The sequence below is a fragment of the Marmota flaviventris genome, chromosome 1, assembly GCF_047511675.1.
Source record: "Marmota flaviventris isolate mMarFla1 chromosome 1, mMarFla1.hap1, whole genome shotgun sequence".
Classification (NCBI taxonomy): domain Eukaryota; kingdom Metazoa; phylum Chordata; class Mammalia; order Rodentia; family Sciuridae; genus Marmota; species Marmota flaviventris.
The window spans coordinates 108,380,478-108,452,566 of NC_092498.1; the positions used below are offsets into that span (position 1 = coordinate 108,380,478).

Consider the following 72,089-nt stretch of genomic DNA (forward strand, 5'->3'; position numbering starts at 1 on the left):
AGCCTACATCAGACATTTCATTTTAGGACAGAAAATATACTAATACAATCACCATCACCCATCACCACTGTCATCACCACTATTATTACCACCTCATCATTATTACCATCACTATTGTCATTGTCATTCTAATCAGTTAAGGCACAGGACAACTCTTATCTTTGGGAGATGCTTATAGCTCTGCTCCCCATATCTATCTGTCACTCCGTGATAGGCAGAGACTATGAGACCATCCTTCTAGGTCCTTCAGAGCTGAATGCCTTTTATTTCCAATTACTCCTCTTTACAAAGTCATCTGCCTTTTGCTCTTCTATACCTTCTATCTGACCTACTGAGCCTTTGTGCCCTAATCAAGTCTCAGTGGATAGTGGTAGTGAATTGGAGTGGGACAGGGAAAAATTATTTTATCAATTCCAGGATGGTCATTAGAAAGGTAAAGCCTAGGGCTGGGGTTGTGGCTCAGCGGTAGAGAGTCCTCCTGCACATGTGAGACCCTGGGTTCAATACTCAGCACCACATAAAAATAAATAACAAAATAAAGATATTGTGCCCTTGTATAACTAAAAAAAAAAAAAAAGAAAAAAAAAGAAAGGTAAAGCCTACAGTGCCCTGGTGCAGTGGAGTCACAGGAAGACAGGAAACCCACATCCCACCTGTGAGTTTCCACTGAGTGAGCTGAAGCAATACAGTGATAATTTCCTCTGATCCTACCAAGGGAGGCACAGGAGAGGTGGGACTCACATGCCCCAAATAGGCTCTCCATGTGCCTCTGTTCAGAGTTCTCAAAAAGAACTCTCCTCATCTGATATCACAAAACTCTTCCCTAACCTCCTGCCTGTCCACATGGGTGACTGTTGTAGTCAGTTTTGCATGGATGTGATAAACAAACAAACAAACAAGCTTGGCCAGAATAACTTAGAGGAGGGAAAGTTTATTTGAGCCTCATTGTTTCAGAAGTTCAGTCTGTGGTCAGCCAAGTCCATTGCTCTGGGCCCAAGGTGGGGCAGCACATCATGGAGGAAGGTGTGTTGGAGGAGCACTGCTCCATTCATAGCAGCCAGGAAGCAGAGAGGGGGGAGGGGGAAGGGGCCACAGGGAAGATGAACCCTTCCCGACCACACCTCCAGTGACTCACCTAGGTTACAGCTCCCCTAATCTAATCATCAAACCTCTGACCATTTCTGCATTAACACAGGAGTTTTCAGGAGATACCTCATAATCCAAACCATAACAGATCCAATGGGAAGCTTCAGTGCTTCTTCCTCCAGTTCTTCACGACCCCCCTGCCCCCCACCTTTGGTCCCTGCTTTAGCTCTTTTTCCAGGTCTCTTTCTGGTAACTCGGATGCTGTTTCTTCTCCTTTCTTCCTTTTCCACAGGTGTACTATACCCTTTTTCCCTCTGCCCTGACCCTGCTTTCCCAACACCAGAGCTACACATGTCCTGTGAATTGGGAACAAATATAAGTTTCTAAAATCTATTAGGGCTCGTACATAATTATTTTTTGGGGGGCTGACATTTCTTCCTACTTACAAGGCTAAATTAGTGGTCACGGGATTCTGAACTGGCCAAGGAGCTCCTGGGAGTATTTTACTGTTTTGTTTACCTCGAATCCTTTCTTTATTTGGAGTTTATGCAGATATACTAAGAAACAATTCTATTCTTAATTTTTAACATTTAAGAATTGAGAAACAATTGCATTATACTTTCTTGTTCTTTTGTTTTTGGTGCTAGAAATTGAACCCGGGGCCTTGTATACACTACACACACACTGAGCTGGACGTCTAGCCTCCAGACATGTATTTTTAATCAAAAAACTCAAAATCATATATTAAGTCCCTAGATCCAATGATTGATTCATAGAAAGTAAAAGGTCAGCAGACTCTGTTCACCACAACAGATGCATGCTATGGGCAATGTTCAATGTTCCAGAAAATACCAGAGAAATAATTCTGTTCCTTCAACAAACCTCTTTTAAGGAAAGAGAGAGAGAGAGAGAGAAGGGAATCTTACAGATTAAAAGAGACCTTATGAGCCATTATCAGCCAGCTATAATGTATAGACATTTTTTGGAGCTGATTTGAAAAAGAAACTAAGAAATAGACATTCATAAGCATCTAAACATTGCCTGAATATGGATAATATTATGGAATATTGTTAATTTTTTTGAGGTATTGTGTTTTTTTAAAGGGAGTACATATCTTTTATAACAACCTGCTGAGGATTTTACAAATGAATGATCTGATGTTGAGAATTACTTTGACATAATATGGAGCAAGGATGGAGGAGGTGGAGAAGATTTATATCATTTTGTATGAATTGTTGAACTTGGGAGACAGGCACATGGAAGTTTGTTTTATCATTTTCTCTGTTTTTATTTAAAAATGTCCAAATTAAGGCTGGGATTGTGGCTCAGAGGTAGAGCGCTCACCTAACATGCGTGAGGCACTGGGTTCAATCCTCAGCACCACATGAAAATAAAATAAAGATATTGTGTCCACCTATAACTAAAAAAATAAGTCCAAATTAAAAGTAAAATAAACAAGCAAAAAATAAAACAAAGCTTGATGAAGATAATAGTCTCATTCTCTTTGGAGCACAGACTATTGTAATTCAGGTGCTAAGGACAAACTGAAATAATAAAATGTTTAATTAAAACAGTGACTTATTTGAGATGTCTCTTATACAAAGAGGGACTTATATAACTTTTGCATTTATAAACTACTGGATATATATGATTGTATTGGAAGCAATAGACGAAATAGCTTTTGACTGCTGGGCATCCTGTGAGGCAGAAGCACTTGCCTGTGTTCTTACTCCCAATCTCTTCAAGGACTCATATTGTCTTCTAATTCACCTTCTAGGTGTTTCTGGAAGAAGCTCCACCAGCCTGTCTTTCTGCTTTCTGGCAGTTTTCTTTTCCAGGAACAGATTGTGGAGGTCAGTATGACAGGGAAATCAGGCTCAAGAACATAAAGTTCAGTCAGACCAGAGAGGTTTAGGTGATGGACAGTTTGAGAGAGACAATGAACAACATAATAGCCCTGAGGGGATTTGGGATTTGGTGGTTGGAGGAACACAGAAAACAAGACTACACAATTTATCCTGAAGCTGGCAGCAGAGGGCGGGAGGGACGCAGCAGAAGACAGCTCACAGGGAGGTGATCTTGTGGACAAATCTTGTCTGTGTAGGCTTAGGCAAGCTTTATCCCTGTGAGTCCTACACTACAGTCAGGCCCAGTCCCTGAGCAATGTGGGATCTGCACTAGGATCAGAGGTTTTGGATGAGGGTGGAATGCCATCCCTGTGTGAGCAGCAGGGGCTTGGCATTTGCAATGGCTGAACTCTGTTTAGACCTGTGCATTGGGTTGTCAAGGCAGCTAACTAGGGAGGAAGATGGCAAGACAGTTATTCTGCAGGAATACAAATTCATTCCACTGAGCTAAGACAGCAGGCTCTGCAACAAGTTTCCCCAGAGGGCTGCCCAAAACTTGAATAAACGCAATGCTTGCTTTAGAATGCTTGGAAGTAAATCTGCAGAAACCACTTCCATCTAGTGGCAACTGAGATAAAATACAGTTTCAAACTGCAATGCTTTCCTAAGGAAAACTAGGACCGCATCCTGCAGATATTCCCAGGAGGCAGCCAAATCTTATCTGTTGCAACTTCCCAGGGTTAAATCACCTTCCACTCAACAGCTTTAGCCTAGTGAAAAAATCAGCTGCCATCTACAACTGGAAAAAACTTGGGCAACACATATTCTGGGCTTCCTGACTAGAGAGAAAGGAAGCATTTCCTGGACCTAAAGAGAAGCTAAATGTCTAAACTAATGTTCTCCCAGGATCATGAAACCAGATTAATGATCACTAGATTTATAGATAAGCAAAAGACAAATGAATAAATAAACTGGAGTGTCTTTTAATTATTTTGGATAAGGCAGTATGAAAATCATAAATAATACAATTGAATTTGTTTACCTCTGTGTCTGACTTTTAATTTCTCAGTCTTCTTTTGGCTTTGCAAACACAAATATCCCATGATTGTTTGGTCAGGAGGATATGTAAGTAATTTTTTTAAATTAACCTACTTACTTTGGTGTCTCTAAGGGAGAATTCCCAAGTACAGCCGGGGTTATGCTTCCTCACTTCCCCACTCCAGCATTAGGCAGGGGCAGGTCTAGCCTTATGGAACTTCCTTCAGACGCACTGCAGGGCAGGACTGTGACCCAGAGACTGCACTTTCCTTTGCCTCTATTTCCCCTGCTATATCCACTTTCTGCTGTTTCTTTTTCACTTTTAAACCTTCTATTTTCCAATTACCAAACAACTATTCACTCTTTCTTCAAGCACACATGATGAGTACCGGGTCATTGAATCTTGCAGCTGCAAAGACTTCCAGGGATATAGGTCCTTACTCTTAACACAACAGTGAATCTCCTTTCTGACTTTAGAATAAGGGGGCATCCTAACTGGACAAGTAGGTTTCATTATTAAAACATTATTTTAGAGAAACATACTTTGTTCCAGAATATTCATCCACTGGCTCCCTCATGCACAAGACATCTCTTCTCTTGATTAACTGTTACCATTCTTTAGTAGTGTGGTGAAACCTTCTTTGGTTGGTCTAAATGAAGATAATTGCTGTAGTTACTTCATATTACAATTCTCACTTTTGGTTCTATTTCTTTTTTAGCACTTAGCGAGTTCCTAATAGTCAAGTTAACTTTGAAGAACTTTCTTCACTCTCCAACCCAATATCCTATAACAAGTCAAAATCCATCTTTTGTGGTCTGTTAATGATGCTATAACAAAATACTTCACACTGAGAAATTTATAAATAGAACTTTATTTCTCATGATTATGTAAGCCAGAAAGTACAAGATCAAGGTGACAGCAGATTTGGTGTCTGAAGAGAACCTAATTTCTGTGCTTCCAAGATGGTGCCATGTTGCTTTGTCTTCTGAAGGGGACTGATACTGTGTACTCACATAGCATAAGGGACAGAAGGGCAAGGCAACCCTATATAGCCTCTTTTATAGGGTTACTAATCCCATCAATGAGAGGAGTCCCATGACCTAATCTCTTCCCAAAGGTTCCACATTCTAATACCATCGCCTTGTTGGTTAGGTTTCAATACATGAACTTTGGAGGGATGCATATACCAAAACCATAGCACCTCTTACAAATGAAATTTCTTTAAGAACCTGACATCAATTCTCACAAGCAATCTTCACATATTTTATTCTGTGTCTTAAATAACTGATGTCCCTTCCACATCTGTATATGTCTCTTCATCTGTGCTTCCACAGACATCCTTCAGACCTTTCCTATAGCATGGTACAAAGAAATTTTGTATTATTAGCTGGCATCTTCTGTTCTACAATGTGATAGAGACTTATTTCTCACAGAGCTTTTTATGTGCTGCCTGATGCTTCCCAGCTCCCTGAAGTTAGGTAGGGGTAGTTGGTTAGTTCTGGCCAATGAGATAATACTGAAATTAATATGTGTCTTTTTTTTTCTTTGTAAATATTTTTTAGTTGTAGATGGGCACAATAACTTTATTTTTTTATATAGTTTGTTCATGTGGTGCGGGGGTTTGAACCTAGGGCTTGACACATGCTAGGTAAGCACTCTACCACTGAGCCCCAGCCCAGCCCCAGTCCCAATATGTGTCTTTTCTAGGTTAAATTGTTTATGAGTGTTATGGTTTTGATGTGAGGTGTCCCCCAAAAGCTCACATATAAGACAATGCGAGAAGGTTCAGAGGAGAAATGATTGGGTTGTGAGAATCCCCTGATAGGGATTAACTGATGTGGTAGGGTATGGCTGCAGGAGGTGGGAATTAAGGCGTGGCTTTGGTGTATATATTTGTATCTGGAGAGTGGAGACCTTTCTCTGCTTCTTGATCACCACGATGTGAGCTTCTTCCCTCTCCCACACACTCCACCATGATGTTTAGCCTCATCTTGGGCCCAGAGAAATGGAGCCGGCCTTCTATGGACTAAGACCTCTGAAATTGTGAGACCTCAAACTTTTCTTCCTCTATAGTTGTTTTGGTCAGATACTTTAGTCACAGCAGTGAAAAATCTGACTAAAACAATGAGCTATTTTGAAGATTTGTCTTCCTCTACTTTGGGGGCATTGAAGGCCATGTGTGGAGCTAAATCAGTGGATGTGCTGGTAAGTGTTTAACAACCAACTCTGTTTGTGGTAGTAATTGACATGATTTGTCATGTTTGAAAATATCATGGTGCAAATACTCCCACTGAGGCCAAATTCAACCCACCCATGTGTTATCCTTGAATGTAGAGTGGCTGAGAAGGTGGAATCAGCAAATCAAAGTGGACCAGATACTAAGTCACAACCAGGAGAGTTGTCTTACTAATACCAGATGTGACACGAGTAAAAACAAACCTTTATTAAGCTGCAGGGACTGTATTTTTGTTATGGAAGAACAAAGTTCATTAATTACTCTCCCAATACTGGGTACTAGATTTGAGGTCTCCAATGCCCCAAGAAAGAGTTGGTGGAAACAGAGAATATAACATCAAAGTCTTTGTTCTTAGAGTTGAAATATTATAGTGTAATGGAAAGCAAAAGATTAAAAAAAAAATCCTTGAATGGATTATCCTCACAGCCTTTCCACATATATCATAGGACTAAAATTACTCTTGACTGAAGAAGGCAGGAGATGGAGAAAGGACTGTGACTCCTACTTACCTAGACATTAGTATGGAAGGATAGAATCCTTGTTGGTGTGTTTGGGTAGAGCAGACCTGAATCAGCGCTCTCATTTTCAGGTGGCTTTGGACCCAAGGCACAGTTTCCACGTTATGGGCCTAGAGTAACAATTTGGGGACAACGTGGATTGGTAACGTGGGGTGGCTGGAAGTTCAATGAAGATGAAGCAGCCCCTATGAATTTCAACATGGGGGCAGGCACTTTCATATCTAAGCAAAATGTGATGGTCAGAGATCAGACAGAAATATGTACACCTTCCCTTGCCTACCCATCCCCATTTCTACCTCAGTCTCTGAAAATTAGATGGTACTCTGGGGGAAAATAATAAGGAAATCTTGAGAGTCTGAGCTTTAACTAGAATATCAGAGAACCCAGAAATTAATCATTTTCCTTAGTAAGTAAAATGGTGTTTGAAATACTTTATTAAGGATAGACTGTTACACATCTGAGTTTTGTAGCATAAAAATATTGTTCCCACCATGATGGCACCATGTTGCTCACTACTTGAATTTTCTATTTTTTGTGTGACAAATCACTACAATTTAGCAGCTTAAATAACATACAGGGCTGGGGTTGTGGCTCAGTGGCAGAGCATTTGCCTCACACATGTGAGACACTAAGTTCAATTCTCAGCACCACATAAAAACAATGAAACAAAATAAAGATATTGTGTCCATGTATAACTAAATTTTTTAAAAAAATAAATTTGTTATCTCACACTGTTTTGGGGGAGGAATTAAGAATGTTTTAGCTATGTTTTGGGCTTAGGATGTCACAAGAGTATAGTTAAGGTACTGGTTAGGTCCCAGGGCTCATCTGAGGCTTGGGGTCCTCTTCCAAGCTCAGGTAGCTGTTCACAGAATTCATTTCCTTGCAGCTTAACCAACAAGGTGCAAAATATAAGTGAATATAAGGGTCAAAGGTGACCCTGTGCCCAGACTATTGGTTGGGGTGAGAGGGGATGGAAAGACTATAGCACTGGGAACAATAATTCACATTAAAAATTGTCCTGGGCCAGGTGTGGTGGTGCATGCCTACAATCCCAGCAAGTTGGAAGGTGGAGGCAGGAGGATCCCAAGTTTGAAACCAGCCTCAGCAATTTAGTGAGACTGTCTCAAAATAAAAAGTAAGTGCCTCTAGATTCAATCCCTTGTACAAAAGAAAAAAAGAAAAAGAAGAAAGACAAAAAGAAAAAAAAATTGTCATGAAAGGCTGGGTTAAGTGATGCAAGACTATAATCCCAGCTACTCAGTAGTCTGTCGCAAGAGGATAACAAGTTTGAGGCCAGGCTGGGCAACATAGTGAGAACTTTTCTTAAAAGAAATAAAAAGGTCTGGGGATGTAGCTCAGTGGTGAAATACTTCTGAGTTCAATCCTTGGTACTGAAAAAAAAAAATCACAGGATTTTTTATTTCAATAGAGAGATAAGATACCAAAAAACAATCTGCTATTCCAAAGTTTTAAGTAGTTTTTCATGTTGAAAAATGAGAAACCTTTCTCTCAGTTTTGTGGTCCTTTGTGGTCATTCAGTTGCCATTACATTCCCTTTGAAAATTCTCACATTCATTCATTGATTAACTCATTGTATAAATATTTGCTGTGCAGGTTTTTGTAAGGAAGACACAGCATTCTAGCTCTGTAAATTCAAGATAGTTGAGATCTCTCATCTCATGAAATTTATGGGAGGAGAAGGGATTAAAAATAACAAGTAGATTAACAAAGAAGATAACTTTAGACCCTGCTAAGTGCTAACAGCAAATAAAACAGGACACTGCAATAGGAAGTGTCTGGAGGGTATCTACTCTCACTGTGGTCTGAGATGAAAGAATGCAGACAGCCAGTGGAGAGTAGTGCTGTGAACCGCTGGCAAGGGATCTGTTTCAAAATGTGAATGTGCCTGGCTTTTTTGAGTCTAGAAGGGAGACTTGCCAGGCTGGAGCCCAGCAAATGAGGATGGTAATGTGGGACCTGGGCCAGAGGGTCTCAGAGATTGGACTGAAGGTCTTTAGTGATTCCAGAAAGGTGCTTAGCTTAAAATCTCATTTCAAGAAAAAATACAAAATTCCAGGTGTAACTGGAAGCATTGGTGAGTTCAAGTCAAGCAAGTGACATGCATGAAGCTCTATGGACTGTGTGGGTTCAGACAGTGCTGTGAAGCTGACAGTTGACCTACTGCTAGTGCAATTGAATAAGATACTATAAGTGATATAAATAGGAGGTGTAAAATAAAGGTTTTGGGAATCCTCATGCCTCAAAGGAGTGGAGAGAGGAAATGAGAATATTTGGGGGTCTATGTGTGAGGTGGGAGGGGATTTGGGCTGAGTGGAGAGGTGGGAAAGCAGCCATCAGTTATATGGTCCTTTGTGATCACTCAATGTTGCTAAAGTGGGTTTGAATCCTTCTTCTTATGTTTACTGTAACGCCTAAATTTATAGTAGTCTGATATTGGGAGGAGTGTGTGTGTGTGTGTGTGTGTGTGTGTGTGTGTGTGTTGGTCAGCTTTTTCACTGCTGTGACTAAAGAACGTGACCAGAACGATTGTAGAGGAGGTAAGGTTTATTTGAGGACTCACGGTTTCAGAGGTCTTGATCCATAGAAGGCTGACTCCATTCCTCGGGGCTCCAGGTGGGGCAGAACATCATGGTGGAAGAGTGTGGCAGAGGGAAGCAGCTCACATGGTGATCAGGAAGGAGAGAGAGAGAGAGAGAGAGAGAGAGAGAGAGAGAGAGAGAGAGACGGACTCCACTTACCAGATACAAATACATACCCCAAATCCACACCCCATTCCCACTTCCTCCAACCATACCCTACCACTTCAGTTACCACTCAGTTAATCTCTGTCAGGGGATTAATTCACTGTTTAGATTAAGACTCACGACCCAATCATTTCTCCTCTGAACTTTCTTGAATTGTCTCAACATGTGAGCTTTTTAGGGACACCACATCTCAACCATAATAGTATTTGTGTGTGTATGTGTTACTTGGATGTTTTGTTGTTGTTTCTGTTAAACATTCAGTTTTAGTTTCAGGAGGCTGCTCATTTACTGTGCATTTGCTTCTAAACAAGCATCTACAATTCTACAGAAAAATGAATGGAGACTTTTAAACAAATATATTGGTGCAGAGCAAAGCAGACAATAACATACAAATAGTGTTTTAGTCCGCTTTTTCATTACTGTGACAAAAAGAGTTGACAACAACAATTAAAGGCAGAATAGTTTATTTTGGGGCTCAAGGTTTCTAAGGTCTTGGTTCATAGATGGTTGACTCCATTCCTCTGAGGTGAGGCAGAACATCATGGTGGAATTTTGTGGCAGAAGAAAGTAGCTGGGACATGACACCAGAAAATAAAATTCTCCTCTCACCAGAAAAAAGAGATATAGACCCCAAAGTCACTCTCTCAATTACACACCTCCTTCAGCCACATCCAACCTGCCTACAGTTATGACCCAGTAAACTCCTATCAGAGGATTAATGCACTGATGAGGTTAAGTTCTCACACCCAATCATTTCACTGCTAAGCTCTCTGGCATCATCTCACACATGAGCTTTTGGGGGACATCTCATATCTAAACCTAACAGATGGCGTTTTTTCCCCTATAGTGCTAGAGGTAAAACCAAAGGCCTTGTGCATGCTAAACAAGTGCTCAGCCCTGGATGCCTTTATTCAATACCTTCCTTTTCCTCTAGTACTGGGGATCGAATCTAAGGCTTCTCACCTGATAGGTAAGAGCTCTACTACTGAGTTACATCCCCAATCCTTTAGTGACTTTTGAGATTAGGAAAGTAATTCATAGGAATTTGCATGTACTCACACACACTAGAAATAATACCAGGTCTGTTTTTGTGAGGTCAGTCTTCTGATTTTAGATTAGGTGTCATGACCTCCTATTTAATGTCTGATATATATAATATATATATTCAGTACAATGTGGCCAAGTTTCCCAGGCTAGCCTGGAACTTGTGATCCTCTTGTCTCAGTAATTGAGATTACAGGAGAGCACCACTGCACCCAGCTTGGTCATGGATTACATAGCAACATATTAAAATAAAATTGTATTTTGTCTTTGATCTTTTCTTTCTTGGAATAGATTTACATTTTAGTTGGAAAATGTAACTTCAAGTGTTTTTATTTAAGAAAATATAATTGTGATAAAATATTTATAACACAATTTGCTATCTGTGTGTCAACTTGACTGGGCCATGAATTTCTCCAACATATGGTCTGAGTGCTTCTGTGAGGGTGTTTCTGGATGAGATTGATGCTTTTTAATTGGTAGACTGAGCAACGTATATTGCCCTTCTCAACATGGGTGAGCCTCTTCTAATCAGGTGAAGTCTTGAATAGAACACATAGGCTGACACCCCCTCCCCCACCCCGCCCACACATAAAGAAAGAATTACTCCTGCCTGATGAGCTTTGAATAGAAGCATTGGCTTTTCCTGGTGTTCAGCCTGCAACTTTTGACTGAAACTTATAACATCAGTTCTCCAGCTTGCCAACTCCAGATCTGGGAATTTAGCCTTCATAATTGATAATTTACAATAATCTTTGTTTCTCTCTCTGCACACCACACACACATTTATAGACACACATTCTATGGTTCTGTTTCTTTGGAGAATCTTAACTAACACATCATCTTAACTATTTTTAAGTGCACACAGAGTTCAGTGACATTAAGAAATTAACACTGTTACTATTACCACTATCCATATATAAATCTCTCTTCATCTGGCACAAACCTTTTGTGAATGGTTTTTTGCACTTACTTTAGTGTCCTCAAGGCTCTGCCATTCTGAAGCACAGTTGTTGAAATGTTTCAATTTCTTTCCTTTGTGAAGTTGCATGATGTTGCATTGCATGTATACAAATGGTATCATATTTGTTCCCCCATTCATCTATTGATGAACACAGGATGCTTATATTGCTTGGCTGTTTGTGAATAAAGCTGCTATAGCACATGTGTATAAACATCTCTTTGAATCCCTCCCTCTAACTCTTTTGGAAATATAATCAGTAGTAATATTGCTGGGTCAAATGGAAATTCTATTTTCATTTTTAAAAAATGAACACCACACTACTTTTCAAAGCAGCTATACAATTTTTTTTACTACCACTAACAATGTGCAAAAGTTTTAATTTCTCCACATCCTTACCTATGCTTATCATTATTTCACTTCAGTTTTATTTTGTATGTAGCTATCTTAGTGGACATAAGGTAGTAGAAGCTTCAAATATTTAACTTGCAAATGAATTTTCATAGGAATTTCATGACTAAGTTCTTCAATGTATTTAAGCTCAAGCTATCTCATTGATCTGATTAATTTTGCTGCAAAGTATGTGGTGAGTTCCTTGGGTTAAGGCTCTACAAGGATTAAGATGCTCTTTCAGTGAGAGGCATATGAAACTTCTCCAGCAATAGTCTCCTATCAATGCAGTGTTATTCTTCTATATAGTGATGCTATGCTCCATTGCACGTTCCAGTCCTGCAAAGCTGGTCGCCAGTCATCAGCAGAGTGATCCTATGGAACATTAATAATGTTTTTGGTGCTGCAGTAAAGAAGACTCCATGGTCTGGGCACTGTGGCACAGACCTATAGTTGTAGCTACGAGGGAGGCTGGATTGCAAGTTTGAGGCCATCCTGGGCAACTTAGGGAGATCCTATCTCCAGATAAAAAAAAATAGAAAGGACTCTGGAAGTTAAAACAGGAGAATCACAAATTCATCAAGACCCTAAGCAAATTAGGGAGACTCTGTCTCAAAATAAAAAAAAATAAAATGGGCTGGGGATGTGGCTCACTGAAATAGTGCCCCTGGGTTCAATCCCCAGTATTGCAAGGAAACCAACAACTCCATGTTTTCTGCTTCCCAGAGCACTTAATGTTAAGTGGGAGACAGACATTCAATGTATGTCACCTAGAAGGCAGTGAAGGGTCCCTGGGCTCTTCCTCTCATTTGCAGATAGTCCTGGGAAATAGTCTATTTCTTCCTGCAGTGGCTGCATTTTCTCCTTTTCATGTTTGGAGTCTCTAGTAATGCAGTTAGGAAGGGAAGTTTTCATCTGACAGCATGTGTCAATCAACTTGATCTTATGATTACACCACTAGTGTGATTCTACAACACGTACAACTAGAAAAATGAGAAGTTATACTCCATTTATGTATGATGTTTCAAAATGCGTTCTACTGTCATGTGTAACGAATTAGAACAAATAAAAAAATAAAAAATAAAAGTATGCTTTCAACACACACTTGCTAAATTTGTGGCCATGTTTTACATGGCAATAGAAAACTAGTATAAATGTTGACATCACAATATCCAGGAAAATAATATAATATTGTTATTAATCTGATATTTCTAGAATACTTTTTTTAAAAATTGGATGTATACTCTATCTTGTCATATATCAACAACTTTGAAATATTTTATATAAAGAATAAAAAATAATTCAGCCATTAAAAAAATAATTATCCTCCCACCTCTCCTGCTGGGTATTTCTGACAAACAATCTTCTCTTTCTTTTCCTCCGTATTTGAAAACTCCCAATTCCTTTTTTCCTTTCCATCAACAACCACTGCTTTTCCTACCAGTTTTTGAGATCCATATTTATTTCTTATGCAGATCATCTTAGTTTACTTCTTGTTTTAGTAGCTCCAAACCATGTGTTTGAGAATTCTTATTTTGTACTCCAAACATTCTATAAATGCATTTCCCCCTATAATCAGAGTGTATCCCTTAGCTCTAAGTTATGAAAGCAAACATTCAAAGCACACTGCAGTCAACTGTAGTTTTAAATAGCATTTTAAAAAAATACTGTAAGTAAGTATTTACAAAGGTGATGGAGATTATGAAGAAGTATAGGATATTCAAAACACGTGTAACTTAATTTCAGGAGGATCCATCAATGAAGAAATGCCTCCCCATAGTGATGATATAAAGCTGAAAGTCTAAAATACTGACTAGTGTTAAGCAAAAAAACAAGGAGTAGGAAGTGAACATTTCTGATCCCATAAAAAGCATGTGCAAGGATCCTAAAGCCAGGGGACAAGTGCATGGGTGGGCCAGGCATCTGAGAAGTCAAGCATGGCCAAGAAGGAGGCAAGGATGGGGAGACTGGGGCTAGAGAAAGAAGCAGGCTGGGTGATGCAGAAATCATGGCAGTACCCCAGACACTGTTCTAAGGACAGATGTTCATCTCTTACCTTTGTGCTCCTTGAGGGGGGATATTACACCCTCTTAGCTAGTACCCAGGAGTAAACAGAGAGGTCAAGGCTAACATGACAAGCAACCCATGCCAGCTCACAAAACCACTGGGAAAATGTGCTCTGTGCACCTCTGTATGTTGAATAGGTGAGGTGCAATGGGTTATGCATTTTCTGTTTGCACATGTGAATAGGTAGATATGAGGCACAGTTTTCACAGTTAAGGTGATTGGTAGCATGTCAAGCCTCTTCCTGTTATCCCACCCTGTGTTCCCAAAGCAGACCTTTCTCAAACCTCAAGGGGGAGACAGAGATAAAATGTGTCATACTATCCAAATGACTCTTCACTTCATCCACATGGTATTTTTTTGTCCTAATAAAATATCACTCACAAGGAAAGTGAGTGGATTGGTAAATCCATGGCTCAGATGGGCCTTCCCTTGTCTCTGGTGCGGTAGGCTGAGCCCCTGAGGATGCTCGGGGCTCACCTTACTTTGTGGAGACAGGAATAGAACAGCCTCTTCCCCTTTGCTGACCTTGACTGCCTTGCCATTCCCCCCATGGCCGTCAGAAATATCTAATTGAACACAGCACTTTTTTTCTCCTAACAGAACGTGAAGCATCACATAGCCTCATTTTCACTTAAACCACTTTCAGAACCTCATAAATGTACATTCACCATGCACATTATTTAACCTAGTGGTTATTTCAGTTTTATGGCAAGAAATGATTCTTCTTATCATACTTCTTATCATTCTTCTTATCATTGGCAATGGAAATCATTGAACGCATTTATGTAAAGGAATGATTAAACATCCATTATGCAAAACTGTCTCTGGCTACATTGTGAAGAATGGATTGGAGGAAGAATGTTGGGTGGTGGAAGGAGGCTGCTCAGATGGCTAAAGCAGGAGATTATGGTGACAGAGAGGAGACACCAGATAGATGGAAAGGCATTTAGTAGGAATACTCCATAAGACTTGTTTTCTGATTAGAGATGGTGATGTGGGTAAAGGAGATACTGGGTGGGACTTCAAGACAGCATCTCCTTAAACCTGGTTCTGTGGTCCTGTAACAGCGCTCTACTTCACCTTTTGAATCTAGCCCTCACTGCTTATTTTAAAGGGGACCTGTTTTTCTTTTCCTCTTCTCCCCCCCCATTCCTCCTAACCTGTGGGCAAGGAACAAGATTACCTTGAGTTTACCTGTCCTTGAGCACACAACCACTACAGGAAGGAGATGTCTCAGGAAGACTTAGGAAGTACTATTTCCCAAATTAACAAGTGAATTTCAAACACAATCAGGGTTATCTGGGACCCCCTTTCAGAGCACACTGGAATATAACCTTTGAAAAGCTTCTTTAAAAGCTCTCTGATTTCCCACAGGCTTCAGGACCAGAGTCTCCTGTGTTTCTCCTTCGCTAGCCGAGAGATAAACCTTTTTTCTTTTTCTTACAACAGTGTCCGCATTATTAAATTGGCATGAATTGGCATCCAGGACAAGGACGGAGCTTTAACTAACAGTCCTCCTTCCTGGGTTCCTGCACTTTACAAGGGCTCTGGTCCTCAGCTGCCTGTGCTACCCCCATCTAGGGACAAGGAATGCACAAAACAAAGGGCACCTTTGGAATTCAAATCCTCCTTCTAGACCACAATCTCTTTGCCTAGGAACTTCTATTTCTCTTCTCCAATGTTCTAAAGCCATTTTTGGTGCCTGTGGAGTTCTCTTGCTTTGGCTTAATCTCTGAGGGTGGATGAAGTCAACTATGTTAGTACCTCTGGGCCTCAGAGTTAGCCAAAAAATGCTTACGTCAGGGGCTGGGGACAGAGCTTGTGCTTCTGTATTGTGGTGTGCACATATAGGTATGTGAGACCACTGGCAGTATGGGATGAGCCAAGGGTGGAAAGAGAAAGGAAATGGTCCAGCCAAAGGCGAGACATGTGATAGCCCTAAGAAAGAAACTCTAGCTCATTATGAAGATCCATCTGCAAAAGCAGGAAGATAGAACATGGCTTTCATTTAGCAATGGTCTAGCCTATGGTCTAGGCTAAGGTGTAAGTATTCATGTTTTAGATAAATGGTACATGGCCTCCCTATGCACTCTTGCTGGGGCCCTACAGTCATTAAATTTTATGTATTAGGTTGCTGCATGAAGTCAGTAAGTGGATTATAATTATACACTATGATAAAGAAAAGATGAGGCAAATGGGCAGGTTGATTTCCAGCTTTTTCAGCAGTATTGGTTACCCTGTCATTGTAACCATCACCATGCCCTGTGCCATAAAATTTATGGTGGGAGGGGGTCCTAAGCATTGCCCAGAACTAATTTTCTTCCATAACGTATTGGGAAATAGCTTGCAGAGGGTGATAGGTTAGCAATATCCTCCTCATTCTGGAATGTTCTGACTTCTTGTCTTCATTCCTCAATGACCTAGCCATTCCTGCCTTTTCCTCACCAATCTTTCTCTGATTATCCAGGCAGGGCAGTGCTTGCTCTAACCACTGAGTCATGTTCCCAGCCCATCTGCATGGATTTATCTTCCACCTGAGATTGGGAGATCTTTAAAGTTAAGTACTCTATCTTTTAAAACCTTGTACCTGCAACATGTAACATTGTTCCTGATATATAATAAACTTCACTAGGTATTTGCTCACTGATGAATCATTAAGGTTATTAATGCTACAATGCCAATGCAGTAGATAACAGATTCCTACACAGAAACATTACCAGCACTGATGCAAGAAGAAATAGAAAATCTGAATACTGGCAGGGAGCTCAACATGGAAACCCTGCAACAATTGATTGGTTCACCAATTCTATTAAAAACTTTTAGGGCAAGAAAAAAATTCTGAATACACTTGTAACAAGTAAATTGATTGATTTAATTAATAGCTTAAAACCTTTTCGCAGAGAAACGCTTGGGCACAGATAACATCATGGTAAGTCTAGAAAACATTTGAAAAATGATTTATGTCAACCCTTTCCAAAGTCTTTCATGACAAAGAAGAGGAGAGAACACTTCACAGCTCATTATGTCAGGTGGTGTTATTCTGATGTCAAAGTGAGACAAATACATTACAAAGAAAGAAAACTACAGAGCAACATCTTTTATGAATATAGACACGAAAACCCTCAGCATGTTATTAACTAACTAAATCCAGCCATGTATAAAAAAAAGAGATACACCACGCCTGATAAAATTTATTCCAGGATATACAAGGTTAGTTTAACATATGAAAATCAATCCATAATATGCCATATTGTCAGGATAAATGACAAGAAGCACACAATCACCTCAACAGATGAATAAAAAGCATCTGATAAAACCCAGCACGTTTTTATATTAAAATGCTCAGCAAACTAAGAATAGAATTTCCTCAACCTGATAAAAGGTATTTTTGAAAAATCTGTAGCTAACATTATATAAAATGTTAAAATCTTCATAGGTCATATACTAAAATGTAAGAACTTATTTTAACATTTAAATCTTTTATAAGAAACAAGCGTAAATCTTTATGACTTTGGGCTAGTCATGTCATGGAAATTGAGGCAATAAAGGAAAAATATGTAAATTGGACTTCATCAAAATTAATAAGATTTGTGCTTCAAAGAATACTGTCAAGAAAACAAAAAGATCACCTACAGACAATGGAGAAATATTTGAAAATTATTTATCTAAGTGTCCAGAGAATATAAAGAATCTTTTAAGACTCAATAAAGAATACAAATAACCCAGTTAAATATTGGGTGGAGAATTTAAATAAACATTTTTTCAAAAAATATTCAAATGCTAATAGATACATGAAAAGGCAATTTATATCATTAATTATTTGGAAACTCAAAAAGTAAAATTAGATACCACTTTGTAAGCACTAGGATGATTAATAAAAAAAAAATGCAGACAAGTGCATTGCTGGTCAGAATACATAAATTGTTGTAACTCTGACTTCATCTGCCCCTGGTGTTCTCCCAGTGTATGTCTGTGTCCTTTGTACAAGGGTGTCAGACATATTGGGTTTGGATCCATCCTCATGAGCTTATCTTAACCAATTACAATTGCAACAATTCTATTTTCCAGTAAGGAGAATTCTGAGATATTGGGGGTTAGGACTACCATCTGGGGGATAGAGTTCAACTCAGCATAGTGAGTAAATGCTAATGGCTATGGGTTCTAAAATTAGATTGTGGTGATGGCTACATAACTTTGTAAATATACTAAAGACCACCACACTGTACAATTTAATTGTGGGCTTTTATGTGATATGAAAAAATATATCAACTCATCAGTTAACGGTTATTTTTATGAATACTTTAGGGTGCTTTCACTTATATTATGTGACAAACTTAGAGTTTTTAAAACCTTTGATTATTATTTATGAATTTTTAATTGGTAAGTAAAAATTGTGTATATATATATGTATCTATTTTTAGTTGGACACAATATCTTTATTTTATTTATTTGTTTATTTTTATGTGGTGCTGAGGGTTGATCCCAGGGCCTCGCACATGCTAGGTGAGCGCTCCACTGCTGAGCCACAATCCCAGCCCCCAAATTATATATTTATAATATATAGCATTCTGTTTTGAAATATATATACACCGTGTAGAGGCTAGGTCAAGTTAATTAACATATGTGTTGCCTCACATACTTTTTTGTGGTAAGAACACTTAAAAATCTAATCTTTTGATTTTCAAGTATACAGTACATTTTTATCAACCATAATCATCACATTGAACAATAGATCATTTACTTATTTTTTCTGATCACTGAAAGTTTGTATCCTTTTGCCTTTATCTCCTTGATTCTTCCCCACCTTTCCCAATCCTGATAACCACTATTTTGCTCTCTACTTTTATAAATTTTGTTTAATTCCACAAATGAGATGTTATATTATTTGTCTGTGTCTGGCTTATTTCACTTATTATAATGCCCTCCACATTCATTTATATTTTCACAAATGACAGGATTTGCCTCTTTCTAAAAGATGTATGGTATTCCACTATATATACATATATATCACATATATGCATATATCACATTTAATCATTCATTTGCTGATAAACACTTAGCCCATTGTAAATAATGTTACAATGAACAAGATAGTGTAGATCTCTCTATGACATACAGATTGGACATCCTTTGTATAAATACCCAATAGCAGAATGGCTGGATCTTGTGATAATTCTACTGTTAGTTTTTTACTTCTATTGAACATTGTACTAGAAGTTCTAGCCAGAGCCATTAGGTAAAAGAAAGAAATAAAGTCACTTAAGTTGTAAAAGAAGAAGTAAAATTTTCTCTGTTGACAGATGACATGATCTTATATGTAGGACTCCACCAATAATTGTTAAAATCAATAAATAAATTTAGTGAAATAGCAGGATACAAAATCAACATACAAAAGTCAATAGCATTTTTACATGCTAACCATGAAGTGTTTGAAAGAAGAAATTAAGAAAACAACCCCTTTTACAATAACTACAAGAAAAATAAAATACTTAGAAATATACTTACAAAGTATGTGAAAGATCTTACACTGAAAACTATAAATCATTGATGAAACAAACTAAAGAAGACACAAACACATGGAAATATATTCTGTGTTTATATATTGGAAGAATTGATACTGTTAAAATGTTCAGAATATTCAAAGCAATTTACAGATTTAATGCAATCCCTACTAAAATCTCAATAATATTTTTCATAGAAATAGAAACAAAATCTTAAAATTCATATGGAGCCACAAAAGATCATGAATAGTCAAACCAGTCTTGAAAAAGAGGACAAAATTGGAAGGATCACATTATTTGACTTCAAAATATATTACAAAACTTGGGTAGTTAAAACAGCAAGGAACTGTCATGGTGGTGCATTCTTGTAATCCCAGTGGACTGAGGCAGGAGCGTTGCAAGTTTGAGATCAGCCTCAGCAACTTAGCAAGACCCTCAGCAACTGAACAAGATCCCATCTCAAAATAAAAATGAAAATGAAAAAAAAAAAGTAAAAAGGACTGGGGATGTGGCTCAGTGACAAAGTACCACTGGGTTCAGTACCAAACAACAGCAGCAACAAAATTCAGCATGGTATTGGTATTAGTAACAAACACACTGAACAAAATGGAACAGAATAGAGAGAACAGAAATAAATCTTTGCATTTACAGTCAATTGCTTTTGACAGTGATGCCAAGAGTCCAGAAGGGGTAAAGGATAGCCTTTGCAATAAAAAGTGCTGGGAGAACTGAATATCCACATGCCTAAGAACAAAACTGGACTCATCTCATACCATATAAAAGAAATCAACTCAAAATGTTTTAAACTAAACGTAAGACCTGAAATTAAGATATGACTACAAGAATACATAGGGGGAAATGTTCACAAGATTGATGAGGGCAACGATTTATTGGTTAGGACTCCACATAAATGCACAGGCAACAAAAGCAAAAACAGACAAACAAAGATTATATCAGACTAAAAAGCTTCTGCACAGCAAAGTGAAGAAATAACCCATGGAATGGAAGAACATACATGCAACTCATAATCTGATAAGGGAATTCACATTTAAAGTACATAAGGAATTCAATGCAATGTCAAGAAGCAAATAACCTGATTAAAACATGGACAAAGGATCTGGGTGGATATTACTCTAAAGAAGATATACAAGTGGACAACAAGTATATAAAGAAATGCTTGGCATCACTAACCATCAGGGAAATGCAAATTAGAACCCAAATGAGATATCACCTGAAATGTGTTCTAATGTCTATTACCAAAAAGACAAAAGTAGGTGTGGGCAAGGGTGTGGAGAAAGGGGAATCCTTGCAGATTAGTGGTGATGAGAATGTAAATGAGCACAGATATTATGGAAAAGAGTATAGAGGTTCCTTAAAAAACTAGACAGTTTTAAAAATCAACAAGTTCTCCTTCAAGGAAGGCATTGACATTTATTGGAAATCAACATGTTTTCTTGTATGAAAGGACTCCAAAACACCAAGTTTTGAGATTTGATAAACCTGAAACCTGGATTGTGGAATGAGTCATTTCTCCTTTTGGAATTAGTTCTTATGTTTGTGGGTATGATTTCTAAGAATTGGTGAAGCTCTTGATTCCAAGAATGTACTGTGAGTCAGAGCAAAACATCAAGGCTATTTAGTGGTAAAATTGCGGAAATATAGACTTTATTTCAAAGGAGCAGGATTTAGAGATTCTGAATAGAACATGACAATATTGTTAATTTTATACCATTAATACAAGAATATGCTTCTTAAAAATATGTGATCAAGCAGGTGAAACTCATGCTCCCTCCTTAACCTTAGCATCTACATCTGAGCTATGTTTTTTTTAATACTTTTATAACTTCTTCTAAATGTAGATACACTGCCCACTGACACATGGTATTGCAGACACTGTTCTGGGAAGGAAGGAAGAAAGAAGGATCAGAGATGAGAACTCTGAAAGGAATTTGCCTGATAAGAAACTGCTTCTCCAGTGTATTTTGTATTCTCCACTTCAGCTAACCTAACCAGGAGCTGGTTACTGTGCATGACTCCCATTTTTATGCAAGTATTTACTGAGTGCTGTGAGATGAAATCTATGTGAGCTATAGAAATAAAATTGGGACTGATGGGCAGCCAATTAACTAGAATAACACTCTTTGCTACGCATTTTGCTTCTTCTGTCATTTAAGTCTTTGTCATTATTCTCTCATCTTTCCTAGTTTAGAGGTGAGGAAGCAGAGAATCAGAGGATTTAAAGAAATTTGGAAGTCACACTAAGTCTTGTAGGTCCACATCTTGATCCTTGTATTTTTGAGCTCAAAGCTGAAATCAGCAGAGGAGAAAGGGCAAGAGACTGGGGGAGAGGGGAGGTGGGGAGGAAGACACTGAAACAGAGAAATCTTTCAAGAAATAGGAAGAGGATCAAGGGTGAGTGAAGTTTGAAAACCTTTTTGCATCTCAAGGAAGGATTGGTCAACATTGGCACCCAACATGATGATGTCCAGGTCAAGAAAAGTCAGCAGTTGCAAGTGGATTTTGGTTCTGTGATGACCTTTGAAAGGGGTTTCAATGTTTGTGCTAAAGGGTTGGATGGAAGCCAGAGAGTGAAAAATTAAGGAGTGAACATAGTGAAGCAGATGCTTTGGAGGTTAATTTCCAGCATTTTCTTTTTTTATTGTGGTAATGGAGAAAAATGAGTCAAATTTTTTATGAAAAAATGAGGACCAGAAAAGATATTTTCCTTGTAGAATGAAAAGATGTTGACAAGCTAGAATGGCTTGAGGAGAAAGCCTGTATAAGGGAAAAAGAGCAGAAAGATACAAAAAAGATGCATGCAATTATTCGGGGTGGGTTGGTGGCCAGAATCACCATGCCTAGCCTCATAGTTCTTTCTTCCTGGAGCACAAATTCTGGGAAGGAGTCTGCTGTCTAGCCCAGAAGTGAACGAGGAGGACCTGGGGAGGGCATGGCTACTGCTCACAGCCAAGTTCTGAGAAGGACACAGCACTGTGCTCCTTGACCACTGGGTACAGGACTGCAGGACCACCACCGAGATGCAAGGGGCATGCAGAATGTACCCTGACTGTGTGTTCAAGGGAGCGGGGAAATCAGGCTTGAGGACCAATCTGCTAAGACAGGAATGCAAGGGTAGAGTGGAGGGTAGAAAGCTGGGGTAGAGTGGAAGGCAGAAGAAATAATAGTGGAATGAGGAGCTATTGGTGGGTGCTGGTGCTGGTGGGAGAGTTCATTCTGGAGTGGCAGGTCAGATGGGGTCAAATGCAGAAGCAGAGGGATTGGGCTTAATAAGAAGTCCAGGTCCAAAGTTAGCAAGGAACTCAGCAAGGAAAGAGAAGTTTAAGTTTCCTCACAAGGAATTGAGGAGTTTAGGACAAATGTATGTATGTAACAAACTAGATGGATTCATCATAGTACTAGTGGCAGGATGTTTTGTACATGAGGAGGCAATGGAGAAAAACACTTTGAAGGGTAATTATAACCTTGTGGAAAAATACAAGACAAAGATGGAACTCAAGGTGAAAAGTCCTGTTTGGACCTCAGTACTTGTGCTGTGCACTTTTTAGAAAAGCTGCTTTTCTTCTAGGCTTGAGTTTTTCTTTTCCTTTTCTTCATGTTCTTAAAAAGTGCAGATTTAGTTTGCAGTTGTTTGCCTCTGAAAACATTATCTTATTATTATTTTTCTCTTCTTCCCCTGTTTCTACCTAACAAGGGGAAAGAGGCTAATTTTAATTTTCACTTTACAAATGAAACAAAAAAGTAAAGATTCAATAAAGACAAATTTTTGCAAAACATGTTGTTATGATTTAGATGTGAGGTGTCCCCTCACATCTAAAGGTAGAATTAAAGCTCATGTAAGAGACAATGCAAGAAAGCCTAGAGGTGAAATGATTGGGTTACGAGGGCCTTAACCCAATCAGTGTATTAATTCCCTATGGGATTAACTGACTTCTAACTATGGGCAGGTAAGGTATGGCTGGAGGAGGTTGTCCTTGGGACGTGCCTTTGGGGCTTATGTTTTGTCCTTGTTGAATAATGCTCTCTGCTTCAGGGAGCCATGTCCCCAGATGCTTCCCTCTGCCACACTTTTCTGCCATGATGTTCTGTTTCATCTCAAGCCTCGAAGAATGGAGGACTGAGACCTCTGAAGCTATGAGTCCCCCAATAAACTTTCCCTCCTCTAATTGTTCTTGTCAGGTCTTTAGGTCACAGCAGTGAAAAAGCTAAAACACATATTTTGCAAAACATGTTTCTAGGTGAGATTTTGAACAATAGTACTGAATGGAAAGTAATCTTTCTTAATAATATGAAAGCATGTAATAAAATAATGAATACATAATTTAGACTTCCTTGCTTATTTGGCAATTTTTAAAGTCTCCAATTATAAAAAAAAAAGGTACTTAACTGAACAAGAACAGTCCCCTTGGTAACGTGGCCAAATGTCTTAACTGAATTCATTTGAAGATATTCTTTGGTTTTCTTGATTCTGTAAAAAGTTAATTCTCACACTTCTTTACCAATTACACAAAGGCTTTTTTTTTCAGTTTTGCAGAAATTTATATTCAAAAAGAGCTTCTTAATTTATCATGTAAGGACTCATAACTTTTCCAAAAGAATATTGCTAGCAACAAGGTTAACTGAAGAGAACTAATGGCCTCAGTTTCTAAATGCTCACTTCGGTGACACATACAAATAATTAAAATTCTCTACTCACATCTAAAATCTATGCAAAACCCTCGTAATTGAGGTAAAACATTCAAAGGTCAAGAAAAAGAATTTTTCTTTTGCAAGAAAGTGTAAGAGGTAGGATCTTTGGAATAACCTTCTGAATAGTTCTGCAGAAAACTTGGCATTTTGGCTCAAAAGGTAGAATTAAAGTTCTTCCTAGATGAATACAAAGCAAAACTTTGGACAAAGCAAACTTTTTGGACAAAAAGTTAGTTTATGGCTATACCATGAGATAAATAGGAGTTTATAGTGAAGGTTTCACATCTGCTGTGGTTTGCAATAGAGCTTGACAAAGCTTCTTCCACTTCCTTTAGGACCTTGGGCCTTTTATAACGAGGGATACATGTATTTCCAGCACTTATCCAACATTTATAGTAGGCAAGAAATAAACCATCTGGGAGAAAATCAGAGGTGTTTTCATGTGTTTCATTGTTTTTCAGGTCAAATCTAAATATTTTCAAATAAATTATTGGAAATAACAAATTTCTCTGTTACTGTCAATATTTTACATAGTTAATGAATAATCAGTGTGAAAGGAGAGATTTCTTTGGTTATAGGCCACGTATTCTGCCACACAGTGAGCTTCTCAGCATTTGTTACTAAATGATAAGCAAACATTTGCTGTTGGAAATCGTCTTGCTTTAGCCTAGAATTGAGGAATAGCTTTTCTCCATTGTCTGAAACTTCCAGAAATGGTGCTAGGAGGGTGATGATTTTTTCTTTCTTTTCTTTTTGGTATTGAATGTTGACTCCAAGGGCACTTAATCACTGAGTCAATATCTAGCCCTTTTTATTTTTTCTTTTGAGACAGAGTCTTCCTATATTTCTGAAGCTGGATTTGAACTTGTGATCCTCCTGTCTCAGCCTCCTGAGTCACTAGGTTTGTATGCAGCACGCAGCTGATTTATTTTGATTTTAGGGGAACATCGTGTATAATTTGGCTGTCTGACTTCTCTGGATCCTTTAACTGATCCTTAAACAAAATTTTCTTTGTGCAGTTTGCCCACTGTCTTGTTCTCTTTCTTTTTTTATTGAGGCGGGATACCAGGGATTGAACTCAGGGCCACTGGATATCTAAGCCACATCCCTAGCCCTATTTTGAATTTTAGTAGAGACAGGGTCTCACTGAGTTGCTTAGCACCTCACTAAATTGCTGAGGCTGGCTTTGAACTTTTGATCCTCCTGCCTCTGCCTCCAGAGCCACTGGGATTACAGGTGTGCACCACCGCACCCAGCATGACCTCTTTCTTGAGTGAAGAAATGATGGCCTCACTCTCCATCAGATTCACAAACACATCAGAGATGTGTTTGTTTATTTATTTATTTATTTAGTGGTGCTGGGGATTGAACCCAGGGCCTGTGCATGTGAGGTAAGCACTCTACCAACTGAGCTGTATCTCCAGCCCAGAGATCTATTATCTTGTGCACTTCTAAGTCTGCAAATCCAGCAGTATACCTTGCACACACCTGCGTGGGTTCCAGTTCCTTTGCACAGAGATGCTCATAAGAATGAAGGATGGTGTGATCCTAAGGATGCCATACCAGGGCTGGTAGAGTTCTAATAAACTCCGAGAGCTTTTAATTTGGGATGATAGACAACAATTCTTTTGTAGAATCAGTGCTATAAGTTAACAGCTTCCACTCCAAATTAGACACAGTGTCTTTGATGGAGCCTGCCTGGTTTGCCTTGCAGGCATCAAAGAGCCTTTTTAAATTTTTTTTTTGCACTCTGGAACATCCATTTTGTGAGAACCACAATGAAATTCTGCATCATTTTAACTGGGCTCTCATGTTACTACAGTCTCCTAATGAAAGTCTCATATTTCTCTGGGTTGAACTCTGGTGGTTAGAACAACACAAAAATGAGTTATCTTTTTCAAAGATGAAGAACATGAACTTCAATTGTGATGTAGAACCAGGTTCTTCTGTGTTGACCAAAGACAAAGGGATAGAAAAGTTTGTCTTCACCCACGGGGTAGCATTTTCTGAGCAGCAGATTGCTTAAAGTGGCTGTCATGAAAGAAAAAGGCCATCCCCACAGAACTTCTTCATCTGTGTCCTTTTCCGTCATCTGGACTCTGGGCATCCACTGAGTGTCCACCACCTCAGCTGCAGCTATCTTTGTCACTACTAACCATGCTGAGTTTCCTCATCTGTGAAGAAAGGGAAGGAGAGTGATAAAGGTCACCCACCTGCTCTGTGTCTGAATGCAGGAGGGCTTGGGCCTCTGCAGACTGAGTGGATCTGGGTAAGTTACTGGACCTCCTGATCTACCTGGTGAGCTGGGATAGTGAGCAGGACAGCAGATGAGGGGAGGGCTGTGACTATGAACCAGCACTCAGTTCCTGTTAAGTCACTTTCTCAGGAGAGAAAAGGATATCTGATTTGACTTCTTGGATAATGAACACTGTCACAAGCAGCAGCTGAATCACATAGAGAGAAACTTTCTCAATATCTCACTTTAGCCAGGACTCGGGATGTAGGTCAATGATAAGAGCACTTGCCTCACACACAGAAGGTCCTGGGTTCAATCCCCAGAATTAGTTTAGCCAAAGGAAATACACATGCACATTTACAAAGATTTCTAATATAAACCAAACATATTAGTTTGCCCACATTTCCACAGTTGAATTTTTTTTTTCACTTTCCTTTTGGATGGACTTCCTGAGTTGAAAGTATTTGAAGAAGACAAACTGGCCCTTTAACTAACTTCTGTTCATTTATATCATTTTCTTAAGGACTTGATGTTTGTTTAATCACGATGACCTTCTAATATGGGCTTCTTATCACATATTAAAATAAGGAATCAAAATAAATTTTCTCATAATAGAATAGGTTATGGTAAGCTTAACTCTTATTGCAAATGATTAATATTTTTATGCATCAATGAAAAGTGGGGCACTCATGCTGAGATGTACAATCATGTCCTACTAGGATTACTTGGGATATATATGATCATTTTAATAGACTTTAGTTTTAATAGACATCATCTCTAAAGAGAGTTTGGACAAGCTGACACCATAATGTAATACTTCATCATAAGATGGACTTTATAAGCAGAAAAAAAATATGTCTGAGATTCTAAAGAAGAGGAAATAAATAACAACTGTATTGGTTTAAAATAAAAATGGATGAGCATAGTCAGTGGTTTTAATTATTTATTAATTTTGAAACAATAAATTTTGAGTGCTCTTCTGAAATTGAGAATAACTCTGTCATGTTCAGAATGAAGGCAGAGGGCTGTAACTCCCTGCCCCCAGGAACTAACTTGACAAGTGTTATGGTTTAGATGTGGTGTCCCCTAAAAGCTCACGTATGAGATAATGAAAGAAGGTTTGGAGGATAAATGATTGGGTTATAGCCTTAACCTAATCAGTTAATTAATCCCTGATGGGATTAACTGAGTGGTGACTGGAGGCAGGTGGGGTGTGGCTGGAAGAAGTGGTTCACTGGGGGCAAGGCTATGGGGAATATATTTGTATCTGGCAGGTGGAGACCTCTCTCTCTCTCTCTCTCTCTCCTTCTGCTGCCTGATCATTATGTGAGCTGTTTCCCTCTGCCACAGTCTTCCACCATGATGTCGTGCCTCACTTCAAGCCCTGAGGAATGGAGTCTGCGGTCTATGGATTGAGACCTCTGAAACTGTGAGTTCCTAATAAACCTTTCCTCCTCTACAGTTGTTCCAGTTGGGTCTTTCAGTAGTGGAAAAGCTGAATAAAACAAAAAGGAAGCTGGGATTGGATCACCCCTCCCCAGGCCTGTCCAGCACAGGCTAACTAAATCCAGTCTGTATAGCTCCTGCTCTTTGTGCCATTTTGCCCTCTCTTTCAGCCAACTGAATCTACATATGTGTATTACCTGACATTGTTTCTATAAAATGTAACTGCTTCTGTGGAAGCTGCAGGAGAGGTAACCTAGTTGCTTTTGTCCACAGTTGGACCAAACTCATAAAGTTCACTTTTCCTTTTTCTGTCTTTTGTGTATTTCTTATGCAGGCAGGTGGCAAAATCCAGCCAGATGGGATCCAGGCAAGGTCCCTGAGCTAGGCTGCTGGTAAGAATTTCCTTAAAGTATTGACCATATAATTTTTTTTTTTTTGTGAAACTGAAAAGTTCCCTTTAGTATTTTTTCAACTTTTGGTCACTTGTGTATTCCCTTCACATTTCTGCCATTTCTGAGTTTGCCACTTATGCTATTTTTTTGTTACTATTTTTAGAATTGTTTTACTCATTTTACTTAACTATATTTATTTGATAAGAAAACTTCATATTATTACTGTGAACATAAATCTCCTTCCCAGAGAACCATGAAGAGCTTTGTAGGGCATTGGCTTGGGTTGGTGTAGCTTTGGGTGGCCTTTTGTGATGGGGACAGGCTGAGGCAGATTGGGAGGAGTGAGGGATGCTGAGACTTCAGGAAAAGCTCCTTTTGTAGTTGTAACAATCTTTCTCTCAGTTTTACTTGGGCTGGTGGTTAATTGTAGCATATGAATCAAGATCTCACAAAGCTCATCTCCTGGATTCTCATAATTACACTTGTTGCCTTGTGTTATTGTTATGTATCTCTAAGCACCACCTAAAATCATCCCTTCTTATGTGGAAATCATGGTACATGTACAAGTGGTACAAGCCCCACAATTTGCAAAATACTGGTTTGGACTAACCATCCCTTGACACAAGAATCTTCTTCCTTAGCATCCTCTAATTGTGGGTGCTTGTCTTCATATTGAACATTACAGTGAAATGCAATACTGAAAAGATGTGCATCACACCCCTGTCTCTTATCACTTGAAGGCTTTTTAAAATTGTTCTTGTTGTTCTGGTTCTTTCTTTTGTGGTCATGCAGCAGACTACTAACACAACCTTTTCTTCACTCCTAGGACATTACAAACTTTATTGAAATGTATTAATGTGTTGTGAGTTGGTCCTCAGCACCTTTCCCTAAGTCTCCCTAACTGTTCTGAACTGTTCTTTATTGTTTCTTCTAAGTGGATCCTAACCATTCCCAGTTCTTCAGTCCAGATGCAGGTTTTCTATTCTTTTCACATTTCTTTGTGAATTTAAGTCATAACTTGAGAGGCAGAAAGGAGACCGCATGGGCAAATTCACCATCTCACTGTCATTCTTTGAAGATTCAGTGAGGTCTTTTCTTTAAACCTTTGTAAGTATCACCAACTTCTGGGATCTGATTCTGTCATCTTCACTATATAATCTGTCCTCAGAAGAGTGTCACCTGCAATGTATTCTTCACCCTGATCTGTAGCAGACCAGAAGCCAGAACAGGTTACCAGAGAACTGGCCTCAAGAACTTCTTAAATAATAATCAGCCTTCTTTGTGGATTTCTTCAGTATCCCATTAATTTACTAATTTAGAAATTCTAGCCATAAACATAGGCAAATCTGATTACTGTTTGCATCTTTTGTTTTTAAAAGTGTATACTTCTCACAGTAGCTAGACTATGGAACCAACCCAGGTTTCTCTCCATAGATGAATGGATAAAGAAAATGTGGTATATATACTCAATGTAATGGTACTCAGCTTTAAAGAAGAGTAAAATTTTGGCATTTGCCAGTAAATGATTGGAGTTGAAGAATATCATGCTAAGCGAAATAAGCTAATCTCACAAAATCAATATAACAAAATAACTTCTCCTCATGGTGTTTGTTAGAACACGTATTTCAAAAACCAACTGGATTAAGGGAAAAGATGATTTTGAGCTAGAGTTTTTAAGAATACAAAGACAAATGTTTTGACTACATAATTTTTGTAAGAAGGGTATTTAAAATTGTGGTTAGTATAGTCAACCCTTAGGATCTCTGCAGGGTTGTAAGACCCCCCAATGGATGCCAACATTCATGGATGCTCAAGACCCATGGAAAGAATGATATACTGTTTCTCTAATATGTGGATGCTAATTCACAATAAGGTGTGGGGGGGGCACTAGGAAAGGGTAGTGTTACCTTAGATTAGGTAGAGGGAGATGATGGGAGGAGAGGGGAGGGGATATGGGGATAGGAAAGATAGTAGAGTGAAACAGATATTATTATTATCTATATATGCGTGACTACATGACCAATATGATTCTGCAACAAGTACACTCAGAAAAATGAGAAATTATATCTCATATATGTATGATATATCAAAGTGTGTAAATGCATTCTACTATCATGTATAACTAATTAAAACAGAAAACAAACAAACAAACAAAAAGCATATACTTCTGTGACCACTGCATGGGAAACTCTTATGTACAAAACCTGTGGATCCTGAGACTCCAAGCCACACAATGAGCTACTACTGCCACCTGGTGGTGGAACTCTTCATTGTCAATACAAAAATGATTCTTGCTCATTTTAAGATTACCAGACTTGAGTTGTACATGAGAATACATTTGTCATCTTATAGATTCTACACTTTTATAAACAAAGATGAAATAATAATGAATAATACATCTATTTAGGGATTGATTTAGTTAATATTTGAGAGTTTTTTCCAAGCCACTCCAGTCTAGTGACACAGGCTCTGTCTGGGTACTTGGGTCAACGTGATGAAAGGAATCAAGACAGTAGTTACACCTTGGGGATGGATCAGGAATTTCTCAGAAGGGGTCACAAGGGAAATTTATGGGGGTGATGGTAATGTTCTGGACTATGACAGAGGTTTGAGTTGGGTGCTATATGTACATTTATGAGAATCCACCTGTTAGTGAATGTTCCCCAAAAGCTTATGCCTTGAAATAATGGTTCCCAGTGTAGCAAGATTCAGAGGTAAGATTTCAGGGAAGTGATTGGTCATGAGGGTTCTGACCTGTAGATTCATCCAAATAGCTAAATTGACTTTTGGGTGGTGGGACCCTATTGGAGGAAGCAGGTCACAGGAGGCATGTTCTGGAAGGTTTTATCTTTGCTCTTTACCCTTCCTTTCTCACTGCTTCCTGGCCTCCAGGAGCTGAGTTACTTTTCTCTGTCATGCTCTTCTGCCATGTCTCACCTTGTTCCAGAGTAATGGAGTTGATCCACCATTGACTGAATCCTCTGAAACCATGGGCCAAAACATATTTTTCCTTCTCTGGCTTAGAGATATGGCTCAGTAGTAGAGCACTTGCCTACTGTGCTCTAAAGCCCAGACTTAAATCCCCAGCTCTGTGGGGGGAACCCCCCCACACACACGAAAAAAAAAAAAGAGAAGGAAAAACAACAACAGAACCCATTAAAGAAAATTTTTCCTCCTCTAAGTTGTTATAAGGCATTTTGATCACAGAAAGTTGATTTACATACCACCAAGTGGCACACTTTAGATTTGTGTACTTCATTGCATGAAAACTTTATCTCCAAAATTAAAAACAATAGGAACCTGAGCAAATTTTGAACTCTGGTTAGTGACATGTAGAAATTAACTGAGATCTTCATCTTTGAAGTGCATTTAGCTGGGTGTGGTGGAGCACGCCTGTAATCCCAGGAAACACTTTCAACTTTCCTATATAGTTGAAATCTTTCATAATAAAATGTCAGCAAACAAATAATTAAATGCTGGGCACTTTCAGCTCACTCATATCATTAGCTTCAGCAATTACTCTCTGAGGTAAGCTGTATTATTGTTTGAAAATATGTTAGGAAGCTGGTTTCAGAATGTTTAAGGAAGTTAATCAAAACTTATACGACTAGTAGGCAATAGAATTCATATCCACACCCAAGTTACTTGGTTATTTTGGTCTAGGTTTGATGGCTCTTCCATTTCAGTGCTTTGCTTATAACTGAGTAGAAGACAGAACATCTTTTGGGCACGAAGGGGAGGTGTGGTGGATGTGAGTGTCCTAATGGTGGTAAAACAGCTCCAAGTTCCTTGTACCAAGCTTAGAGTCCAGAGTCTGATCTTCTTGTAGGAAAAAGCAGATCATCATTGAAAAATGCACTAGTATTTGCAACTTTCCAGAGTGTCTCTAGATTTGCTCCATGTCCAACAACCTCCACCTTTATTTTAGTATACAAACACACTATCTCTGGCTCATGATTTTATCTATAGCTCATTTAGTACATGGAATTGTACTCTCATCATTAAGAATTTCAGTATTATAACAGTTTAAAATCCTATAGAGATAAAAAAAACATATTCTTACTTTTTTCCGTATACAGTCCCTCAAGGTGGTGATCATAGGTTTTGACATCACAGAAAAAAATGATGGCCCAGGAAGTGAGCCACCTACATTTCTGACTAAGCTACAAAGTTGCTGGCTGTAGTTCTGTGTTTGTTGTGCAAGCTCCCTTTGCCTTGGTTGCATTTGCAAAATGAAAGAGTGCCTTGGTCATCTCTGAGGTCTGGTTCAGCATGAACAAACTTTCTCCTGCATGAATTGCTGTCCAGTTCACAAGCCAGGGTCTCTGCGTCCTGGGCCCTGTGGATCTTGCTGGGGTAGTTAGCATTGGGGATAGCGCTTATCATAGCACTAGTACTTTTCACCTATGTTATCAACCATGTGGTACTTGGGAAGCCCTTTTGTTTCATGAAAACCCAGGTGTGGCCAGCAACGTGTTGACATCAGGGCAGAATTGCCCTTTACCATTCTGCATATTGCTGTCCATCCTGCATTGGCTACTTTCCTTTGCATGCCATCTTTCCCATCACCGGATGCCCAAGGATGCCCTGTGGTGGTACAATTTCTATCATTTACCAAAGAACAGATTCTTTAGCCTGAAAGTGTCTGTAGCCACTGGGTGTCACTGCTGGACCACTGAAATTCCGGAAAGAAGGCCCCCCAAAAGGAAAACATCATGCTTATGTTTTCAAAAATGTTTCACTCGGAAATACTTAATCGCTTGTTCAACAGAAATATCCTTTCCCACACCACGAGGATGGGAAGTCTGATGGTAGGAAGAAGCTGTGGTGGAACTTGTGTGTGTCGGTGGCTGATGGTTCTTGTGGGTCTGCAGATCTTTACCAGCAGGCTGTTAGTCAGACATAACCTTAAAAAAATATTAGAGTGTTTTTTCCCCCTTAATAAATATCATGCTAAACCTACTTAACTCTAGAGACTAAAAAAATTAATGGATTTAAGCAATGAAAAGTAAAAGAAAATGATTCTAAAGGGTATCTACTAATAATCCTTAAATAATGAATTCCTTAAATTATTCACTGTTTTCTGTAGCCTGCTGTGAGCAACAAAACCCACTCCACACGTTGATTGTGCATATATTTCACAATACTTGGGTTGAGTTAATCCAAAGGAAATGAGAGAGGGAATTTGAGAGAAGGGAAGGCACTGATGTTTTGGAAATAGCAGTGTTCTGAAAGAATCCACTTAAATAAAGATCAAAATATGCACAGATCCAAATTGAATATTCAGACCCTTAGAGTGCATATTTTATCTCCTTGTTTCTATTATTTTCTTTTCGCAATGTATTTTACTGAAAAAAAAATGTATGAGGAAAAATGCCCACATGCACTGGAAATAAAAGAACCTCTTGCTTATACAACATCAATCCTGCAAACCTTCTAATCACAAGCCAACACATTTAAGGTCTAGGCTTGAATGTGGACAATTTAATGGAAATGCCAAAAGAAATCACAACATGAAAAAAATATGGCTCAGGAAGTTCATTTGAAAACTTTACTTTCAGGTTAAAACCTTTTATTATATAAAGAGAGATATAGAGGATTATGCGGAGACCAGAGGAAAGAAAATCCCCTTGTGTTATTATTCTAATTTTAATATTTTCAGATAAGAAAATGAAACTATAAATCAATAGATCTGTAATTAAGTACATGAACACAGGCTAGAGGCATCCGTTATTTTGCAGCCTTTCATAAGGACCCAAAGAAGAAATTCTCCCAGGTTCAAGTGTCGATTTCAGTCCTATTTTTCATCTTAGATCCTGGAATCCTATAACAGATTGTTTCTCTTCCCTTGCCAAACGAGCCACCAGATGTGTTGGGAAATGAGAACCACAAATTTGTGGATTGTTAATTATTCAGCTCCTTGCTCTATTCTATGGTCTTACTCTTCCCACCTCATTTTAATGCATTTTATTGAGTTTATTAAGGAAATTGGTACAAACAGTGTCAACTAGCAACTGTATGTGTCTATTTATGTGTGTCTACTTAATTCCTTTCTGAATTAAAGCGAGGTAGATACAAAAAAAAATGTAAAAATAAAAGAATATGGATGCAAATGTACCCCTACTGTCATGGGCATAAAGCAGCTGAGAAGTGCTGAGGCTTTGCTCTTAGGCAGAGGAGGTGGCAGATTTTAGGTGGTGAGTCTGTCCCTTTCTTCTGGTGAGCAAAGAGGCACTTTGTTTTGGAGAGAATAGAACAGAGTGTCTGGATGTTTCTGTTGGGGACATGTCCCTTTTTGATTGGGAGACACCCCTACTCACCCTAGAGCAGGGTGGCTCTGGGAAGAAACGCAGCTAGCAGTGAGTGTGGCAGGTGACTTTGTTTGCTCTTCTTATCAGGCATTTGAGTACTTTTGTAGAACTAAGACCTGTCCTGAAAAAACCTGTAGCTAGTTATGAGAACGCTGTCATTTATATACTGAAATACAGAATTATCGCCACAGCTTGGGAAAAGAGCAGGCCCAGAGAGGTTAAGTAACTTGAACATGATCAGCCAGCTATTCTGTGGTGGAACAAGTTTGGGATGAGGCAGTCGGTCTTCAGGCTTTCTCCTCCTTATCTCTGTCCCACGCTGCTGAAAGTAAGGTAAGAGGCAAGACGGAACACAAGCTTAGGGATCCAACACAGCCCAGAATGTTGGAACAAGGAATAGAAGAGAAAAATACAGAATGCAGACTGGAGAGACCCAACTGCTCTCAAGTGATAATTATGCAATTATGGGAACAAAGCAATTATTAAATCAGGACTACCACATTAAGTAAGTTCAGAAGGATTTTGTAAGCCTATTGCAAGAAACATTAAACATAGGAAAAGAAAAAGAAATAAAGTTCTCCAGTATCCAAAAGGGTAAAGAAGAAAATAGTTGACCACAGCAAGAACTTGGGAAAAGACTGTGACTTGATGTGTCTCTGTGTGGACATTCCTTATTGGCCGAAATGCCTGGCTAAAACTTATATATATAAAGTTTACACAGGATTATACAAAATGCTAACTCCAACTAATTGAATTAAAATTGATTTTATCCACTTACAAAGACAGATTCGGAAAGATTTTATAGCAAAAATAATTCAATTTGATTCAGTTGACTGATTAATATCACCATGTCGGAAGAGAAGATGTTCCATGGTTCAAAATCTGAGGTGAAATGCAGAAAGCACTCAAGGGTTGTAGCATGGATGGGTGGATGACTGATGCATGAATAGAGTGGGTAGAACTGATCATCTATAATGCTATATGGCAGCATCCTAAAAAGTGATGTGATACCAATTAAATCTTTGCAGGTGGGCTAGCATGCCTGAGACTGACAGATACAGTCTGTCCTGCACCAGGTAGGAAAGGAGGAAGCACTGAGGATGTAATCAAGAGACCTGGTTCTGAGGATACCTCTTTTGTTAATTATTCATTAACTAATGTATGGCTAACTCTTGGCTAACAGGAACAGTTATTCATTGAAAGGAAGCAGTGAGCTCAGTTTGGAAGAATGGGAAGCAGGCGATCTGAGGAGGGCTTATAAGACACTTTACCTCCTGGAGGAGTAAAGTATATGAAGGTGGGTGTGTGTGCACACTCACATGAGTGTACATGTGCCTTAAGAGTATGCATATACATGCACATGTTTGGTACAAAGAAAATAATGAGCTGGAGAGAGAATGAGGAGGCCAGCCAGACTAGGGTGCCAGGCAGTGCTGGGGATAAAAGGAGCCAAGACCTTGTATGTGGTAAGACTGGGAATAGCCAGTGATTGATAAGAATTATTCTCAATGAAGAAGCCAATGGAGTTTTTGTGGATTTTCTGTATATTGAGTGTGGGATGTGATCCAAACCCTGTTGACATTCATGCTGGGTGTGTTGTGGCACTGGAAATACACACTGCAAGAATAAGACGGGCTCCTGCCCTGGAAGATCATATGCAAAAAATAGCAGACTGAGTCTTGCTCCACCACTTTCTGTTTATTGGCTGGTTCTGCCTGGGCAATCAGACCTGTTAAGGCTTCTAGGTTTTCAATGTGTGAAATGAGTCTGCACAGAGTTGCTCGCCTGGGGTGTAGTGAGGACTGCATGAATTGCCTCCTGCATTGTTTTCAGTGAGTGCCCAGTTCCTGGTGCTTTTTTCTAAGTGTGAAGAGGGCCACAATGTGGAACTGAAAAGATGTTATAGAGTCTCTAAGAGGGAGAGATTGATTTCCCTAGGGTATCAGGAGGAGGATGAAGAGATATGGGAAACTTCAAATCTCAAAAACGAAACAAAACACAACCACAAAACCAGACTAAGCTGAACCAACCCTGAAGGGAGATGAGGGTGTTGCCAGCTAAGAAGGGAAGAAGACCTATCAGAACCACAGACCTCACCTTGACCTTGACTAAGAACCTCAAACATCAGCATCCTGAGAGGAGTGGTTCATGCACAACGGTTTTCAGTTCAGGAGGGCTGGATAGAACCCAGGAATCTGAATTTCCAACAAGTTTCCAGATGACATGCTGATTCTGGGATTGGGGCACCCATGGGGAGAACCAGGGTTTTTGACAGAGGGAGGTCTCTCTGCCCATTCTTGGCCAGCAGCCTGGTTTAAAGGAAATATTTGTGAAACTCTTCCTTCGCTAACAAGAGACAAGGTTTGTTCTATTCCTTACAGCTTTTCTTCTGCCCCATTTGCATAAAAATGACCTCCAAGCTGGGGGACACAAAGTGTACCTGCCCAGAACAGCCAGAGCCAGGCAAGGGCTCTGGCAAGTTGCTGCAGGATTTCCCAAGAGCCGAGGGCCTTGCATTTAGGAGGGGGGCACTCCACAGGACTGCAGATGTCAGGGGGAATGACTTGGGAAAGGGGGATGGCTAATTGCTGACCATCTAAGTGCAGTGTCCCCTGCTGGCTGATACAATGGATTCACAGGCCTGAGAGGACAGAGAAATATGTGAGCCCTTGCAGTTGTGGAGCATAGCAGGGGTGTGGATTGAATTATTAACATTGGCCAAGGGGCTGACTGCACTGATAATACATCAAACTGGGACCACAGATCAGGATAGCAGAGGCTATCACATCTTGTCTTTGGGCTGGAAGGTCATGCTGCTCAAACTGCTGGAAATTGCAAAGAGCAGGAGCATGAATAGAGGGTTAAGGGATTGGCTAATCAGGAAAGCAGCTCCACCGACAGGACCAGAAGCTACCATTTATTAGGCCCCTGTTGGTCCTGACCTTGGGCTGGGGATTTTGGAAATATATCTCATTAAATTTTCACAGATATTCGTACAATGTGTTAATATCTCCCCTTTACTGAGGGGGAAACAGCCCGGAGAGAGCTTCTCAAATTTCCCCAGGGCTATAGGGTAGCAAATCAGAGTCCTCTTGAAGAAGCTTAGGACTCAGGACAGTCCTTAGGACAACTTAGCTATGGAAGTTCTAATAGTTTCCTGTCCCTGACTTTCTTTGCAGCTGCATTGATTGAAATTTCTTAGGGTCCCCCCTTTATATTCCATGTGGAAAATGCACAGCCCAGGGCCTGGCACATTGTGGGTATCTAAGCAATATTTGTTTCTAGAATAAATTGTTTCTTTGCATACATAAGAAATTATACGAACACATTTGGGGGTCACAAACTCCCGGAGGTCCTTTGATGGATCACCCTTGTACTGATTTAAATGGTGACAGTATCATGTTGGAAGTCTGCCTGCCCGCATAGCTGTCTTCCTTCCTTTTTCTTTCCTTCCTCCCTCCCTTCCTTCTCTCTTTCCTTCCTTCTTTCTCCCTCTCTCCCTTTCTTCCTCTCTCCCTGACTGTCTTTCATAGCGGAATCAGCTTTTCACCTATGAAGGATAGTGAAACCAAATACAGCCAGACAGGTAGCTGCCACCCAAGCTCTGGTCCACTAATTCTGCCCACTTATATTTGGCTCCATAGATTGAACTTAATGAGAAATGCAAGGAATTCAGTGCAGTGGAGTTCTGGAAGAAATCAAGTTTAACCACCCCAAAGTCATCAAAGTAGCCCCCAAACATCCACATGAAAATGTCATTAACAAACACCTGAGAGTTTCTTATGGAACAGTTTTGTCATGACTCACTTTGGGAGGTTGCCAACATCAGCTGACCTGGAACTCTGGCTCTGAAAGGGAGAATTTCAGATGCTTGCTGAATCGCTATCTGCAAAGCCCTTTCCTTCTCTAGCCAGCTTCCCCTCCAGTCTCCCCTCCTGCCTTCTCTTTCTCTCCTGTGGTTTTATTAATCAGAACAGACAGAAAAGACCACAAGCAGGAGAGGACGAGGCAAAGGTGGTGGCAGCAGAGCTTGCCAGGGACCTCAGAGGTTAGAGGCAGGAATGCCCTAAAGGAGCTTTGGTTTCAATTGGCTTTGAGACAGGATTCACTTTCCAGTTAGGATGATATAAATTAAGGTTGGCATAATCCGAAGGTTGTGGTGTGTTCTTAGGAAGGCTGAGATTTCTTCCTTGTGACTGACCAAAGTCACAAGGCAATTTTTGTTGTTGTTTGTGTCGCACTGGGATTGAACCTGGGGTATTCCACCACTGAGTTATATTCCTAGTCAGTCATCTGTGTGTGTGTGTGTGTGTGTGTGTGTGTGTGTGTATAGGTACCCAGGAGGTTAACCACTGAGTCACATCTCCAGCCCCCCCCCCCTTTTTTTTTGGTATTTTATTTAGAGACAGGGTCTCACTGACTTTCTTAGGGCCTTGCTAAGTTGCTGAGGCTGGCTTTGAACTCATGATCCTCCTGCCTTAGCCTCCCAAGCTACTAGGATTACAGGTGTGTGCCACCATGCCTGACTCCTTTTAATTTTGAGACAGAGTCTCACTACCTAGTCTAGATGGCCTTGAATTGGTGATCCTTTTGCCTTAGCCTCCTTAGTTGCTGGGACTTCACAAGGTAATTTCTGCAGGTGACATATGATACCTAAGTTCTAGGGTTCAGTGAAAATACAAATGATGGGGCTCCTGCTAAGGGGAAGGGAAAAATGCTATTAGGGGTCATGAAATCATAAGAAATAAATCTTCCATGCTTGCCCCTGGTTCCTGGAACAGGCTTCTAAACCCTTGGAGTTCTTTAAGTAGATAAGAATGAGAGGGAATATTTTCTATTATTTGTAATAAGACCCTTTCAACCATACTGAGTGTATGTTAATGAGAAGATTCTAGGAGGACAGGGACTTGTTGCTCTTGGAAAAAACCCTTGTGGGCTTTTGGCCCCCACCATCAACATCTTAGGAAGGGAAAGGAGCTAGAGATGGTCAGTGGTCAAGGATTCAATCATTTATGTCTGAATAGAGAAGCTGTATTCACTTTCTGCCACTGTAACAAATGCCTGAGTTAAATTAACTTAAAAAGATGAAATGTTTCTTTTGTTCTACAGTTTCAGACATTTCAGTCTTTGGTCTGCTGGATCCATTGCTTTTGAGTCTTTGATGAGGCAACACTTCATTTTGTGCAGCATGTGGTAGGGCATAGCTGCTAATCTCAGGGTGTCTGGAAAGCAAAAAAAAAAAAAAAAAAAAAAAAAAAATGCAGCTGGATCTCAAAATTCTCTTCAAGGGACAACCCCAGTGACCTAATTTTTTTCTAGTAGGTTCCACCTCCTAAAGGTTATCTCACCTCCAAGAACTGCCATAGGGTGGTGACCAAGCCTTTGAAATGTCTTTAAAGGACATTTCAAACCCTAGAAGAAGCCTCCATAAAAACTCTGAACAAAAGGGTTCCAGAAGCTTCCTGGTGCTCATGAAAGGGCATGTAGGTTCCACTGCCTCACACCTCCATCCCTTGTCCTATTTGGCTGTCCTGGAGTTGCATACTTTACATTAATCCAGTAATAGTCAGTAAAATTGTTCTGAGGTTTGTGAGCCATTTATACAAATTTGAACACAAGGAGAAGGTCATGGAAGCCCCCATTTGTAGTCAATCAGAAGTCAGAAGAGAAGGGTATAGTGATTGGCATCTGAAGTGAGGGTCAGTGTGGTGGGTCTAACCTTAACCTGTGGAATTTTCTGCAACTCTGGTTAGTGATAGAATTGAAGCAAATGGTAGGACACCTAGTTAGCGTCCACCAAGAGCTGGAAATTGGCAATATGTAGAAAATTCACACATTTGGTGCCAGACGTTTGCAAGAGTAAATGTTTTTTCCCCCTTTTACATGTACAAAATTAAAAAAAAAATTCAATTCTTCCACATACCTTTTCTGATCATGGGCATATTCTACTTTCCCAGGTGATTTCACTTAGAGAAAAAAAAATCATTTAGAATTTCAAGAGAGTAATAGCAGAATTCTCCACACTGTGAAGCTGGCCTGGCTGCATGTATGATGTAGTGAGGAATTAGGGAGCCTTGGAGGCAGGTGGAGTCACACCCAGGTAAAAAATTCTCTGAGAGGATTGATTTATTCTGATTGGAAAGGCTGGAAGTCCATGAGTGTTGCTGTCTGCTTGGGAAGACAGGCAGAGCATTCTGGTAGGTTGGGGCTGCCATTGAAATGTCTTTGGGCATTTCCGTTTCCTGTTTGTGTTCTATGCCTCTTGCATCTGTAGTTTCAGTGACTGGAGTGTGATAGTGTTTCTTATAAACCATTGAACAGGAGGTCAGTTGACCTCAGCTATAATAAAAAGGTCAAGAGGAAGAACTAGATAGAGAAAACACATTTAATGTGAATGATGGAGTTGCCCCTGGTTCCTGGGCAACCTTAGCATGGTTCTTTCATCCCTCACACTAAGGGGCAGAGCCAGTCTAGGGTACGGTGATGCTGACTAGAATCGGGCGGCAATGTCACAGTTGACACAGACAACCTGGCCTTGCTGGTAGAGCCAACAACTGGGACTCTTCACTTTTTCTCCCATCAAGTGTCATCCCATACCAAACTTTCCACACAAGTGTGAGCAAACCGATTAGTTCCCAGCATGCGATTCTTAGAACAAAACCACCAACAGCAATGAGGACCAGAGAGTACTTGAGCTGGAAATTGGTCTTATTCAGGGTTTACACATTGAGATTTGGCCTGTAGATGTGTTTGGCTTGATTCACACAGCGAAAGGGAAATGAATAGAAATAGTTAATAGTATTAAAAAATTTGGAGATTCCACTTAATAATCCTAAACTCCCATTTCTCTTTAAAAATCAGATCTGTCTGCTCCAATCCGAAGGCATAGGTTCATTTTATGGCAAGGAGCCTGGAACTCAGGGATGAAACATCTAAATTCAGGGCTGGCCGTTGCAGCCTGGGACCAGAACTCAGCATGCCTCTACCTCTTGGCATAGAGCTCTTCTCCCGTCTGTCATTACTGTGACTCTATTCATGCGGCGCAGAGTCCCATCTCCCGGCTTCCTGCCAAATAAGATGTCAATGAGAATAATTGCTTTTTAAATTGAGAACCTAATTCTTTCAAACATATCACAATCAATTTTCCTCTATGGCATTGGAATATCACTTCAAGGAAATTCTTAAATGTGTATGAGAACTCTGATTGATATGGAAATAAAATTACCTTATAAATATAATTAATTACTTTGGTGGAAAGGAAACAGAAATATGAATTGTGAGAGTCTAGTGAAAAATTGGTTCCAAACTAAAGGACCGTTTTATTTTTAATTTTTTTGGTTTTATTTTTATTTTTTTTGAATCCTACCTACAGCAGATATTGATGTCTAATGGAGGCTATATTGCTGAGGATCTATGTGACCTTGAACAATACCAACACTTTTGCATTATGCCTTCAGCACCTGCAAAACAGACTCTGAAATATCCACTGCTGCTTTATTATCCTGATAAATTAGACCACATGTATAAGCACTTTACATTCCTGTGAAGAGCATCAGGGTACACATTGGTGATCTTGATATTATGAATTGGGACATAGACTAAAATGTTATTTATTCTGAAAACCTGAGGTTATTATTTCCTTGGCAATGGAATGACCCTTTTAGCCAAGAGCATCTTTTCTTCTGAGGCTAGGAAAGAATGAAATGACTCCCTTTCATTTGGTACAAATGCATATTTTTAAATGCTTGTAATGCCTGGCAATCTCAGTGCCCTAATCACTTCAAATCACTCTCTTCAAAGCCATAATATAATAGAATATCTCAATTCCCCCCTTATATTGCAAAACATTTGAAAAAGAAAAAAGAAGGCAGAATAAATGGGGTTATTAAGACAGAAGGAGAACTAGATTGTTTTTTTAGCCATGTCAAATATTTGCTGTCGTTGTTTTCTTTCTTTCTGTTTTCTCTGTTGGCACCTATTTGAAATGTAATCCAGAGAGAGTTTATATTCACTGTCACAGATTTCAGTGTTTTGGCCTTATGATCTTTCCCAGTTTCTTTTCTGAGTCATTAGAGTAAAAATGCTTGTGAGATGAAGGAGAGACATATGCCTTGTTCTGTCTCTTCCAAACTGGTCAGTGGGCTCAGGCCTGGCTGGCAAGCAGCCCTCCTCCCTATCTCTGCAATCCACTCACTCTCCCATGCTCTCAGGAGATTATTTTATACCTTGTATTAATCAGGATGCTCCAGGGAGACAGAACTAATAGGACGTGTGTGTGTGATACATGTAGGCTGAGGTGTGATACAACAGGCCACCTTCAGCTGGACACCTGGGATGCTGATAGTGTACTTGGGTCCAATACTGAAAGCTTCCAAACCAGGGAACCCAGTAGTGCGACTCTCAATTGGAAACTAAAAGCCTGAGAACCTGGGAGGCCAGTTGTTTAAATCCTGGAGTCCTATAGCTGGAGAGCCCGGAGTTCTAATGTTTAAGAAAAAGAGGAGAGGGTGTCCTAGCTCCAGGGAAATGAGAGAGGAAATTTTATTCTCTCCTTTTTTTTGTTGTGTTGGGATCCTTAGCTGATAGATTGGTGCCTATCTTCCTTGAGAGTGGATATTCTCCATTTAGTTCACCCAAACTCACATGCCAATTTCCCCTGGAAATACTCCCTCTCATGATGCCCAGAATAATGCTTTACCAGTTCTCTAGGTATTCATTAATCCAGTCAAGTTGACAACTAATATTAATGATCACACTCCTTTCTGCTGTCCAACCTCTAACAAACCCTCCCTCTCCTCACCCAGTGGCGTTACTTTTTTTTTTTTTTTTTTTTTTTTGGCATTGAGAAGAAAAAAATAAAAAAGGTGGGAAGGGACCTCTTCATTTCTGCACCATCAACTTTGTCCACCCTGTGACTCATCTCTCTTCTTCAGGTCCTGCCTGATCTAATGCTAGCTACTCTCTGATCACTGGAACCCAAACCCTCTTGCCTGATGGAGAATTTCATTCTGCTGATGTCCTACATCTTACACCTGTATGAACAAGTTATTTTCCTTTTCACAGAAACAAGTTGTAAAATCTCTCTTTCTCTTTTAAAAAAAGCCTCCCTTTGGTGTCTTCAATTCCCAGAAAAAAAAAAAAAAAACAACTCTCCTGTATTTCCTTTCTTCCAGTCTCACTTTACGCCAGTTTTACTTTGTTCCCAATACAATATTGCAAGAGTACCTGTAAACCCCAGGAGCACGAATCCAAAGATTCATCATAGTCTTCCTTAACTGTTCAGCGTCATTCAATTTCTTCACTTGGCTTCCAGTAAGCTTTCTTCTCACTTCTGTGATCTCTGCATCTCCAACTCCTTGGTTGGCTCCTTATTTTCTGGACAACTTTGAAATACTGAGAAAGGTTGAGCGTCTCAGCTCTCATTTCCTAGAACTCTTCATGTTCAGTCACCGTCTGTGTACTCTTATCTGACTCCCATCCAATCTCTCACCAAGATCTCCACGTTTTCTTTGCCCTGACTATCACAAATGCCATACTTACACAGTCATCTGTTAGCATCTGTGGGGGATTAGTTCCAGCACCCCACCCTCATGGCCCACAGATACCAAAATCTGAGGATGCTCAGGTCTGTTAGGTAAAAATGTCACAGTACCTGCATGCATCCTCCTTATTATAGTTTAGATATTGCATGTTTCCTAAAAGCTCATGTGTGAGACAATGCAAGAATTTTTAGAGGTAAAATGATTAGATTATGAAAGATGTAACCTAGTTGGTGGAATAATCCACTGATTTGGATTAACTGGGTGGTAACTGTAGGCAGGTAGGGTGTGGCAGTAGGTCACTGGGGATGTGCCTGTGGGGTTTATATTTTGTCCTGCGTGAGCAGAGTTCTTTTTCTGCTTCCTGACTGTGAAGTCCTGTTTTCCTCCACCACATCCTTCCACTATGATGTTCTGTCCAGCCTTTGGCCTCGAGTAAAGAAGTATTTCGATCATGGACTAAATCTCTAAAATCATCAGCAAAAATAAGCTTTTCCTCCTCTAGATTTTATCCTCTGGTCCTTTGGTCACAGTGATGAAAAAGCTGATGAAAATACTCCTATATACTTGAAACATCTTTAGATTACTTAAGATACCCAATACAATGTAAATACTATGTAAAGAGTTATTGTATGTATTGTGTAATGAATAATAGAAGAAAAAAATCTTTCCATGTGCATTACATATGCAATTATTTTTTTCCAAATATTTTTCATCTGTTTGCTTGGATCTGTGGATATAGAATCTGTGGATATGAAATTTGGGTATGGTGGGTCAACTATACTCTATATTTCTACCTGATGCCACATGGAATCCCAAAATATGATACCTTGGCATACTGAAAATTTAAAGCTGAAAGAAGGTGAGAAAACAGCACAAGCAGGAAGGTCACTCTTGCCTTCCTTCTGCCCTTTCCCCCTGAGGTGAACATCCTAGGACCCTCATTTCAGAGGTGGCCTCCTTGTGCCCAACAGAAAAGAATATCCATATCTGTGAAGACATGGGGACACAAAAGAATCTGAACAATCATGCCTTTCTAAATTTCCCCATTGTATCACCTCTAGAACATGATCCTTTGTCTCATTATACTTTTCCACAACTGTCCTCTTTTTCATCAAACCTAGAATAAAAACTACCTAGGCTTCCTGTTTTATGAGTCTTCTTTTCTGAAGGCTACCATGTCCTGTAAAACCTTTGCTAAATAAATTAGTGTGATTTTTTTCCCCTTTCTTAATTGACACAAAAGAACTATACAGACTTATGGGGATGCAACGTGATTTTTCAATCCAAGTATACAATGTATAATGATCAGATGAGGGTAATAGGCACATTCAGTACCTCAAACAATTATCATTTCTTCATGGTGAAACATTCAAAATCCTTTCTTCTGGCCATTTTGAAATATATGATACATTATTGTTAACTAGAGCTGCCCTCCTGTGCAACAGGATACCAGAATTTTTTCCTCCTACCCAACTGTAAGTTGTACCCACTGACATTCCGCTGATTCATCAGGCTTTTGTTAGAGAGTGATGACAAGAAAATCAAAATGGCAGCAGAGTGGTCTAAAGGGGAGCAAAAGTCCTTTCACTGAGTTTTAGAGATTAAGTGACAGTTCAGTTGCCACCCAGACATGTTGGGAACTGATTCCACCAGAGGAAACAATTTTCCAGAATCTGAAAATACCTTGCAAGATTTTAGAAATATCAGTGTAACTGGTTTTGCCTCCTGACCTGGACATTCAAATGAACCTACAGAATTTATTACAATCCTGATTTGTGCCACTTCCAACTACTGGACCTGCCTGAACCCTGCTTTTCTCCTTCCCTGCCCCCAAATGTTAAATTAAATATAACCACTTCTCCTTGCTAAAAAAAAAGGCCTTCACTCTCTTTCTCTTGGAGGAATGTTCATTTGGAAAAACTGAACCTGTGTTTCCCAATTGGAAAATCAATTTTGCATATAAATATAACCATCCTTGGTTGTATTTTAACCTTGTTCATGATTTCATGGTTTACAGGGGACCTTACTATGGACTTAGGATGAAAGGCTGTTAGTTAGCTTTGTGATACTGTAACAAATACATGAGATAATTAACTTAAAAGAAAGAAAGTTTATTTTGGCTTATAGATTTGAAGGTCTCCGCCCATGACTGATTGACTTCACTGTTTTGGAGACCATGCAGCACATCAGGGTGGAAGAATGTGGTAGGGTAAAACTACTCACCTCATGTCCAGGAAGTGAAAAAGGAAGGGGCTGGAGTCCCATTGTACCCTTCAAGGTCACATTCCCAGTGAACTGAAGACCTCCCATGGAGCTATCCCTCTTAAAGTTTCTACCGCCTCCCAATAGTGCCTCAGACTGAGAACCCAGCCTTCAACGCATGGTCCTTTGGAGGACATTACAAGTCCAAGTGACAGCAGTGAGGAAAGGTGTTTCTTCTCCCCTTTAAGCCTCTCCTGTGTAGCATGTTTCTGTCTGAACTCTGATTTCCCATGTGGGTAGTGATACCTGAGTTGAGGCTCAGCTCATTCTCTGCTCATTCTCCTCATTGGTACATCCTGAAGTTTGTACCTGCACTGTTTCCCTGGGTCTGGCAACTTCTTGTATTCTCCACCAGCATCCACTTCCTTTGTGCCACTCTCCTCTCTTACCTGCTCTTCTGATGGGTCTCTTCATTTGGGTCTTCTGACCATGCCAGACAACACCACATTAGATGGTATGTTCCAGGTCTCAAAGCACAGCTACCCGGCCTTGGAGTAAGACCCAGCCTCGGGCTGCACCTCCCTCTTTCTGTACCAGGTTCTTTTTTCAGTGTGCCGTGACACCTCCTCAGCTTGCTTGGTATTCCTGCTACTTCTAGGTCTTTGTAGCTGGTGTTTTCTCTGCCCCAAACTCTCTTCCCATGTACTTTCTTTTGTCACATCTGTCTCAATGTCCCATCCTCAGAGTCTCCTTGCCTGACTCTGACTAACAGACCCTCCATTCTGGACCTCATTCCATCCCTGGACCTCACCATGCTGGGTTTTCCTGTATCACATGCATCTTCCTGACCTTTCTTACCTATTTATGTGCAGGGGCAGAACTTTTGTTTTGTCCTTAGTTGTACCCCAGTCTCTAATACTGAGACAGAGGAGGACTCAGTACTTGTTAAATGAATGATTATTTCTGGGTGTCTGCTAAGAGCCACAGCCAAGTAATATGATGCATGGCATTTTTGGTTGAAAGGTGATGCCAGCAAGCCATTGAGATGATATGATTATGTTAAGATTTGCATTCATATGGATATTGGACTCCTGCTGTTCACCTGGGCCTGCTACTACGGGACTCCTGGAGAGTTCCCATTGGTTGGGGAAGTGCGGTAGGAGGGAATTCCGGAGGAGGGAGTTCCAGTTGGGACCCGGGAGAAGCCGCGTGGGTCGGCAATCTTCCCCGGGAGCGTACGGGGCATTGGCGGCAGTTTCAAAAATAAAGTTTGTTCCTGCTTGAGTGGCTCGTGATTTTGTGCCCAGCCAGACTGCGGCAGGTGTCATATGCTTAACTTACTGAAAAGATGAATAGATTATTTTTTAAATCAGGAACTGTTTTTTTTTTTTTCAGGAAAAAAATCAAGAAATAGGGAGACAGAAAATTCTAGGGGAAGTGGAAAAAATATTTGGTTGGGCAGGAGAAAACAGTTGGTAAGGAATGTAACAACAGGGATATCAGGCAAGCCAGGTCTTTCAAGTCCTTGTGCCCATGATGTCTGGTTCTGCAGACAGTTAGGCCATGATTGGGAAAGCCTCAGGGTGAGCAACAACTGGCAGGGCCTTGGATTAGGAAGTCCTAGAAGGCATGAACCGTGTTCCTCCTCTAGTGCCTGGGCAGTTATGTTAGCTAGTTTTCTGTTACTATAACAAAATACCTGAAATAAGCAACATTTAAGGAGAAGAGGTTTATTTTGGCTCATAGTTTTGGAGGTTTCAATCGTGATTGATTGGCTTATTGCTTTTGGAACCTGTGGTAAGACAGTGCATTGTGGTAGGAACACAAGATAAAGGAAGTCACTTGACTTGTGGCATCCAGGAAACAAAGAAGGGCAAAGAGGAGGGGACAGGATCCCAACATTCCCCTTACGCATGCTGCAAGTCACCCAACTTCCTCCCCCTAGGTCCCATCTCTTAAAGGTCCCATCAACTCCCATGGGCTAGAGGCCAAGCCTTCAACATATGGGACTTTGAGTGACACTCAAGATCCAAACCATAGCAGTATGATTCCTGGAAAGAGAAACACAGTCCCTCTCTTCAGCCACCTGAGGATTCTGAAAAGGCACTAAGTCAAGAACCCTGTCACCAGAATTGAATACAAGGGAGTAACCATTTTTAGGAATGTGAGAGAAGAATACTTGCCACAACTGGGAAACAAATCAAGAATGGACCGTCATCCCTATTAACTGAGCTGTGGAGTATGAGGCCAGTGATTCTTTATCCCTGTGACTATTTAAGATGAGTTCTAAGGAATGAACCAAGATAGACATTGCTGTTTATGGGGTTGCAGAGAGGATATTGAATGGCTCTGGCTAGGTTTAAGGATTTTGCGAGGGGGATTTTTAAGGGGTCAGGGATCAGGCAAGGCCTGTAGTTTTGTTGAAATTCTACATAAATGAAAAATTTACATTTGCAAAACTGAGGCATGGATAATAGAAATACTGACTTATGGAAGAGAGACTTTTGGATTCAGAGGTGCTGAATTCTCTGGTGGTACATATCTGTAATCCTAGCAACACAGGAGGCTAAGGCAGTAGGTTGGCAAATTCAAAGCCAGCCTTAGCAATTTAGCGAGATTCTGTGTCAAAAAAACGGAGGGTAGGATGTAGCTCCTCAGTGATAGAGCACCCCTGGGTTCAATCCTTACTTCTACCAAAAAAAAAAAAAAAAAAATATATATATATATATATATATGTGAGTTCAGGTGTTGGTGCCAAGCTGTATTTACTGGGTTTTTTACATTGAGTTAGTTAGGTCATGTGGCTTCTTTGAGCCCTAATTGTCTCATCTGTAAAATGGAGATACCAATGCTCTAATTTCCTCTGTCTCAGAGAAACATTTTTGAAGTTCTGTGAAACAATAGTCTCCTGGTTGCTAATGTATTTTGCAGAAAATGGGCTTGCTGATCAAAGAAGCCTGGGAATGTCTGGATTAGACAGAGTCAAAGAGACATAATTATATATCTGTCCCTGCTTTGGTTTCTTAGAGACTATAGTTGGCTCATATGCTTTTTGAATTTCCATGAGGGAATTTCATATGTGGCATTTCTCAAATTTTTTTTAGTGCAACCCCCTTCTTTTTTCCTGTTTCATTTATTACTCTCTCAGAAGAGCATTTCATGGAATGTAGTTTGGGAAATGCAGCTGTAGAATAATAAAGGAATAAACTCACCAAGTGTGTGCTGTGCGCCTGCAAGTTTTCTTTCAATTTCAAACAGTATCTTGCTTATAATACTAACAATGCAGAAAGCAAATATGGTCTGCTCATTTCTAAAGGAGATTTGAAAGCAAGCTGGCAGTCAGCGCTAGGTGAAATGAAAAGATAAGTCTTTAATAAAAAGATGTATGCAAGAAAAGTGTTGTTATCTGGGCCTTGAGACCTTGAATGCTACCTCAAGAGCTGACCCCTCTGCACAGAGCTGCAAAACCATGTGAACAGGTCAGGGATGAAGACACAGTTAGTGATGCAGATATAGCCCAGGTTTCTTGAGATACCCTGTTGTGCTTGGTCTGAAACTGAACACATTTCATTACTTTGAAAAGATGGGGGAAAGAATATGAGACCAAATCAAATTGCTGTACTTTTTGCAATTATGCAAAATACTTGGTTAAACTGTCTTGTTCTGGAGCTGTGTCCCCTCTCCTGGTCCATCCATGGAGAGAGGAGTGGGAAGCTCATGGTATAGTGGAGAAGGTCATCCCTCAATTGAATGTCAACTCCACAATTTAATACTGATGAGTTAAATGACTTCCTAGAGTTCTAGTTCCTTTATCTGTAAATTAGAGATGATTCTATTAAGGCAGAACTGTTCTTGTTTCTGTGCTTTAGTCAGATTTTTTTTTTACTGCTGTGACCAAAACACCTGTCAAGAACAACATAGAAGAAAAATTTATTTGTGGGTAATGGTTTCTCAGTTCATTGATAGCCAGCTATTCCCAGGGACTTGAGGTGAGGCAGAACATCTTGGCTGAAAAGTGTGTGGTGGAAGAAATCAGCTCAGGACATGATGAACAGGAAAGAGAGGAAGGGAGAGAGAAAGACACACACACATGCACACACACACACACACACACACACACACACAGAGAGAGAGAGAGAGAGAGAGAGAGAGAGAGAAATAAGAAAATAAACTCAGCTTACCAAATTTCTACCTCCAAAGTCAAGCCCCCAGGGACCCACTCCTCTAGCCACACCCTACCTGGCCTATAGTTTACAATTAATTCTTATCAGGGCATTAATTCACTAATTCATTAAAATCAAGGCTTTTATAACCCCATCATTTCATGTCTAAGCTTTCTTGCATTGTCTCACACATGAGCTTTTGGAGGACACCTAGTATCTAGACCATAACATTCTGTTCATATAAATTTTATTCTCAAAAGGGAATGTAAGCTCAAGAACTGCCTTGGCACAATTGAAATTTGGGGGCCAAAAAATTCATTGGTGTGAGGGACTGTTGTGTGCATTGTAGGATGTTTAGCAGTATTCCTGGCCTTTAGTGCTACCTAGTTGTGACAACCAAAAGTGTCTACAAATTATCAAATACCCCCTAATGGGAAAAATAACTTCTCCTCATGGTGTTTGTTAGAACACGTATTTCAAAAACCAACTGGATTAAGGGAAAAGATGATTTTGAGCTAGAGTTTTTAAGAATACAAAGACAAATGTTTTGACTACATAATTTTTGTAAGAAGGGTATTTAAAATTGTGGTTAGTAGAGTCAACCCTTGGGATCCCTGCAGGGTTGTAAGACCCCCCAATGGATGCCAACATTCATGGATGCTCAAGCCCCATGGAAAGAATGATATACTGTTTCCACAGAACCTATGCGCACCCTCCTATATACTTTAAATCATCTCTAGATTACTTATAAGATCAGATACTATGTGAATAGCTATTATGTTGTATTTGTTAGGCAATACCAACAAGAAAACAAGATTGTACATGTTCAATACAGATAAAACTTGTTTTTTTGTGAATATTTTCAATCTATGGTTGGATGAATTTATGGATGAGGAATACACAACCCATAGATATTAAGGGCTGATTATATGTCAATATAAAATAGAATGTCTTTCAGTAAACAATTTAAAACAATTTAAACAATTTAAGTAAAAATTTTGAGAAAGAAAATGACTTCCCTTTTCCTGACATCACCATTATCTTCCTCAGCAGATGCTTCTTACTCACTGTCCCAGAATAGGACTGTGTGTTTGGGACAGAAGCTTTTTCTTATAGTCATTGCTGTATTACTTTTTGTTAGTCAATGCTCTAACGGTTGATCACAGCCATACATGTGCTACTACTTGTGTTCTTTAATTCCTCTTATTGTAATAAACTCAAGGGATGTTCATCATGTGGGAATAAAACCTTTATGGCTCCCTTCCACTTATTTGGCTGCACCTTCTTCCATTACCTCCCACCAGTAGAGGCTCCCATGCTGACTCTGTGCCTCATCTTGTGACCAGGGTGTCTGTTCCCTACTTCAGCAAGTATGGAACATGCAATCTTTGCTAGTCCTATGGTTACAAATCTCCATGACTACCCATTGCCCTCTCTATGAAGCCTACATTTTGGTGGAATGGCATGGAAAACCCTTCGTAGCTTATATTTAAGCACAGCTTTTATCATTCTTGCTTCAAAGTAGCTGTTTTATCTAGCCAGGACTACTACTAATATCCTACATATGCTCTTTTACCTTTTGGAAAACTATTCTATGTCTTCTTTCTTCTCCTCTGCTTACTCATTCTCTGAATAATTCTTGCTCCTTCTTTAGGTATTAGTGTACATGTCTCTTCCTTAAAAAAATCCCCCCCCCTTCCAGTGATATAGTGTAGGTCCAATAAGAATTCCCTAAAAGAAAAAAAAAATCATAGAGAGCACAAAGAGAACAGATCACAGAAGTAAAAGAAGTTAAGAGGTTTAATAGGGTGTATTTTGTGGGTGGGGAGAGATAACCAATGATTTTAATCATGATGGAATGGCTGCAATAAGTGCAGATCCAGGTAAGAATGTTCTGAATTTGTTAATTAGCAGATTTTTTAAAAAATTAGGACAGACTAGAAGGAGCTCATATGATAGATGACTAATGTAGGATTAGCAATTAAGGAATGATCATTAGGATGAGCAGTCTGTCTTAGTATGTTAAGGCCGCTATAACAAATTCTCTATCTGAGCAATTTATAAATAATGGAAATACGTTGCTCACTGTTCTAGATACTGGGAAGTCCAAGCTCAAGTTGCTCACCTATTTGATGCAAGGTAAGGATCTTCTTCTAAGATGGCACCTTCTCTATGTCCTTGGGTGGTAGAAGAGGAACACAACTCCCTTTGTCCTCTTTCAAAGGGGCACTAACCTCATTCATGAGAATGTGGTTGTTCCTCATTTTACTACTTTGGGAGTTATGTTTCAATATGATTTTTTTTTGGTGGAGGGGGACATCAATATTCAAAGCACAGAAATGATTTTCATGAATTTTGGATCAGAAAGTAAGAAAAGGGAAACAAGTCTAGGAAGTAGTATAGAAAAGACAAGGAGGAAGAGGAGAGGATTATGAGAGTGGTGGAGTGAGAGGGAGGTGAATGATGCCATGGTAATTCAAGGATAATTATTGTTTCTATCCTTCTAGTTTTATTATGAACTTATCTTGCTATTTGGTAGCTATTGACTAGGGGTGAAGTTAACAGAACTTACATAATTTACACAAAAAAATAGAGAAATGAGAGACAGGCATAATCAAACCCACTTACAGATATGAATAAGTGCATGCCAACCAAGAGATAGGATGAGTTAGGACTTGATTCTGCAGCATCCTTGATTTCTGACCCATCTTGTGTTTCCATGGCTGTGAGCAGCCTCTTGCCTTGTTGAAATTATGATGGTGAGCAGACCTTTCTTTCTGATGGGTTGGTTGCCTTGACAATTCTGTAAGTACAGGATGCAGAAGTTTTCTTTTAATGTTGCCACTGGGTGTTCTCTGTAGCACCAGGAAACTACATGGAAACTTTGAGTTCCAGCTGTGCCTTCCCTTGACAGTCAGGATCAATCATCCCAGGGTCCATTGTATCCTTTTTGTTTATTTATTTATTTATGTTTTGGTGAAATTTTCCACAGTTTCAGTCCCCATTCTGATAGAGTCATTTGGTTGAAATATTCTTCCCCCAGGTACAAATAACTCTGAGTTGCAGACAAGATGGGGCCAGAAGGAGGTGAGTGCAAAAGTCCATTCTTTTTTTTTTTTTTTTTTTCGGTGCTAGGGATTAAACCCAGGGCCTTGTGCATGCGAGGCAAGCACTCTACCAACTGAGCTATATCCCCAGCCCCAAAGTCCATTCTTGCTGTTACCTCCTGAAAATTAGGCCTAAGTTGTCAAAATAGAAGAAAAATAGCAAGTACTACCCATTCCATGTTGGAAAAGGTCAGAATCATTGACTCTTTCTCCTGAAAAGCCCTGTTATGAAGGGAACTTCTCAGTTTCTTGTCACAACATTAATTCAGAGCCAGCTTCCAATAATTCCTGAATAGTCTCATTATATTTCCCTTATTGTTGTACATAGATTTTTTGGAAAATGAATTAGATTCTTTGGGGGGAAAGATATGAAGATTTACAGAACAGTGTTTCCTTGGAATCTATGGGGGTTTGGTTTTAGAACCTGAGGATAAAAATCCATGTATGCTCAAATCCCTTATGTAAAAGGCCCTAGTATTTGCCTATAACCTATGCATATTCTCCTGTGTACTTTAAATCATCTCTAGATTACTTATAATACCTAATACAATGTAAATAGTTGTTAATCTGTCTCATTTAGAGAATAATTAGAAGAAGTATGTTCATGTTCAGTACAGGCACAATTTTTTTCCCCAAATATTTTAAGTATGCAGTTAGTTAAATTTGTGCATGCAGAACCCACATATACTGAGAGTCAACTCTGTGTGTGTCTGTGTGTATGTGTGTATAATACACATATACACATACATACTTACACATGTGAATATATGTGTAATACTTGGTATTGAACCCAGGATCTCATGCACTGAACTGTACTCCCAGCCCTTTTTATATAATTTTGAGATGGCATCTATCTAAGTTGCTCAGGCTGGCCTTGAACTTGCCCTCCTCCTATCTCATCCTCCTGAGTAGCAGAGATTGTGTGTGTGAACAGTGTGCTCAGCTAAACTGCATATGTTTTACAGTAAGAATTCCACATTCTTCCTCAGGCATAACAGGCTCCCTTTTAGAGGGCTCTGGGTCCCTCTGACAGAGATGGGGAGCAGTGGACCAATACCTTTTCCATCATTCCATTGCTTATCGTGCTCACTAGAAAGTGAGAGCCCAGCCAGCGAAGGGATATATTTTCCCAGTCAGCTAGGCACACCACTGCAGCCTAGCCTACTAAAACAAAGAACCAATCAAGTGGCCCAAATGGAGGAGTTGGGGGAAAGACCATAGGCATTCAAATCAAGTCTTTGCTTAACATGTGTTCCAAACTCATTGTGTTCCAAACCTTCATCAGAGGTTTCAATTACTTACAAAAATGATCCAAAGATGTTCAATGGAAAATTTCAGGAATAAACCTTTCATAAGTTTTAAACTGTACTCTGTTCTGAGTTGCATGATGAAATCTCATTCTGTCCTGCTCTATCTCACCCAGGATGAGAATTATTTCTTTGTTCTGCATACCCTCCCTGATAACCACTTGCCTCTTGGTGATGTCATGGCTTTTTTAATTATCAGGTCAACTGTTGTTGTAATACAGTGCTTGTGTTCAAATAACTCTTATTTTACTTAATAATGACCCCAAAGTTTAAGAGCAGTAATATTGGCAATTCAGTTATGCTAGAGAGAAACCAGAAAGTGCTTCCCTTAATTATCATCTCATATCATCACAAAAAGAGAAGGGCAAGTATAGTATAATAAGATCTTTCAAGAGGGCTAGGATGTAGCTCAGTGGCAAAGCATCTGCCTTGCATTCACAAAGCCCTGGCTAGGTTCCATCCCCATTTCCAAAAAAGACAAAAAAAGAAAAAAAAAGAACCTAATAATAATAATAATAATAATAATAATAATAATAATAATAATAATATTTTTAAAAGATCTTTCAAGAGAGAAAGAGAGAGACCACTTTCAAACAAAATTTTATTTTTTTACTGCATATTGTTATAGTAGTTCTATTTTATTATCAGTTATTATTGTTGATTTAATAATCTTTGTGTTACTGTGATAAAAAGACCTGACAAGAATGACTTAAAGAAGAAGAAAAGTTTATTTGGGAGCTCATGGTTTCAGAGATTCAGTCCATAGATGGCCAACATCATAGTTCTGGGCCCGAGATGAGGCAGAACATAATGGTGGAAGGGTGTGGTTGAGGAAAGCAACCCAAGACATGCAAACCAGTAAGCAGAGAGAGAACTCTTCTTACCAGGGAAAAAATATATACCCCCAAGGCATGATCTCAGTGACCTACTTCTTTCAGCTGCACCCTACCTGCCTATAGTTACTGTCTAGTTAATCTTTATCAGTAGATTAATCCACCAATTAATTTTTACGTTTTATAACCTAATCAACACACCTCTGAACATTCTTGCATTGTTTCACACATGAGTTTTTTGGGGAACTTCATATATAAATTATAACAGTTGTGAATGTACTATCCTAGGTATGCATGTACAGAAAACAGTACAACATGTAGAATTTGGTGTTCTATCAGTGGTTTTAGACATTCATGCAGGGTCTTAGATTATATACCATACAGATTAGGGGAAACTACTGCACATCAGGAAAGACCTTGGGATTAGTCTTAGATTGTTCATCTGTTTCAGCTCTAGGGACCTTATTCAATGTATTTCCTTCCCTTGCCAAGGATCTCTAGGGTCATTCCCACCCAATGTGGCTGCCTATTCTAGTAACAATGGATTCTTGTCTCTAGTTTCTAAGCCCATGCCACCCAGGGGAACTAATTACCATGGAGAACAGTTAGTCCGTTAATAGGATGTATTCTTGTTATCTTTAACCTAGTCTTTCCTTCATGTTGCAGAGTTGGGGAAGCATACCGGCCACACATTACAAAACACAAGGCAGAACTCCTATATTTCTTCCTCTCTAAGACTAGAATTCATATTATGTATTTATATTTCATATTATGCCAAATAACCACTAATATCTTATTTAGTATGATCACTTCTCTGTTCAAATTATAGTCCCTCAACTTAACGAGTACCCTACTTACCCCCAGCTGCTGGATTTCAGACTTTGAATTAAAAAAAATATTAGGTCAGACTTTTAATTTTAAAAAATTAGGCAAAAATACATTCATATAAATTAATTCATTTCTATCTTAAAATCACAAAAATTCTTCCTTGGTCTAATGCCTTAAGATTCCAGTTTCTCATCTAGGTTATGTGTTTTTATGGACACCTGATGGCAAAATTGTATTGTCTTTGGTACAAGTGATTTCTGGGATTTGTGTCTGGTTTCTGGAACAGGTCTCTGGACTAGGAACCTCTACTCAGGGAGAGGCCTGGGAGCAACAAATGCTGGAGATTTCCTTTCAAGATAGATGCTGTATGAGAGGCAAACACAAGGCTGTCAATTAACTTTGGAAGCTTCATCAACAGGGGAGGAAGAGGTGTTTTGCCTGCAAGGTAGCATGGTGGATTTGGGGGTATTGGGCTGTGAGTTAAGTGATAGGGATTTTTCATTATGCCTTAGGTATATATACTTTTCCCTGAGGGACTACATGGCAAACAGGACCTTGGTTCTATCTATAAAACTTGTGTGTATGAAGCCAGGTAAATTGAACCCCTGTTATTAGGATGCAATATTGGGGGAATGGAGCCAGTATCCCTCAGCATGCAGAAGACTTGCTGTCTGTTTATCAGGCTGTCCTGAGGCTTGGTCCCATGGAATACCCCATTTTGTGGTGGAATAAAAAACAGCTTTCTGAAACTTCAGTGCCTCTCTGGATAAGGGGCATCAGGTGTGCAGAACCCACACTTCAGCAAAAAGGAGAAAGAGAAGGAAGGGATCTTTGTGTGTTTCTTCCAACAAGATCCCTTGGGGTTTCGTGCTAGAGAGCCTGAGACAGGCAGGGTGCTCAGGAGCTGAGAGCACTTCTTATGAGTGCCTGGTGCCCAATTTCTCATTTCAAGGCAGGCTTCACGAGATACTTCAATATCCTCTGTTTCCAAGATTTTCCTTTGCCATTTTTGTCTGGTTCTTTACCCTTCTTCTTTTTGTTGACTCCAACTCCCCACTCATTCCTGGTCCAGAAACTTCTATCAGGAAGAGTCTGACCTGAGTTTCTGAGTTCACCCACTGTTTTCTTCCCTTAAAGCTGTGTAATAAAATAGCCCAGACTAAATAATTTATAAATTTAGAAATTCTATTCTTTTTTTTTTTTTTAGAAATTTTATTCTTGAAGCTGAGAGGTTGAAGATCAAGACACTGGTAGGTGCAGTGTCTGGTGAGGGCACTGTTTTCTTTTTTTTTTTTTTTAATTTTTTATTGTTGGTTGTTCAAAACATTACAAATTTCTTGATATATCATATTTCACACTTTGATTCAAGTGGGTTATGAACTCCCATTTTTACCCCATATACAGATTGCAGAATTACATCAGTTACACATCCATTGATTTACATATTGCCATACTAGTGTCTGTTGTGTTCTGCTGCCTTTCCTATCCTCTACTATCCCCCCTCCCCTCCCCTCCCCTCCCCTCCCCTCTTTTCTCTCTACCCCCTCTACTGTCATTCATTTCTCCCCCTTGTATTATTATTCCCTTTCCCCTCACTTCCTCTTGTATGTACTTTTGTATAACCCTGAGGGTCTCCTTCCATTTCCATGCAATTTCCCTTCTCTCTCCCTTTCCCTCCCACCTCTCACCCCTGTTTAATGTTAATCTTCTTCTCATGCTCTTCGTCCCTACTCTGTTCTTAGTTAGTCTCCTTATATCAAAGAAGACATTTGGCATTTGTTTTTTAGGGATTGGCTAGCTTCACTTAGCATAATCTGCTCTAATGCCATCCATTTCCCTGCAAATTCTATGATTTTGTCATTTTTTAATGCAGAGTAATACTCCATTGTGTATAAATGCCACATTTTTTTAATCCATTCGTCTATTGAAGGGCATCTAGGTTGGTTCCACAGTCTTGCTATTGTGAATTGTGCTGCTATGAACATCGATGTAGCAGTGTCCCTGTAGCATGCTCTTTTTAGGTCTTTAGGGAATAGACCGAGAAGGGGAATAGCTGGGTCAAATGGTGGCTCCATTCCCAGCTTTCCAAGAAATCTCCATACTGCTTTCCAAATTGGCTATACCAATTTGCAGTCCCACCAGCAATGTACAAGTGTACCCTTTTCCCCACATCCTCGCCAGCACTTGTTGTTGTTTGACTTCATAATGGCTGCCAATCTTACTGGAGTGAGATGGTATCTTAGGGTGGTTTTGATTTGCATTTCTCTGACAGCTAGAGATGGTGAGCATTTTTTCATGTACTTGTTGATTGACTATATATCCTCCTCTGAGAAGTGTCTGTTCAGGTCCTTGGCCCATTTGTTGATTGGGTTGTTTGTTCTCTTATTGTCTAATTTTTTGAGTTCTTTGTATACTCTGGATATTAGGGCTCTATCTGAAGTGTGAGGAGCAAAGATTTGTTCCCAGGGTGTAGGCTCCCTATTTACCTCTCTTATTGTTTCTTTTGCTGAGAAAAAACTTTTTAGTTTGAGTATGTCCCATTTGTTGATTCTAGTTATTAACTCTTGTGCTATGGGTGTCCTATTGAGGAATTTGGAGCCCGACCCCACCGAATGTAGATCGTAGCCAACTTTTTCTTCTATCAGACGGCGTGTCTCTGATTTGATATCAAGCTCCTTGATCCATTTTGAATTAACTTTTGTGCATGGCGAGAGAAAGGGATTCAGTTTCATTTTGTTGCATATGGATTTCCAGTTTTCCCAGCACCATTTGTTGAAGATGCTATCCTTCCTCCATTGCATGCTTTTAGCCCCTTTATCAAATATAAGAAAGTTGTAGTTTTGTGGATTGGTTTCTGTGTCCTCTATTCTGTACCATTGGTCCACGTGCCTGTTTTGGTACCAGTACCATGCTGTTTTTGTTACTATTGCTCTGTAGTATAGTTTGAAGTCTGGTATCGCTATACCGCCTGATTCACACTTCCTGCTTAGCATTGTTTTTGCTATTCTGGGTCTTTTATTTTTCCATATGAATTTCATGATTGCTTTCTCTATTTCTACAAGAAATGCCGTTGGGATTTTGATTGGCATTGCATTAAACCTATAGAGAACTTTTGGTAATATCGCCATTTTGATGATGTTAGTTCTGCCTATCCATGAACAGGGTATATTTTTCCATCTTCTAAGATCTTCTTCTATTTCTCTCTTTAGGGTTCTGTAGTTTTCATTGTATAAGTCTTTCACCTCTTTTGTTAGGTTGATTCCCAAGTATTTTATTTTTTTTGAAGATATTGTGAATGGAGTGGTTGTCCTCATTTCCATTTCAGAGGATTTGTCGCTGATATACAGGAATGCCTTTGATTTATGCGTGTTGATTTTATATCCTGCCACTTTGCTGAATTCATTTATTAGCTCTAATAGTTTCTTTGTAGACCCTTTTGGGTCTGCTAGGTATAGAATCATGTCACCTGCAAATAGTGATAATTTAAGTTCTTCTTTTCCTATTTTGATGCCTTTAATTTCTTTCGTCTGTCTAATTGCTCTGGCCAGTGTTTTGAGAACTATGTTGAACAGAAGTGGAGAGAGAGGGCATCCCTGTCTTGTTCCAGATTTTAGAGGGAATGAGGGCACTGTTTTCATGGATAGTGACTTTTGTGTCCTCACATGGTAGAGGGGTGAACATGCTCCCTTAGGCCTCTTTTATAAGGGCGCTGATTGCATTCATGATGGCTCTGCCCTTTTAATCACATCTTAAATGAGGTGATTAACTCAACCATATTGGAGGTTAAATTTCAACTTTTGAATATTGAAGAGACACAAACATTAAGAATTAGCACTTTACTGTGTTCCCTGACATTTGTACTTTTGCTATAGTTTGGATCTGAAATGTCTTCAAAAGGCCCACTTATTAAGGGCTTGGACCCCAGCCCACCCTCTGGACAGATGGTAAAACTTATAAGAGGTGGGGCTTAGTGGGAGAAAGTTAGGTCCCTGGGGGTGTGCAGGCTGTACTTACTACCGCTACCTTCATGCTCTCACAGAGCCTGTCTGAAATCTTCCACAATTGTAACTTATTACTCAAATTTTGCCTGTGGTCTCCTTTGCGTATGCTATTCAGCCCTATTGTCTGCCTGCTCCATCTGTTGCTGAGGCCACTCTCTTTATTTGATTTTCCTGAAGGTATCTCCAAAGTGGCAAAGACCTCTGCCCTGTGCTACCTAAGTGGGCCTCTTACTGTTTGTTTTAGTCAGCTATTCCATCCTTGTAACAAAAAGACCTGACAAGAACGGTTTTAGAGGAGGAAAAAGTTTATTTGGCACTCGTAGTTTCAGAGTTCTCAGTTCATAGATGACCTACTCCGTTGCTCTGAGCCTCAGTGAGGCAGAACATCAAGGAACAAGGGTGTGGTAGAGGGAAATAGATCAGGACATTAAAACCAGAAAATGGAGAGAGCGATACTCACCAGAGACTAAATAGAAAGCCCAATGGCATGTCCCCAGTGACCTACTTCCTCCAGCCACACCCTAATTGTCTGCAGTTACCACCCGGTTAATTCATTTCAGTGGATTAAGCTATGATTAGGTTATATTTATACCCCCTCATAAGAGAATCATTTCACTGCTGAATGTTCTTGTCTTGCCTCATACATACCCTTTTGGGGGACACCTAATATCTAAACCATAACATCATTCTAACAGAGATGGTAAGAAAAGTACTCATTTTCATTTACCTGTTCTTTGCTGTAAGCCCTTGAGTTTAAGAGGTTGGCCAGGGTGTTAGCGAGAAAGACTATCAATGAAAGACACTTTTCTCCTTCAAGGCTGCCCCATCAATTCTTTTTAATTTTGGAAATTTTCAATCATATCCAGCTTCAATCATTACTAATGTCTTGCTATTTTGTTTCAGATATCCCTTATCATTTTTGCTAGAATATTCCAGACTTCTATCATTTCACCAATCAGTATTTACTAGGAGCCTGTTATAGAGAGTAACTTCTCCGTACTATGATAATTTCTAATGATTTCTTACTATCATTTCTCATCCATCCTGTGTTCCATTTTCTCTTTGTCATACACAATCTTCCCCCATGTGGTTTGTAGGAGTCAGGTCTCCCATGGCAGCTAGAGGGCTCTTTGAACTTTTTATTCTTGTCCATGTGCAGAAGGAGCCAGAGGCTTATTCAGGTGTTAATTCCTTTCCTTTGGCACAAGAGGTTTTTCTCTGGTGGGACTGTGTTCCTATTGCATCAGGAGGCATGAGGGCTGCTGGTCTGTCTTGTGGACATTCACAAAGGTCAATAGGTTTAGGTGGGTCAGTCGGATTCTCCAAAATCAGGTGCCCATTGTTTTTTCATGTAAAGGTATTAGTTATCATGGATCTATAGGTAGATGGATTCATTATGCCATTAGGAGTTTCAAAAACGTGACCTTTCAAATTCTACATTTCATCTGACATTTATGACATGGAACTCTTACATGAAATGGTTTTCCTCCACAGATATTTGGTTACCTTGAAATGCAGATTTTCCAGCAGAGGCAAGACTATGGCTTGATTGTAATAATGAATGTATGCCCTAGCACCTCCAACAAGAAACAGTGTTTGTTTGTTTTAGTATGTGGATTTTGGACATTTTTTTCCAGTATGACATTTATATAATATATGTTTCCATACATATGGTTATTATTCCTTTGGAAAGCTCAGGCCGTCTCTTTTGAACCTCTGCAATATGATTTCCCTTTTGATATGACCCCTGTAGCATTTGATAACTCTTGCCTTCTAGTACAGTAAGATCCCTTGTTTGCTTTATGTTGTAAAGCAAAGAAGAAGAGTTCAGAATCCCTCCTTCTCCCAGGCATTTTTTTATATGGAAAGTATATTCACAGCAGAAAAAACATCAGAGCATTATGAGTTGTCCATGAATACTGGCTTGTTATTGCTTCCAGACCTTTCCATAGACACAGCTGGGAAATATGCAGAGAAGGAGAAAAAAATCAGGAGTTCTTTCTACTATTTCAACTAATTCAAACTAATTAATTTACTAATTCAAACCTAGCATTACAGGATTTTACTTGACCTCTTTGATTTTATACTTGAATCTGGTTTACAATGGCAATTGATATAATTACTTATTTTCTTTGTTGACCCACATGCACATTTTTATTACAAAATATAAATATACCAACATTATTACTAACAATAAAGCTGGTGAATGTAGTTTAAGGGTTCCTCCCCTGTGGTTCTTCATATAATTATATTATATTCCACGAAGATTTCTCTGTGAAAATCATGTATTTTCAAGTTGCTTGAAATAGTTCTACATGGTATGGTCATAACACCAACCTGAATTATAGTTAGCTTCCATCCCCCCCCCCCCATTTTTAGGAATTTAGAAACTATTTAGTTTGTTTTCTGGTTTTTGTGAAATGCTTTCAAGATTCTGAAGTGAAAACTAAAACAAGGATTGCTCAGAAACCTGGTTTCTTCTCTGTTCTCTCCTTCTGTTTTCCCGCTACCCTAAAAAAAAAAAAAAATCTTCATTTGATTTGCTTTTGGTTTATCTTCCTAGTGTTTTTGAGTACACAAAGTATGTGTATGTTTGTTTTGGTTTGGATCTCAAATGTCCTCCGAAGACCAAGTGCTAAAGGCTTGGTTGCTGGTTGGGGGCACTGGTGGAGGTGGTGGAACCTTTAGAGTTGGGGTCTAGTATGAGGGAGTAAGGTTGTTGGGAGCATGTCCTTGAAGGGGATATTGGAACCTCAGCCCCTTCCTCTCTCTTACTCCTTGTTTCCTGGCAACCTTGAGATGAATAGCTTTCCTCTACCACATGCTTTTATCATGAGGTACTGCCTTGTTACAAGCTCAAAAGCAACAAGGTCAAGTGATCGTGAACTGAAACCTCTGCAAACATGAGCCAAAATAAACATTTCCTCCTTTAAAGTTGTTCATCTCAGGTATTTTGTCATAGTCGACTGACAGTATGATAGTATTTGTGATATATTATACGTGGTCTAGCCGCATACATCCATGTGGATATTTACAGCTGTATACACACATGGCATATGGCATACCTGTTGTTCTGCACTTGTCTTTGCTTTATAACGCATGCAGGAAAACCCCTCCACAGATGACATTTTGGTGATCCTCTTCCTTTTCATGACTCTACTCTATGCAGAGGACATAGAAATCCACTCAGTCCTCTGTTAATAGAATGCAGTTGACTCCAGCATTTTGGAGTTACTCACTGTTATGGTTTAGATGTGAGGTATCCCCCAAAACCTCATGTGTGAGATGATGCAGGGAAGCTTGAGGTGAAATGATTGGGTTGTGAGAGCTTTAACCCAATCATTGAATTAATCCCCTGATAGGAATTAACTGAGTGGTAACTGAGGTGGTGAGTTGTGGCTGCAAGGGGTGGGTCATTTGGGTCATATCTTTGGGGTACATATTTTGTATCTGGTGAGTGGTGTCTCCCTTTCTCTCTCTCTCTGCTTCTTGGTGTCCTGTGCTGAGCTGCTTTCCTGCATCATACTCTTCCATCATGTTGTTTTGCCTTACCTTGAGCCCAAGGAATGGAGCCAGCTGTCAATGGACTGAGACCTCTGAAACCATGAGCCCCCAAATAAGCATTTCATCCTCTGAGATTGCTTTTATCAGGTCTTTTGGTCAAAGCAGTAAAAAAGCTAACTAAAACACTCACCTTATGGTGGAGATTCCTTGCCTCTTGCACACATTAGCTCTCACTGCATGTCCATGTTTCAGGTAACTCCTTAGAAGGAGCATTACCCTGTCAAGGAGTAAATGCATATGTAATTATGTTGAACTTGAAGCCTATTTATTTTCCCCAGGGCTCCCCTTCTTTCTATTAGGTAGTATATTCCCCCAGGAGATGCCTTAGGCTATAAATTTATCCTATTGTTTTTAGGCAAATATAGATTATATATTTTATATATGTATATGTTTATTATGTATAAATAATAATATATTTATTATATGTAAATAAATAAATATGTATATATACATATTCTTCCTACACATATGTGTGTGCATGTGTATAGATAGATAGATAGATAGATAAATAGATAGATATAAAATCTCACTGTAAGTAGCCCTGAAAGTAACCTCATGGTTATACTCAAACGTGAGTGAATCCTAAGGAGATAGGCTTAATTTGAAAGTCCAGTGACACTTGTTTTCTTAAATGGCAAGGCTTAAGAACATGGCAATCAAATCTTGTAAAACCATTCTGTTCTGTTCTTATTCTTAGAGAATTCCTGTATTTGTGAGCCAGAGCACAATTCCCAGGTGACAGGGAGATCAGACAGCAGTAACCTGGCAACAGAGCTGTGGCAGAGCCTCTTTTCTTTGACTTCAGCCCTCTGTCACTCTATCTACAGGCACAAAGGGAGGCCTGAGATTCAGAGCACAGGGACCAGTCTGCAGGGAATGTTCACAGGTCCTGATGAGAGGCACATACCTCTTAGGAGTCAGCATCTTTCTTGGACAGCCTCTGGTCATCTCAGATTCTCCTTCTGTCCCAATGACAAGGCATCTCACAGGGGCTCTTTGGCACATGTTGAATGAGAGCCACCAGGGCTCCTTCTGATGGTGAAGTGTTAGCAAATCACTGTCCATAGGCAGTGATGTTTGTCCTTCAGGCTGTGTTGGCCAGGACACCCACCTGTTTTACTCTGGAAGATGGCATACTTAGGAGTTTCCATTTCTAACTGACCAAACAAAGTTCTACAGAAACTTTTTTCCCCCTTCCCTGTCAAGGAACTAATGACTTGTAAATTCTGTATAACAACAGTGCAAATATATTATTTGGGTTGCTTGGGCCGAAGTGGTCCAGAGAAATAAGGACAAGTAGAAAGGATACAAATAGGGAAGGAAAGAGGGCCTATAGCATTAAATCTAAATATTCCATGAACACCATTATCTTTGCACCTCAGTCTAGTTTTCCTCCAAGATTAAATTCTTAAAAAGTCTAATAAATCCTAGAGTACTACAAGTCCAGCTAATTGTGTCTACATATTTGTTTGTTTACAGAATGTATTTTTAGAATTATTATATAGAAGCCTAGAAGAGATGTTGTTAAAGATCCACGATATGGTGCAGTCTAAGAGCTATGTATTAACTAGACAATATCAACCTGAAGATTCTGAGAAGCCTCAGACCTCATGGCCTGCTCTGTGCTCCACAATTAAAGGAATCAAGCTCATTAGCCTGACATCACGCCTCTGTGCTTCTCATGTTCACCTTTACAAGGCTTTCTTAAAAAGAAGTAGCCCAAGACCCCCAAAGCATGTATCACTCTTGAGAGCCTGTGCTCCTTTTCCCTTGGAGCGCAAATCCTGCTTTTCTGAATAAATAAATCTCCATGATTTCCTAAATATGTCTCTACTTGTGCCTCTTTTGATGCACGTTGAAGTTACTTTTTTTTTTTTTAATGTAAGTCAAAATCCTGCCAGGACTGAGTTGAGATCCTCTTCTCCTTCTGGGGACCCCCTTGGACCTCATCCAGTGACAGGACCTCATGTCTTATCTCAGACTGCAGTGACATTGTACCCAACCAAGTAACATTCATTTTTGTTGTGTACATCCATGGGTCTGATGTTCTTGGAGCTACAGAAGGGAGTGCAGCTCTTTCAGAAGTTCAGTGCCGACCCAGGGGAGATAGATGCATGGATTGGTGCTGAAAGACAGGACTTGTGCTATAGCAGAGCCCAAGCAAGTGTGGGATCAAAGGAGGACCTTAAGAAAAAGGGCGTTTTGCACTTCAATTGGAATAGAAAGGATTAACCAAGGTAAAAAATTAGTGGTAAGAGCCATAACTAATGCAGGAAGCTGGAATATTGAAGAAGGGCCTGGGAGAGTAAGAGAGAAAGAGGGAGGACATGTCCAGACATGATGAAATCCTAATGGGCCTTGACTTAGGCTATACTTGATCTGAGAACCGGCGACATTTGGGTTCTTCAGTGAGGAAGCCCAAGAATATGACAATGAAATCTCATATAGAAACACCCCTGAGGCTAGAAATGGAAGGTCATTCATTGTGTTGTGGAGGATTATACCTACATGATGGGGTAGTGACCTTTTCAAAATAATAGACTAAAAAGGTGGGTCATAAGTACAGAGATGCATGTATATCTGAAAATTTTCGCTCCCATTACAATTATAAAAATGATATGGATTAAATTATTGGTAAATTTGGGATGGTTCTAAATTCTGGAGTTAGAACTACATGATTTTTTTAAAATCAATATCTTTTCTATCATATAATACCCAGTGAATGCCAGGTTTCACTGGCAGCCTTATTTATGAAATTTCATTCTTTGAATTTGTCACATTTACCTCTACCTCCAGGTCCAAAGTAACTTGGTCCTTCGCCTGGAGGAAACCTGCAGACAACAGAAATGGACTGGGGGAGTCCTTGGTTGGAGCTTTTGTTTTTTTACATCCTGTAATGATGTCAGTCAAGGTTTGTTCACAAGGCAGGATGTTAGAATGCCCCCCACTGTGGCCTACTTAAGTGAGGGATGAAAGAATCTGCCAGAACAAGTCAGGGGAGACAGAGTTGATTCAGGAACATTTGGTTCAAAGACAAGGGCCAGTGTAGGGTAGGGGCAGCCAAGCAGAGACTGCTCCCTGCCCAGCACCACATGCTCATGTCCCTGCCTTAGCCACGAGCACACCACCAGCTGAGCTTCATCTGAGCGGTGGAATGGAGCAGCAGGTAACTATGGGATGCCCCCACAAGGTTTCATGGACGAGAGGTGAGGTCTGGCCTGGAAAGTTGGGGAACTGGGGTCTCTAGAATGAGCTAGGAAAAAAGTGGACTGGACTGATTTTTCACAGACCTAGCAAAGAATCCATTTAACTCTGCAAATAAAGAGATATTTAATATTGGACAAAACAGACAAAAACAAAATCTTGCTGGCATATCTCATCAATACCGTGGGTGTTCTGATCTATTCCAGAACCTCACAGCTATGAGTCTCCACGTGGTGTCAGGGATGACTGGAGTGACTTGGAGACAGGGAGGGACTTCTGGGGCCATGTGGCCCCTAGAAGTCACAGGATTAGGAAGCTAGTTTGGAGTGGAGCAGTCTCCAACCATCCTTGTTTCCTCTTGCATGCCATTGCTCTGGGGTCCGGCTGGCCCTGTGCCAAGAACTCTCTAGAGTATCTTTGATTTTCTCTTCCTCTTCTCCTTCCTTTCAGATTAGGGCACAAGGAGCAAAGCCTCTTTCCTTCACTTCCACTGTCCCTTCTGGAAAGCTTTGAGTGGTACGTATAGTCTCTGTCTTGTGTGTTTGGACAGAGGTGAAAAAAAGAGGTACCACTGAGCACCTGGTCAGTCTCATCTTAGTGTCCTGTGGTTGCTATGACAAGCACCACACCTGAGTGGCCTGAACAGTGGAAATTCATTGTCCTATAGTTCTGATAGAATACAGTTTGAGCTAAGCCAGGTTAGCAAAAATCCTCTACCCTTGGTTTCTGACCACCTTGGATCTTTTCACCCTAACCTACCTCCAGCAAGAATTCTCTTGCGGGGGTGAGGATGTGGCTCAAGCGGTAGCGCGCTTGCCTGGCATGCGTGCGGCCCGGGTTCGGTTCTCAGCACCACATGCAAACAAAGATGTTGTGTCCGCCGAAAACTAAAAAATAAATATCAAAAATTAAAAAAAAAAAAAAAAGAATTCTCTTGAGTCAATCTAATGGAAATCTCCCTTTTCTTTGATGTTTCCTCTTAGTAATTTTCTATTCTCAGACCCCCAACTTGCTGATAAATCCCCACTTGTCATTATTAAAGTCAGAGTTGAGTTCAGAATTTCATGTGAAACTATTTCCTAATTAAAGCAAGGGTGCTTTTTTTGGTCAAGGGTGCTTAACCACTGAGTAACATTCTCAGCCCTTTTTATTTTTCATTTTGAGGCAGGATTTTGCTAAGTTGATTATGGCCCCCTAAATTACTGAGGCTGGCCTTGAACTTGTGAGTCTCCTGCCTCAGCCTCCTGAGTCTCTGGGATTAGAGGCATGTGCCACCAAACCCAACAAAACAATTTTTGAAACTTAAAAGCCCATCTATCTTTTCCATGGCAAGTTCCTGTTGCAGCAATTTCTTTATCTTGTCACCATGGCCTTTCTTGAATAAAGTGTAACTTACCATTTTCAACAAGTGTTTGGATAAATTTTTCTTTAGCAATGGGGAAAACAGCATTAGCAGTGAGTTTTAAATGATGCCAAGTACAATTAAGATGGAGGATGAGTGTCTCTCTCAAATAGAAGAGAATAATGACCATTTTTTTTAATTGGTTGTTCAAAACATTACAAAGCTCTTGACATATCATATTTCATACATTTGATTCAGGTGGGTTTTGAACTCCCAATTTTACCCCAAATACAGATTGCAGACATTTTTGAGCCTATACTACACACAGTGAACTTTGCTTATTTGAATTTGCGGATTCTTCGTGTCAGCTCTTACAGAGAAGGTCGATTATCATCATTATACAGTGAGAAACCAATGATCAGAGATGGGATGGGAACTGCTGCTGCAAGTCTCCCACTTGGGCTAGAAGAGGTGTACCTGTCCATTGGGCCAACTGCTCCCTGAGTTCTCTCCACAGGAGGCCATTCTTTGGGAAGCAGCATAGGCCAAATTCTAGAGGGCATGCAATGGGTAACACTGGGGGTTGGCAAGGGCGTTGAAGGACTAGCCATTTATGTGATGGCCTGAGATGTTCTCTAGGAATGAGAGGGTTGACACAGGTCTGCCTGGGGTGGGATTCTCCTTAGAAGGTGCCTCTAGATATCTTGGCAGCATTTGAAACAGATTTCAAAGAGAAATCAACCCCAGAGAACTCAACCCCAGCGTTCCTGATTCAGTAGTTGCGTGATGAAGCCATGGAATTTGTCACGGTCTGTGGAATACCCTTTGGAAACCTCTGCACCAGAGAAGAGGAATAACAGAATAATGAAGAAACAAGCTACTCAATGTCCACAGTGGAAAAGCAAGAGTAACGTTGCTGCCAAAAGAAAAAAGAGAGAGAAAGAGAGAGAGAGAGAGAGAGAGAGAGAGAGAGAGAGAGAGAATATTAAGTTAAAATTTAACCCAATAATTTGTGAAAACCCAGGGATATTTATGAAAGATGCCTGTAATCAGTATCTTTCTTTAATTTTTTTCTTTTACTTAATCTTTAAAAAAAAAAAAAAAAAAACTCCAGAGAAACGTCTGTCTCTTGTAGGCTAGAGGCAGAACCATGGGCTAGACTTGGGGTTTGATGTTAGGTGAGGACATCATTTGTGGCAGTTGCTGGTAGTTGCTCTCAGGACCTGGAAATCTGTGTTTGGGTCATACTCAGAGGCCTAGAAACTGGGCTGGGGATCTTTCTAGAGGCTCCCAGAAGAATGAGGGCTCTCTGACTTTCCTGTGTGCTCATTTTAAGTCCCTAGCAGTGAGGGGCCCTTGGTAAAGTGCTTCTCCAGGAACCGGAATTGACAGGCATGCTGTGGTCCACATCCATTAGCACTCAGGCCCCTGCACCCCTCTGGGGGAGGAAATCAGATCCTGGAATTAGTGGAACGGGCACAGAGCCTGAATGCAAAGTATCCTTAGCTAACCAGGTTCTTCTTGAAAGGTCAGTTAATAAAACTTTTCAGTTCAGTGCTTTGGCTGCAGTTTACCCTGCTCTCTTTAAATTCTCATTCATTTCTGGATTGGGAAACCTCAGCCTTTGGTGGGTCCTGCAAGTGGAGAAGGGAAGGACCCTCCATAATTGCCTGATGATTAGCTTAACTATTTCCTTAAAGGACGCTTAGCTTATCAAAAGAATAATTTTTTCTTTTTTTTAAAAAAGAATTTTTTCTTTTCTTTTTTTTAAGAGACTGGAAGGAAGGAAAAACTCAGAGATGCCTTTGAAAACAGAGCGTGGAGAGGCCTCAGAGAAGCCCTGCAGAGGGCCAGCTCCTTGCAAGTGCCCAGCCTTGCTTCTCTTGGCAGTTTTTGTGAAGGTGGAGAGACAGGAAGTGCAATGCCTGCCTTTTCTTATAAGGTATAAAGAATTATCAGAGCAGCCACAGTTTTCTAAGCTCCAGCTCAGATTATTTGTATTTTCTAAGACTTTAGATAAGCCTCAGTGAGCCATAGAGCACTCAATATATTAACAGGGGTTTTAAAAACAATCAGAGAATTATTTCATGTTGCCCTTTATTATAAGACCCACATCATAGTACTAAAATGATGACTACATTGGAGTGTGTGATTTGAGTGTGTGAGTATTATGAATGTGTAGGCATATGGGTGTGTGTGTGAGAGGATGTGTTTGAATGTATGCGACTTATGTGTGAGCTTATGAGTGTGCAAGTGAGTGAGTGATAGTATGTAGTGTGAGTGTGTGCACATATGTGTGTGTACAAGTGTGCATGCACTTTGAGGAGGAATTATACATATAGAGTCTATATTCTATACATATAGAATCTTGAACTCTGTCTCAGCCTCACATCATGGCAATTTACAGAGTAGGCTGTCTCTCCCCCACCAGTACTGGGGATTGAACTTGGGGTGCTCTACCACTAAGCTGTATATCTCCAGTCCTTTTGAAACATTTTTAATTTTGAGATAGGGCATCACTAAGTTTCCAAGGGTCTGGATAAGTTGCCTAGACTATCCTTGAACTTGTGATCCTCTTGCTAGCCTCCCCAGTTTCTGGGATTACAGGAAGGAGCCACCATGATGTCTGGCAGAATTGAAGTTCTGATGGTTGCATATATATTAATCCACTTGCTGTATTAGTACTGAATGGGTTATTTTGTATGTCTATATATTTAGTTATTGATGGACCTTTATTTTATTTTATTTATATGTGGTGCTGCAAATCAAACCCAGTGCCTCACACATGCTCTACCACTGAGCTATAACCCCAGCCCCCCTGAATGGGCTATTTGTAGGTAGGAACAAGATGGAGGCAGCTGGTCATTGGAGTGTGGCCTTGGACTGTATCTGTCCTGTCCCTGGCCTGCTCCTCCCTCCCTCCCTTCCTTCCTTCTTCCCTTCCTTCCTTCCTCTCTCTCTTTCTCTCTGAGCTGAGCAGCCTTCCTCCACTACACCCTACCATCATGATGTTCTGCTTCCCCTCAGGCCCAGAGCAATGGAGTCAGTCAACCATGAACCGAGACCTCTGAAACCATGAGCCCCAAATGAAGTTTTCCTTCTCTATGTTGTTCTTGTCAGGTATTTTGGTCACAGTGACAAAAAGCTGATTATCACTGAAAGAACGATCAAGGCTTGCCATCAGAGAAAATGCCTGTTTATTGAGGAACTGCTCTGCATATTTATAGAGCCGGGCGTGGTTTGACAGTTGGCATGGGGTGCTTTTTTATTGGTGGGTAAGGATCAGGTGAGCCAGCAGGGCTAGTCTGATTGGTGAGTGAGGATCAGGTGAGCCAGTAGGGCTAGTCTGATTGGTGGGTAAGGATCATGTGAGCCAGCAGGGCTCACCATTGGACAGCTCTTCTTGGGGGATGGGGAAGTTAGTCTTTGGAGCCGGGGTGACTCCCAACA

General features: G+C 39.9%; 1 pseudogene; it reads right to left on the reverse strand.

Moving 5' to 3' along the window:
* Positions 1–22,206: 22,206 nt before the first annotated feature.
* On the reverse strand, positions 22,207–28,047 carry LOC114103639 (DENN domain-containing protein 10-like; annotated as a pseudogene).
* Positions 28,048–72,089: the final 44,042 nt, after the last annotated feature.